Consider the following 72,089-nt stretch of genomic DNA (forward strand, 5'->3'; position numbering starts at 1 on the left):
GCTGCTGCAAGGGATTCCCTTAAAGGAATACAGGGGCTCACTATTGCTTTTTGTCCACTCTGTCAAGGCGCTTGAGCCATGCAAGAGCCTCTGGTTGCATTTGGGGAGGGCTGAGGACAGGTTTGTTGGGTTGAAATAAACGAGAGATGCCTCCCGGATGACACTTGCCACTCGTCTGTCGTTTATTTCAACCCAACACAGGTTCCCTGCTCCGTCGCTACCCCCAAGTGTATTCCCCTTTTCTGACTTTTGCAGGCATGCGGAATGTCAGTCTGTCCCCCACGGTGGGGGCAGATAGTCGCAACCAATGCCTACGCAACCACTCACATTTTTGTATTTTAATAAAGTTGTGGCCAAAATTATGCCAAAAACCTTAAACAAAAATTTCTGTGTGATGTGTGAGTTATTGCGGTGGCCCTGGGTACCTCGACATGCAACATTCCTCAACATGTAAAAGTAAAATATTATCAGAAATTTATAAACTGTAACAAAAACTAATCATTATAAAGCTCAAGGCCTCCAAGGCCAGCACTGGCCCCTCTGAGATCTGCACTCTAGGCAGCTGCCTAGTTAGCCTAATGACAGCACCTACCATTGTCTACAATAGGCCTTGGGGGATGTTCATGTACTGACTGCATTTTTGTGCATTTGCACAATCCCCAACAGGCCTATGTGCATATCTGGACTCTGTGTTATATGTCCTCCAGCCATTATGCATGATCTCCAATGGCCTTGGGGAATGTGCATATCTTGACTGCATTTTGTACATTCTTCAGCCAATACACACATTTTCTGGTCAGTGTCTGTACCCTCCATGAAGCATATCCTTGTTCTCTATCTCAATTTATAAGAAGAATTCTGTGTATACTGCCCTTAGCACCTTCAAGGAATGTCAGGGTAAAAACATGATCAAGAGATAATACGTCAAATTAGTCACTGGTAAAGTTGGACTGCTCTTCCTTTTCATCAACTCAATTGTCTTTACACTCCCATTCTCTCCCCCCACTAAAAAAAATCCAGCATCCTTTTCTAATACCTTAAAATTATGTTTTCATAATGTTGACTTGAGCTACTTTGTCACTGCATATGAAGATGTTTCACTATTACACAATCTCACCTTGTTTATGGTCTACTGGGTGGCTTGAGCGAAGTTTCTGCTTAATAGTTCTTCTTTGTCTTCATTAGTAGACAGTGGCAGCTGGTGCCCATTGCGACTGGTAGGGCAGTAGGTTGAGAGGCCAACAGTAGATGGAACCATCCTCCCTGTTGAGTTTTTCAGGGACTGAGAAAGAGGGAACTAACAGCCACTGCCACCTCTTGAGCTAGTTGTACATCACAAAGTATACAGGTAGGGTTTGGCTGAAAGCAGAGTGGGGTCGGTGGGGCAGTGCACCATCTGCCATAATGGACCAGCCTCCTTGGTTAGGAGATGGTGTTGTCCTAAGAGTGTGAACCTCATCACCCCCACTTTCCCCCCCCAAAAACAGAAGTGGAGAAAGCACATGAATGGAAAAGGCTTAAATGAAACTTGCAGGATGGCTCATTCCCTACTGCAGAAGTAAAAAAAAAAAAAAAAAAAAGCGGCAGATGGCTAAGTGCTAACAGCACAGGAAGACATCAAGAACCACAGGATAAGAATATTTCAGAAAGCTATAAGGGGGATCAAGGGACATTATAGACAGTACCAAGTGTGAGGCAATCATCTGCACAACCATAAAATAACCTTCACCTTTTTTTCCCTGGCAGAGTCTGAAACTGCAGTAAACAAGCTCACAACAGGGAGGGCACACATGGCGCGGCGTTACAGATGAACTCATAAAAGAGGCTGGCAACTGTGCACTTACTGTCCTTCATAAAAACCTGTCAACAGGCAAATGGGGAGCAAGGGACTGGCCAGAGGAGCAGGGCAAATCAATCTGCATCACGCCACCGAAGGCAGAGCAGGAAGGAAACGAGAAGAGCAGAAAAATGAAAGGCTGCCCACCGCTGGGTTATATTAAACGTTCACATGGAGCATAGCGCGGTGATGTTTTGGGGAGACTGCTGAAGTCAGAAGACAACAGCAGGGGTGGGCGGGTTTAATAAAAACTGATATCGTTCCAGCCTAATTCAATCAGTGCGGGCGTAGAATTTCAAGCAGGGTTTACTGTTCTGTGACACATTAGACATCTTGGTGGGACACACTGGGGGTGCCATTTTAGGGGTGAAGCTTATTTTTTGCAGATGTCTTCACTGAGGGGTCTTAAAAATATAATTTTGGGTGTCAGGGACTCAAATCTGCTATTATTTTTGTGATTGGAGAACATTTAGCTTGGTAAGTCTACGTCTGATGAAGAACCAAAGGATTTTAATTCTACCTTCTGAAAATGTCAGATAATCCTAAATAATGATGATGATGATGATGATAAATATTAATATATGACTGCAAGTACTTGACAATCATTTTTAATTAATTCTACGCAATTTCACACACATTTTGCACACTCACCAAGCAAAACCAAATTATATTCAGTTAACCAAACTACCTTTTCAATTTCCCAGTGATGTTACAACTTTTTAGCACCCCTCATATTTGGAATTTGAAAACTGAAAAATTCAACACGTCTATTTTTTTTGGGTTTTCTAGGCTTCTTCATTCTCCATGTGTGCTATGTGGAGCGGTTGCATCGGGTCCTGGGGGTGAAGGCACTTTGGTCCCCCCCCCAAGTTTTCAAAGAGGGGGATCAGCACCCTCAATAACCAGCGGCGACTTCACAATGTCACATGGCGTTGTGAGTGGGATGTCTTGGCTGCAACTCTGATCCCACGTATCTGAGATTAAGCCCCATTGAATTAAATAGGACTCACTTCTGAGTAGATGGGGTTAGGATTGCAATGTGAGTCTCACTGGAAGCAATGGCAGAGGACTTAGTTCTAAGTTCTGGTAACTCAGTGCTGTCAATTTCAGTCAGTTTCAGTTGTGACTAACATCTGCTGGATGGTATCTCTCAAGTGGATGACATCCACAGGTCTTTAAATGACTAGGAGCCCTGGCACATCCTTCACTATGACGCCCTGTTGAAAGAGACTGAACCAACATTGTGAGCCGTCTCCTAAGATATATACTGCCATTGGCACCTGTTTAAATTGCCAAGGAAAAAGTTACGTTTTTTACTGTAAGGCAAGTGTCAGTAAAATAGCCCCTCAGGGACCTGGTGGGAATGAAGCATACTTTTCAGAAAATGAAAGATTTCCATCCTTGCACATTGGGAGGAGATGAAGAACAAGGTTCAAATTGAGCTTTCTGCATCAGCCGCTTGAAACTCGAAGCTTGCCAAGATTATCACTTTGTCAAAACGGAAGAGGCTACAGCACTTCCCCATAAGACAAGTAGGATGTTACGCTGTACAAGGTGGGAAGCAAATAAAAGAATGAGATTCATCTTCGATTTTGAAAAAGGACAGAGAGAAAAATTAATTTGACTCAATGAACAAGAACGCTCACAAAACTAGCCACCCTAGAGGAGAAAACAATAATCAATGATAATCCATCAGATCCCTATTACCCCAGCTTTATTTCTTTAACCCTCCTATTTATTAAATTATTCCTTTCCCAGCTGAGAAATGAAGAATGACTCCTTCCACATATTTTCACCTGTTAGGAGAGGAAGAGGGAGCAAGTGTCAGAATGGAGGACTGGGACTCATTAGTAGCAGAGGCGATGGGTTATACAAACTTTGGTAATCTTTGGTAGTACAGTCATACCTCATGTTATGTTTGCTTCAGGTTGAGCGTTTTCAGGTTGCATCCCGCGGCAACCAGGAAGTACCGGAATGGGTTACTTCCGGGTTTCGCCGCTCGTGAATGCGCAGACGTGCAAAATGACGTCACACGCATGCGCAGAAGCAGCGAATCGCGACCAGCGTGTGCGCAGACATGGGTTGCATTCTTTTCAGGTTGCAAACGGGCCTCCGGAACAGATCCTGTTCACAACCAGAGGTACCACTGTATGTCACCCTAAGTCAAAATTTGGTGCCTTCAAAGGAAGAAAATTTGGTACCTTCAAGGGAAAGGAGATTGTTAGCTGCTTTGAGACTCCTTAGGGTAGTGATAAAGTGGGATATCAAATCCAAACTCCTCCTCCTCCTCTTCTTCCACAATGCCCCACTGTGCTATACCATTTCCCAGGCCATTGTCACGTCTCCTCGGCTGCTGCAGAGGCTCATGGGTTCCCGCCAGGCCAGCTCATTCAAACTGGCCAATCTGTGGTGGCCTAGGAGGCATGGCTTGGGGAGCGGACCTGAGGGCAGCAGGCTTCACTCAGGTCCACTGTCCATCTATTTATTCTGGCCATCACTGCACTCAGCAGCCCTGCACTGTCACACTATGACAGTTCAAACTGGCCCGGTAGCAAGAATTCGGCCATCTAAACACTCAGAATAGCTACGTTTGTGTTCCCCTCATGAATCTGCAAAAATTGGTGATGATTTTATGTCCGTAAGCATGATTATCTTGAAGACAATACCTCCTTGCATATCTATCTATACAGAATCTGATGCACATTCTTTCTGGAGGGAATAGCCATCATGGCAGCTGGCTAATGTGTTTCACAGTCGCCTGCCATTCAGTAAGTAAGCGAGGTTATCAAGTACTCATTTGCTTTCCTTTGACTGTGAGGAACCCCTGGGCTTCCACAAATGTAAATTTAATTTACTTCTGACATGCCATTAAAAACAAGGAAGAAATGAAAGAATATGTGAAATGAGCTTCAGACTTTGCAAATATCCCTTTTTATTAGTTAATTTTCACAGGGGATTACTATACAGATTTTTTTTTTTTAAGGCACTTGTTTCCTTACCATTGGCACGTTTCCTTTGCAGTGAGAGAAATGTGGGGTGTTTCAAGAGGTGAACGTCTACATTTATCACTCTGGTTTCCCAATTTGTCCTCTGAGGGCGAATGCTGTAAGTGTGAGGCCTGTAAGGTTTACCTTTTGTCCTTGCTGAGAGTGAAACAAATTACTAAATTACTCTTCAGGTTTCCCCTGCTTTGTTAGGTCTCCTGTGTAACATGAATGGCTATGTCACAGGATAGATAAAAGGAAATACTTCTTCAGGCACTGTATGGTTAAACTATGGAAGGAAGGAATCAGTGATAGTTACCAACAGGGATGGCTTTCAAAGCGGATTTTTCAAAGTGGATTAGACAAAATCATGGAGCAGAAGGCCACCAACGGCTACTATTTATTGGCTTCGTCCAGCAGTCTTGCCTTATGTTCTTATTACCGGTATCAGCACTACAAAATTATAGTTGTCCTGATCCACATAGGTGTCAGGCGGTTGAGAAACCAAGCCCCACAACAGGTTGCGAGGAATGGACAAGACAAGGAAAAGTCCTTATCATCTGCTTTTCTTAAATATTCACAGAGAGAGGCTTTGGAATGCAGGCTCTCTGAATAATCATAATAAATAACAAGATGAAAGATGAAAAAATATTTTAAATAATTCCAGTGGGACCTTTAAGCTTCAAATTAGCTTCATTATGTATAATGGGACATGAATCCAATATCTCTATTCAGACCAGGTCTCTCCATAGTTTTTAGTTTGGTATTTATTAAAACTAAAATTCTTAAAACTAAAAAGTATGGAGAGACCTGGTCTGAATAGAGATATTGGATTCATGTCCCATTATACATACTAAAGCTAATTTTGGTCATCTATCCCTTTAAAAATCCCTTGTCCTTCCCTGTGGAACCAACTGCCATAACAGTCATCAACAGTTATAAGGTTGAAGCGACCTCTGCTTCAGAGTATCTGACAAAGTGTGTATTACACACGAAAGCTCATACCTTGAAAGCTTATATTTAGCTGATCTTAAAGGTGCCACTGGAATTATTTAAAAAGATTTTTTCATCTTTCAACTTGTTATTTATTACGACTGTGACAGATCAACACGGCTAGCCACCTGAATCTCTAAATAATGACATTGTCCCGAGGAAATCTCCAACCCCCTTTCTCCCACCTCCTAATTCGTCAACAGCACCACTTCCTTTACAGTTCCTGCTTAGCGCCATCTGTTTCCAAGCTCTTTGCTCTCCAACTTTTAAGGCTCGCCGGGTTCTGGGAGATGGTGGGTCTGGAATGCTTTCCTGCTCCGGCTCTGCCTCCTCGCCCATTATTTCACAACTTTCCCCCTCATCTGCCTCTGAGCTGTGACCTCCCTTAAACCCCTGCTGTAAATCTATACTGTCTTCCTCTTCCTCCCCCCTGGAAGGGTCAGGATGGGGAGGCGGTCTCCACCATTCCTCCTCTGCCCAGTCCCTGACAATAGGGCAGGTGTAGGGAATATTTCTGCCTTCAGACATTGCTCAACTACAACTCCCATCATTCCTGGACATTTTATGTAGGTACAGCCACACGGAGTTTGTGTAGATGTATATGGGTGGGTGGGTGGGGAGAGCATGTATCATTTTTCTACCAGCTCTTTTACAAAAACCACATCACAAGCTTGTTATAAACCAACTAGCCATTAGATCTATCAGTTGCTTGTTACAAACTGATTATCTCTATTCTATTCAGCTACATTTTCTCCTAGGCTGCCATAGAACATTTTCAGTGAGAAAAATGTGCTTGTCGTTTTTGCTGGCTGTTAACTGGCTTTTGAATGAAACCATGGCTTCTCTTTCCGGGTGCACGAGATCCCAGCCAACCAGGGATCACAGAGTTTGATGATGACACTGTGCTATGTAGCCAATCAGAGTCAACCATCTGACAATATTGCAAAGCCAGTTTATAAGATAATGCTCCCTGCCCTCACTCTAAATGGGCAAGTATATTTGATCAATTTTGCAGTCTTCCCTACTCCCCAAAAAGAATGGAAGTGGGGTGCTTCTTCTGTGAAAGCTTTCACAAAAAGTGTCTCTCAATGTTAAACCATAACTTTTTTCCCAGCTTGTGTTTACATTTCATTATTTTACTTTGCTTATAGGTTAGTCTCTTCACCTTCCTGCTAATGATTTGATAGATTAGTTTTCCCCCTGGTGATTATTATTTAATCCTTTCATTCACATTAAGCGTTCAGTAAGGAAGATTGTTGTTCTTTTTTCAGGGCAGGGAGTGGAAGTTATCCGTAAGAGACAATTTCTGTGGCAAAACAGGTGGGAGTTGTTTACCTTTTCCTTTTTCTCCAGATCAGGCTGTAACATCCTGGAGACAAATAATCACTTTGCTTACAGAATAAACTTGCATAATTTCAACCAGCTATAAAAACACTCAGGAATCTATTTTGTACTTGTGACTTGACTGAGTCTTTATGAATCACCTTGCCTTCATTTAGATGCTTGTTAGTTTCTTTGCAGAGCTCAACTCATGTAGCTTCATTATAAAACGTAGAATAGCAAATGACTCCCTAAGCAATTTCCTTCAGAATGGATAGGTCTGATCTTCTTGCAGTCCATGGGACTCTCAAGAGTCTCCTCCAGCACCATAATTCAAAAGCATCAATTCTTTGGCGATCAGCCTTCTTTATGGTCCAGCTCTCACTTCCATACATCACTACTGGGAAAACCATAGCTTTAACTATATGGACCTTTGTTGGCAAGGTGATGTCTCTGCTTTGATATGTGCATGCAACCCTAACTGTTGGTTAGGGAGATTCAAGCCCAGCTTCTACTCCTCCTATAGTCCCCTGCTATGAAGCTAGAAAGTAAAGGCCCTCCCCTCTCCCCACTTCTCCCCCCCCCAACCTTACAATGCCTATGACAGCGGTGTCTCAGACCGAATGTAACCGACTCTATGAATTGAAAACAGAGACGTCTTTGTTATCCATGCACATCTTTCGATATAACCAATTTGTTCATTAAAAAGGTTAAGCCCTCAGAATCCAGCTACAGTCTTACCTTGGTTCTTGAATGCCTTGGTACTCGCACGTTTTGGCTCCCGAACACTGCTAACCCAGAAGTAATTGTTCCAGTTTGGGAATGTTTTTTGGAAGCTGAACATCCAACACGGCTTCCGCTTGAGTGCTGGAAGCTCCTGCAGCCCATAGGAAGTTGAGTCTCGGTTTGTGAATGGTTTCGGGAGTTGAATGGACTCCCAGAATGGATTACATTCAAGAACCAAGGTACCACTGTACTTTCTTCCCTCGGGGTAAGGCTGAAGGGTACCTAACAGTTTTCCTTTCTGAGCTTCTCTTGTGTGACTTTTTCCACATTGGTCTTCCTAATGTGTTGTCTCTCTCTCGCTGCTCCTCTTCTTTCTCTCACTTGCTTCAAGGAGACGCAGCCACTGTAGTGTTCTGAGCCTATTCTCCATTCCCTGTGGGGCCTGCTGCCCAACCTTTTATGCTGGAGCCATGAGTATAGGCCCATCCACCTAGACTAGCCATGGCACCCTCTTTTTGGCATGCTCACCTCTGCATCCGAGCCATCAGTGAGGCAGTGCAGCAACCATGTGTAACTGTCATGTTTTCATTTCTGTGTGAATTAAACCATTATACTTAACAGGGAACCTCAGAGCTCTCTGACTGTTTACACACTGTGGGGAGGGAGTTCATGAGCCCTTTGACTATGACGTAGCTTCTGGGAGAGTGAACTAACATACCCTCCAACATTTCTTCGATGAAAATAGGGATATCCCATTCCATAACAATAATTTTACTATTTATACCGCACAGGTCTTATTGGGTTGCCCCAGGACTCTGGGCAGCTTCCAACATATAAAAAAGCATAATAAAACATTAAACATTTTTTTTTAAAAGCCACTTTCCTATATCAGATTGCCTTCAATTGGCTCAGGGGTTGGATAACTCCATGCCCTCCAACACTTCTCCAAGGAAAATAGGGACATTCTAAGGAAAACTGCCTGTTGTCATTGTCCATGGAGTTTTCTTGGCAGGGATACTGGAGTGGCTTGCCAGTTCCTGCTCCAGGTGGATCATGTTTGGTCAAAACTCTCCACTATGACCTGTCCATCTTGGGTGGCCCTGCACGGCATAGCTCATAGCTTCTCTGAGTTATTCAAGCCCCTTCGCCACCGCAAGGCAGTGATCCATGAAGGGGAAGAACTGCCGAATAATTGATGCTTTTGAATTATGGTACTGGAGGAAACTCTTGAGAGTCCCATGGACTGCAAGAAAATCAAATCTATCCATTCTTAAGGAAATCAGCCCTGAGTGCTCACTGGAAGGTCAGAACCTGAAGCTGAGGCTCCAATACTTTGGCCACCTCATGAGAAGAGAAGACTCCCTGGGAAAGACCCTGATGTTGGGAAAGATGGAGGGCATAAGGAGAAGGGAACGACAGAGGACGAGATGGTTGGACAGTGTTCTCGAAGCTACCAGCATGAGTTTGACCAAACTGCAGGAGGCGGTGGAAGACAGGAGGGCCTGGCGTGCTCTGGTCCATGGGGTCACGAAGAGTCGGATAGGACTAAACGACTAAACAACAACAACAACAACAAGGAAAAGTGGGACATTCCACGATCAAATCAGAAACCATGATGGCTTCTCTAAATCAGGGACATCCCTGGAAAATAGGGACACTTGGAGGGTCTGCTATCTTGCCCTCTGCTTCTCCTGTGTCATGAGAGAGATCTTGCAGAACCTATATGTAAAAGCAGTAATCGGGTGGGATGATCCAAAAGTAGAGTGCTTTTCACAAATACATTTTCTGTTTTCCTTTTCCCTTCCTCCTCGTTGATTTATTCATTTCCTTCTAAACAACCATCTCAAGGTGATCTACACTGAAGATACATAAAAACATTCAACTTCTAATATGAAAGTACTTGAAAAAAACATGGAAGTTTTTAGGTGTACAATTAAGGCAGTGCGAACCTTCGGTGCAGTATATTTTATGATTTAACTTATTCACTAATTAGGAGCAATCTTCTGATCTTCAGGCACCATGCAGATAAAAAGCAGGCGTCACACAGCTTGCAACTATTTGTACGGAATTGTGAGGTTCCCTCCCTGCTTTTTTCCTTTAGTTTTATCAAGGCTGCATTTTCAAAGGATTCTGATGGGAACGTTAGATGAAGCAAAAAGAAAGAAAGCCCCCCCCCCCCATATCTGAAAGTCTGTTTAACTATGCATAAATTCAAGGGGGAGAAAAATAACACACAGTTTTTCCAGTCTAATAATTTAGATTCAACTAAAAGTTCCATGAAATGTTGCACAATTGTTTCTGTTCTCCGTCATTCTTTTATTCCATCTCTCTCTCTCTCTCTCTCTCTCTCTCTCTCTCTCTCTCTCTCTCTCTCACACACACACACACATATAGCTGAATTGATTTGAGTAATGATTTGCAATGAAAATGCAACTAGCTTTCATGAGGTTTCCCAACCCATTAGCTGGAACTGGGGTCACTCCATACCAATGAAGAAGTCTCTTGTAGATTTCTTCTGAAAGAAGGAAGCAATTGCTGCTGACCATGTGGCCTGTTTTGGCTATTAGATTGGAGGGAGCTTGCCTATACAGTCATACGTTGGATCCAGAACCCCCTGGAACTCGGATGTTTTGGCTCCTGAACGCGACAAACCCGGAAGTGATTGTTCCAGTTTGCGAACATTCTTTTGGAACCCGAACGTCCGACGGGGCTTCCGTGGCTTCTGATTGGCTGCAGGAGCTTCCTGCAGCCAATCAGAAGCTGTGGTTTGGTTTTTGAACGTTTTGGAAGTCGAACAGACTTCCAGAACAGATTCCGTTTGACTTCCAAGGTATGACTGTAATAGCTTGCCCTCTGCCCCCGGAGTTTTCCTTCCTTTGTTATATTTTACTAGCTATGACTTTTGAGCAATTCCTTTCTCAATCTTACAGCCCCCTGTAAGCTCAGTCCACCCACTTTTAAAGTTTCAGTTGCCTGCTTGAATGAGTCTGGCAGCAAGTGGTAGTTTCATCCTATGGATGCTTCCCCAGAATACCACCCAACATTTCTCCGATGGAAATAGGGACATCCTATTCCATTATTATTATTATTACTACTACTACTATTATTATTATTGCCCTACCCATTGGACTGGGTTGCCCCAGCCACTCTGGGTGGCTTCCAATATATATAAAAACATAATAAAACATTAAACATTTTTTATTTTTAAAAAAACCTTCGGATGACTTCTATAGTTTGTGTAGTTACTTATCTCCTTGGCTCTGGGGTCACATAACGCCATACCCTCCAACATATCTCTGGTGAAAATAGGGATGTCCTAAGGGAAAGCAGGACATTGTGGGATCAAATCAGAAACTGGGATGGTTTCTGTAAATCCGGGACTGTCCCTGGAAAATAGGGACACTTGGAGGGTCTGAGTTAAGCTCCCCTGTACATTCAGAAGCACACAGTCCCAGGCCAGCAGGCAAGTATACATACATAGAGATTATCCCCTTTTTCTAAAGGGGAGCAAGATATTTTTGTCTCCTGATTCTCCCACCTCAGTAAAACAACCACACCTGGCCATCACGAAGCTAAATGCTCATTGCGAATAACTGTCAGATTATGCATCTGTGTCAAATGGTTTAAAGAACCCTGCCTGGCTTGATACAAGTTTCCCGATCGCTCTCTTGTGGGTGATTACTTTGATTAAACACCTTTCCCTTCATTTTTATTGCTTTTTAATGTTGATTTTGCAAAACATTTTTTAATTATACAGAGGGCGAACTTTTCCTTGGGTACCCAAAACTCGGGTGGAAACATCTGCAGAGGTGGATAATATGGCATGAACTCTCGTGTGATCTCCCTGGCTGGCTATTTCCTTCCATAGTTAGGGGACTGTAAACACCTATCTTTTGATATTAAATCCTTATTTGCACTTAACAATTCTCTGAACCTTTCTCTTGCCATGCAGCCACATTAAAAGAACAACACCAAAAAAGCTTCAGGATTAAGGCATTTGGGGGAGAGATAAGCCTATGATTCACTTTAGTTGGAGTGTGCCCAAAAATGCCACCATTTTTTACATGATATGCAAACATAAAGTCAATGGGCATGATTCTAGGCTGCAATTGCATAAAAGGTAAAGGGACCCCCTGACCATTAGGTCCAGTTGTGACTGACTCTGGGGTTGTGGCGCTCATCTCGCTTTATTGGCCGAGGGAGCCAGCGTACAGCTTCCAGGTCATGTGGCCAGCATGACTCAGCCGCTTCTGGCGCAACCAGAGCAGCGCACGGAAACGCTGTTTACCTTTCCGCCGGAGCGGTACCTATTTATCTACTTGCACTTTGACATGCTTTCGAACTGCTAGGTTGGCCGGAGCTGGGACCGAGCAACGGGAGCTCACCCTGTCATGGGGATTCGAACCGCCGACCTTCTGATTGGCAAGCCCTACACTCTGTGGTTTAACCCACTTTTTCCAGGATCACTGCTTTGGTGTCCTCCAAAAAAAACTCTTTGCCTTTCAAAGTCATTGGGCTTTAAAGAGACATTCTCTTCTACTTCCTTAAAAAAAAGAAAAAGAAACTAATTATCTCCCTTCTCCAGAGTACCTGTTTCCACACACCCCTTCAAATATAGCCCTCCCCTTCCTTTCAGTGATTGCACTGCACTCATTTCCACCGACTGTTCAAGGAGCTTTCGTAAATGAGGTTAATAACCTCCTTGCCCCTCATGTGATTTTTGAGACTTGGGAATCTTAATTTTTCTTTAAATGCAGCATGTAATGTGCTGGGAAAGTGTTTCAAATTCAAATGACAATCTCCCTATAAACGTTCACATATATCCTCAGGGGTGCTATTTCATTATTTCATATTTAGGGAAGGCCAAGGCTATTCTGGTAAATGGACAAAATACACAATAAATGCCTATTATTGGCTACATTTAAGGGATGAGCAGTGTAATGCTGCGTGCGTCTACTCAGAAGTAAGACCCATTGACTGACTCCCAGGTAGGTGTGAATAGGATTGTTGCCCTCTAAACCCCATTGGCTTATTTTAATATTCTTTTAATATTAATAATATTAATATTATAATATTCTGTAGACTAGTTTGTTTCTTATTGTATTTTATCTCAATGAATTTCAATAAAAATTATAAAAACCCCATTCACTTCAATGACACTCACTTTTCAATAGACATGCATTTAATAATAATAATAATAATAATAATAATTTATTTATACCCCACCCATCTGGCAGGGTTTCCCAAGCCACTCTGGGCGGCTCGCAACAGAATATTAAAAATACGACAAAAAATTGAACATTAAAAACTTCCCTAAACAGGGCTGCCTTCAGATGTCTTCTAAAATTCAGATAGTTGTTAATTTCCTTGACATCTGATGGGAGGGCGTTCCACAGGGTGGGCGCCACTACCAAGAAGGCCCTTTGCCTGGTTCCCTGTAACCTCACTTCTCGCTGCAAAGGAACTGCCAGAAGGCCCTTGGAGCCTTCAGTGTCTGGGCTGAACGATGGGGGTGAATACGCTCCTTCAGGTATAAATTGTGAGATAAACAGCGAAGAAGCAGATTCTCAATGAATTACTGAAATACACAAATGCCAGAGGGGTGTGTGGACCCATTACCTTCTCTGCTACTCCCTTTACATACTGTTTTAGAAGATTTTGAAAGGGATGGGAGTTAGCGGGTGTGGCTTGTGGATTTGTGCACCAGAATCAGGGATAAACATTCTTATTTCATAATAAGCAGTCAAGGCTATGCCAAACCTATTGGAAGGTTATCCCACAGAAGGCAGCGATAGCTTCTATAGGACACCTAGAAACAAAATACAGTTGTACCTCGGTTCTCGAACACCTTGGTACTTGTACATTTTGATTCCCCAACACTGAAAACCCAGAAGTAAGTGTTCCGGTTTTCAAAAGTTCTTTGGAAGCCGAACGCCCAACGCGGCTTCCGCGAGTGCAGGAAGCTCCTGCAGCCAATCAGAAGCCACACCTTGGTTTCTGAACGGTTCCAGGAGTTGAACGGACTCCTGGAACAGATTACGGTCGACAACCAAGATACAGTCATGCCTCGGGTTAAAGACGCTTCAGGTTAAATCTTTTCAGGTTGCGTCCTGCGGCAACCCGGAAGTACTGGACAGGGTTACTTCCGGGTTTTGCCGCTCGCGCATGCACAGGCTCTCAAAATGACATCACGTGCATGCGCAGAAGCGGCAAATCATGACCCGCACACCTGCAGATGCACAGACGTGGGTTGCGTTCTGCTCATGTTGTGAACGGGGCTCCGGAACAGATCCCGTTCGCAACCAGAGGTACCACTGTTTGACCCAAAGAATTCAAAATATCACCAAAACAATTCCTTTTGAAGTCTAGGGGGTAGGTGAATCATTGATATAAATATAAGAGTCTAGATTGCGGGGTGTCAGGGAACTGCCATCGGCTCAGGGGTGAGAGGGGGAAAGCCGGATGGATTACAGAGCGCCCCCAAAGATTGTGGGAAGCAGCCCCTCCTCAGCGGAGAAGAGTAACCACGCCTCCAGCAGAGAGGAGCTGCAGGGCTCGGGGGAGGCGAGGCAGTGCCAGGACACCTTAGAGAGGGGAGGAGAGTGGTCCTCCGTTACCCATGCCCTCCCTGCGCAGTAGGCTTCCGCTCCGAGAGGGGAGGTGCAGACTGGGCATCAAGAAACTACTCTGCTGGGGAAGGTTTAAGGACTGCCCACTCTCAGATTCTGCCAGTGAATGAGCGAGCCACGGAATAGTGGTGCTCTGCATGGTGAAGGTTTCTTTGGCACCAATAACAAGGCTTTACAGCTGACCAGGAAGGGGAATGCAATGGATGGCTGCTGTTATGTCCCACTGCGACATTAGAAATTATTACAAGATTCGGAAGGGTGATGGTGATTTGTATACTGAAACAGAACATCCATTTCCCACTCTGCTGCTCCCTTGCTCCCTCCTGGGTCCTTCGAGATCCCCATAAGCATACTGATCTGCCAGTCAGCCCCAGGGTAACTTTTAGTCAGTGCCTAGCTCTACATCACTTCATGGTTCTGGTCCAGAAATGTTGCCATTTTTCATCTTTATGTTCATCTTTATTTTTCATCTGACACTTGGAGCCTTTTTCTAAAATGCAGTTGCCTTCGACCATTAGACTGTAGCCTGGATAATAGAACAACTTGAAAGTTAATCGCAGTCCTGCTGTAGCATTGCTTAGGAGTCCTGAATAACCTTGATCCTGTCTTGAATTCTTCATGGGAGAAGGGAAGTGAAGAGAGTTTGGAAAATGTCAGAGTATTCTCAACACATTTCACCAAGGTGGCCTTCAGGAGCATCTTAATTCTACGTTTTCTACCCATGATATGTGGCAGTATAGGAAGGAGCTTCTGCAAGTGTCTCCACCCCCATCGTTCTGCCTGGACACTGAGGTCCAGCTCCGAGGGCCTTCTGGTGGTTCCCTCCCTGTGAGAAGTGAGATTACAGGGAACCAGGCAGAGGGCCTTCTTGGTGGTGGCACCCACTCTGTAGAATGTCAAGGAAATAAACAACTATCTGACTTTTAGAAGGCATCTGAAGGCAGCCCTGTTTAGAGAAGTTTTTAATGTATGATGTTTTATTCTCTTTTTAATCTGTTGGGAGCCGCCCAGAGTGGCTGGGGAAACCCAGCTGGATGGGCAGGGTATAAATTATAAATTATTATTATAATATTATTATTATTACTAGGAAGTGCTCGTTCCACTGTCAACAGGCAGGACAGCCACACTTGCCCCAGTGCAGCAGCAGCGGGGAAAAGAAAGAAAAGAAATACTTTAGTCTGTTTTCTCCATACTCAAGGTTATACCCTAAAACAATACATTTCATACCAGGCTTTGAGTTCTGGCCAAATTCACTACACTTCCAGTCTGATATTAAATTCAAGCAAACGTCATGATCCTCTTAAAAGTGTGAAGGAGGAATTTCTGCTTCCATCATCCATAAGATACACACAGTGGGAGACTGAAAGGATTCCCTCGGCACTTCATAAAGGAACTCAACATGAATATGGAAGGAAGCCAGGTTTTTGAAACCCCTGCTTTATTCTTAATCCTTTAAAAAGCTTTATAGTATTTTTTTTATTATAATAACAACCGAAAACTATACTGAATAATAACTTAATTATCACCTAGTTTTATGTTTGCAATGTGACTAAATGTCTAAAGACTACCATGCTGTTCCCCGAATTGTTCAGGGCCCTGTTGTTTTGTTAATATTTATGTAACACCCTTTAAAAAGTGAGGCCTTTAATTCTGGCAAGTGGTGAATACAGGATATAAAATTTATCCCCTCAAGGTGTCAACCAGTCTACTTTATTAGCTTCTTTTTTAAAAAAAATTGTTGACTTAAAAATTGGAATGGAGGGGGGGAAATGCTATTAGAAGGAATCAAATTTATGAATCCAATTTATTCAGATGTGCGACACGGAAAAGCATATAAATGACATTTATTGCTTAGGTAATTACTCATTTTTATTGAATGGCAGCATAATTACTTGAACAAAGTCGTATGTTCAGTAATGTATGCACCAAATGTTACAGCTGCCCTTGGCTACAGTAACTTTACTCCCCCCGCCCTTTCACGGATTTCTGCATAGTATACTCAGCCCTCGTTAAAGGATTCTCTGTTAAAACCAATTGTAATGGCAGTTAGACTTCAACGGCTGTTCTTTGAACAACTTCATGCTCCACGACACCCAACCACAATTATTTCCAACCAGCGTTGTATTCAATTTCATTAGCCTGGTTAGGAAGGGCAACATTCAGCTAAGGGATCCGCTGGCTGAGAAACAAAATTCTAATTATGTTGAAAAGCACATCTCGTCTTGTTTAGTTTTCCACAAAAGAATAGTATACCATTAAAAAAAAAAAGAAGATCCAAAAGAATTCAGATATCTATGCTGATATTTTTTTTAAAAAAGGCACTTTTTAATTGGAATGGGAATATTTTGGCCACCTAACAAGGCCAGTTTCTGAATCAGTCTTCTTAAACCAGGATATCCCTGTCTGGGAATTCAAGTTTACAGTTTGGGCTTGTGTTGAAGGGTTTTTTCCCTAAAGCAGAGGCTCTGGCTTAATTTAGGGTTGTCATATGTCTGAAATTTTCTGGACATAGCCGGTATTCAGCCCCCTTAAGCAGCATGCAGGCAGAAATTGCTGAAATATCCAGGAAAATCCAGATGCATGGCAGCCCATGTTGGTAGTGTAGATTTTGGCGATTTCCATTAAAAATAACTTTAAAACTCGTTTTTTGGCTGAGATTTCGCAAAGAAAACTCAGCAACCTTTTTGTCTGGATTATCACTTTTGGAAACATGGCAAACCTAGCTTAATTTGAACTAGCAGAGGCTTTAGTTTGTGTAGGATAGAAATCTTGACCTTTGGAAACGTGGGTGGTATGCATCTAAGTTTCAAACATACTAGACCCATTTGGGTCCATTCTTTGTAAAACTTAGTTGAATGTCACCGGTTTTTCAGAGTGAGAATGTAAGGAGGGTTTTTTTTCTTCCCGTTCTGGCCTGCATTTGTCACACGCAGCTCTTTTTCTGTCCCTCTGCAGTTCGTCTCTTGCCAATAACTGCATTATTCATCTCCTTGTCCACTGTGGTGAAATGATATAGCCATTGCATTATTTCACCTCATTCTTAATTGGGTGGGAGATGGGCTGCAATCAATTATATTGCAAGGCTAAGGGAGCTGGGCATGTTTAGCCTGGAGAAGAGGAGGTTAAGGGGTGATATGATAGCCATGTTCAAATATATAAAAGGATGTCACATAGAGGAGGGAGAAAGGTTGTTTTCTGCTGCTCCAGAGAAGCGGACACGGAGCAATGGATCCAATCTACAAGAAAGAAGATTCCACCTAAACATTAGGAAGAACTTCCTGACAGTAAGAGCTGTTCGACAGTGGAATTTGCTACCAAGGAGTGTGGTGGAGTCTCCGTCTTTGGAGGTCTTTAAGCAGAGGCTTGACAACCATATGTCAGGAGTGCTCTGATGGTGTTTCCTGCTTGGCAGGGGGTTGGACTCGATGGCCCTTGTGGTCTCTTCCAACTCTATGATTCTATGATTCTATATATCACTTGCCTACCAAAGGCAACAACAACATATACTGATCATATTCGCTGAATTGATTTCCATTCCGGACATAGGGTGAATATGTGAACATTGGCAACGTTCACTCCATAGTTCATTTTCAAAGAGGCGCAGGTCAATTCTGTGTCCAGGGCAGCTGTCTACCAGCTCCATCTGGTACACAGGCTGAGACCCTACCTGCCTGTATACTGTCTTGCGAGAGTGGTGAGTGTTCTAGTTATCTCCCATTTCAACTACCGCAATGCACTCTATGTGGGGCTACCTTTGAAGATGACCCAGAAACTACAACTAATCCAGAATGCAGCAGCAAGACTAGTGACTGGGAGCGGCTGCTGAGACCATATAACACCAGTCTTGAAATACCTACATTGGTTCCCAGTATGTTTCCGAGCACAGTTCAAAGTGCTGGTGCTGACCTTTAAGACCCTAAACAGCCTCAGTCCAGTATACCTAAAAGAGCGTTTCCACCCCCATCGTGCCGCCTGGACACTGAGGTCTAGCGTTGAGGGCCTTCTGGCGGTTCCCTCACTGAAAGAAGCAAAGTTACAGGGAACCAGGCAGAGGGCCTTCTCAGTAGTTGCACCCGCCCTGTGGAACGCCCTCCCACCAGATGTCAAAGTAATAAACAACTATCTGACGTTTAGAAGACATCAGAAGGCAGCCCTGTTTAGGGAAGTTTTTAATGACTGATGTTTTAATGTATTTTTAATATTTTGTTGGAAGCCGCCCAGAGTGGCTGGGAAAACTCAGCCAGATAGGCAGGGTATAAATAATATAGTAGTAGTAGTAGTAGTAGTAGTACTAATTCCCTCATTCAAACATTAAAAGTTGGGCAGGAGAAGCTCACCAGATTGATATAAGAATTAGAGACCCATTGATATAAGAATTAGAGACCCATCGTGGACGCTCCCTTTGCCTCCCTTGGAAGGAATGGAGAGTGTGTGTTGAGGCGGCAGTAAAGATTACAGTCAAGAAGAGAGAGGAAGGATTAAAGGGAGAGGACCTGAAAGAACTTAAAGACTCCTCCTTTGCCGCCCTCTCCTGTTTCTCTCCCGCCCTCCCTTTTTCTTTTTGAGAGGACCTCCTCGGTGGTTGGATTCGGGCCACAGGGATTAAGAGTAGAGGCTGCGTGGCTTTGGAGTTAGCCTGACGCAGTTTAGAAAGGATTGTATATACCTCCACGATTTGGATTCTGACTGTAGTATGTAATATGTAGTATGCAAAAAAGAAACTTTTAATTGGACCAAATTGGACAATACGTTATTAAAGCCTGATTACGGGCAGTTAACTTTCTTTGTTCCTGGGACTTAAGATTGGCGGAGGCACTTGGCTCAGCGAGAGTGAAGTGAGAGAGAAAACTAAGATATTGGGTGAAAACCAAGATATTTGGTGGTGTTTTTTCCCCGTCCTCCCCCGCTGGTACTTTTTTCTGGATTTACCACAGAATTATCGCTTTGGGGTGCTCGGGGGTCACGCTTTGAGACGACGCCTGGACACCGTCACGAAAGGACCAGTTAAACCTGTTTGGAACCCCGCCCTGTCTCTGTTTATAACTGTTTATAACTGTTAGTGGTAGGGGGTTTAAAAGGGGAAGGAAATCTGTGGTGAAGGGATTTTGGAGGGGAAGAGACCTGAATATGACGGGAAAGGATGGAAAGGATTGGAAGAAAGGGGGCGGGACCCCAGGGGAAAGGAAGCTGTCCCGTCAGGAAGAAATTAAAGATCTAGACAACTTATGGGCCAAAATAAAGGAGGAATTTAAACTAAATGTACTATATATGGAAAACAAACTAGGGGAGGTGCAGGAGAGGATTGATAGAAAAATAGAAGGAGCAGTGGGAGAACTCTCAATTAAAATTCAAGACCTCTCTGTTAAGTCCAAGCTGATTGAAGATTCCAATAAAAGGATGCAGAAAGAGATGAGGGAACAAAAGAAAGAGACAATGAAGGTAAAAGAAGAGTTAAGGGAGCTAAGCAACTCACAAGAAAGGATTTGGGATAACCTAGCCATGGGAGAAATGAGGCAAAAACAGCTTCATTTGAAATTTAGGGGAGTACCAGAGGAAAGAAACGAGGACATAAGAGGGAAAATGATTAAAGAACTCTCCAATTGGCTAGGTTTAAGTGAGGAAGAGATGGCCTTGACAATAGAAAATGTTTTTAGAATGACAAGGCCTAAACATTTAAAAATTAACAAATTCTTGGGGGATTGTTTGGTAATCTTTAACTCTCTGGAAATGAAAAACTTAATTTTAAAAAAGAGTTACCATAACAGATTAAGAATTGATGGAAGACCTATTATCATATACAAAGAAATACCAGTCAGGTTACTACGTAAGAGAGAGGGATATAAACAAGTGGTAGCCGTTCTGAAGAGAAATGAGATACAATTTAGATGGGAGTTCCCTGAGGGGATTGCCTTCTTTTATAAAGATAAAAAATTTAGATTGATGGACATACAGGAGGTGGAGAAATTTCTAAGAAGATATGAAAAAGATCTGGGTAAGGCAGAGAATAGGCATGGGACCAGAGAGGAGGAGGCGGAGGGGGGGACAGGGGGAGGACAGGTAGGGGTGGGGGGGAAGGAGGAGAGGGTAGTGGAAACAGATGAGGAAGATGATGAGGCCGTAGTGGGAGCTGAGACGGCTGAGGAGGGGGAGCCTTCAGGAAACAAAGGCGGTAGATTATAGCTTGGAATTCCAGGCAGAGGCATAGCAACTGAAAAAGGGAAACAATAACACACGCATTAAAATTTTTAACTTGGAATGTGAATGGGTTGAACGAAAAGGTGAAAAGGAATAAAATCGAGAAAGTTTTGAAAAATAAGAACTATGACGTAATCTGCTTTCAGGAAACTCACATTGCTAAGAAACACAAACATATTTTGGTGAATAAAAAATTGGGAGTAGAGTTTATTAACTCCGAGGTAAATAAAAAAAAGGGAGTTGTGATATATGTTAAAGAGAAGTGGGAGCCCATACAGATCTGTAAAGACGAGGAAGGAAGAATCCTAGGGGTTCAATTAAATTTCCGGGGGGAAAAAATTAATGTGGTGTCCGTTTATGCCCCGAACACTAGCAGAGCAGAATTTTTTGAGAAACTTGAACATATTTTATTAGAATTAGATGCGCAGAAATTAATCTTGCTCGGGGATATGAATGGAGTCCCAGTACCGGATTTGGATAGGAGTGAAAAGAAAGGGAAATCAAATAGGGGAAAGCTGCCGAAGTCCTTTAATGATATGGAGGAAAATCTAGATTTAATTGACATTTGGAGGCATAAAAACCCCACTATTAAGCAATTCACTCATTACTCTGAACCCCACCAGAGCTGGGGAAGAATTGACCAGATCTGGTTGACAAGAGCTCTCTCGATGAGAGTAAAGAGATGTGAAATCCAACCTAGGACACTTTCTGATCACTGTGCTTTAGTTATGGAAATAAAAAATGAAGTAAAGGGACAGTATAGGTGGAGGATGAAAGAGAGTTTACTCGAAAATGACGAGGTGAAAGAAAAAGTAAAAAACACTTTGAAGGAATATTTGGAGCTAAATTTGAATAAGGAGGTCACCATTGATATTGTTTGGGACGCCAGTAAAGCGGTCTTAAGGGGATTTTTAATACAGCAAAACAACTATAGGAGGAAATTAAGGGAACAAAGAAAAGAGGAGATCCTCAATAAATTGAGAACCTGTGAGAGAAAATTGATTACAAACCCGAAAGATGAGGAGACTATCCGAGCCTCCAAAGTGCTGCAGTCTCAATATTCAGCGATATTAAATCAAGACATAGAATGGACAATTAAATTCATGAAGCAGAGGTATTTTGAATCTGCGAATAAAATGGGGAAGCTACTCGCGTGGCAGCTTAGAAAAAGAAAGAAGCAAAATGTGATAAATAAAATAATAATGGAGGATAATATTATAGAAGATCCAGATGAAATAGGAAAAAAGTTCACTCAATTTTTTGAAAAGCTGTATAAAAAAGGGGAGGAAGACAGCGTAGAAATTAAAAATTACTTGGATCAAGGTGGAAGGAAATATATAACAGAAGAGGACAGTGCATTTTTGAACAAGGAGGTAACAATAAATGAGGTGAAGGAGGCTATTAGTAAGATGAAGAATGGAAAGGCCCCTGGGCCGGATGGTCTGTCCTCAAAATATTACAAAACGCTAGGGGAATACTTAGCGCCGGTGCTTAGAGATGTCATAAATAACATTTTCCAGGGAGGGAAGATTCCCGGATCCTGGAAAGAGGCATATATAACCTTGATTCCAAAATCAGAAACTGAAAAAACAGATATAAAAAACTATAGGCCAATTTCATTACTCAATAGTGATTATAAGATCTTTGCGGACATTATGGCCAGCAGACTTAAAAAGCTTTTAATGAAATATATACATAAAGACCAAGCTGGATTCCTGCCTAATAGACACCAGAAAGACAATGTTCGTCATATACTAAACATTATTGAGTATCTGGATATGAGAATTGACATTCCAGCCGCATTAATCTTCATAGACGCTGAAAAAGCCTTTGATAACGTTTCCTGGGACTTTTTAACACAATGTATGGTTAAGGCCGGCATAGAAGGCTCATTTATGAAAGGTATTAAGGCTATATATTCTGAACAACAGGCCAGGCTGATCATAAATAATAACTTGACCAAACCCTTTAAGATCATGAAAGGTACAAGGCAGGGCTGCCCATTGTCTCCCTTGCTCTTCATAGTTGTATTAGAGGTGATTGCAAATAGAATAAGAGAGACAGCAAACGTGAAGGGAATAAGAATTGGGAAGAAAGAATTTAAGATAAAGGCGTATGCCGATGACCTGGTCCTGTCCCTGGAGAACCCAGTGGACAGTGCAGGAAAGGCGATAGAATTATTGGAGGAATTTGGCAGACTGTCCGGATTCAGATTAAATAGGAAGAAAACAAAGATCTTAGTAAAGAATATGGATGATCAGGATAAAAACCAGTTGGAAAAAAACATCGGGATTAAAATCGTGAATAAAGTAAAATATCTGGGAATTTGGCTGTCACCGAAAAATATAAATTTGGTTGAAGATAATTATAATAAGGTTTGGCATGAAATTAAAAAAGACTTGGATACCTGGCATAGGCTGCAACTCTCTTGGACAGGAAGGATGGCAGCAATTAAGATGTGCATCCTCCCGAGATTACTGTTCCTGTTCCAAAATATCCCGATAATAAAAGGCACCTCCTGCTTTGGGAGCTGGCAAAAAACCCTGTCCAAGTTTATTTGGCAGGGGAAGAGAGCCAGAATAAAACTTAAATATTTAACAGATGCAAGAGAAAGGGGTGGCTTTGCAGTCCCAAATATAAGGCTCTACTACGAGGCAGCTTGTATATGCTGGATAAAGGAGTGGGCTACCCTCAGGAATACAGACCTATTAGATCTGGAAGGTTTCGATATTAGGTTTGGGTGGCACGCCTACCTATGGCAGGAGAAAAGTGGGGTCCATAGAGGTTTTACCAACCACATAGTTAGAGGCTCACTATTGGAAGTGTGGAATAGGTATAAAAAAGTGTTGGAAAAAGGTATCCCGTGGTGGCTCTCCCCACTTGACATTATTAAAATAAAAAAAATAAATATGTCAGGTGAAAGATGGACGTATGAGGATCTCTTAGTAAAGACAGAAGAAGGGTGGAAGATGAAGTCGTACGAAGAGCTGAAAGGAAAGATAAAAGAATGGTTACATTTTCATCAGATTAATGCACTGTGGGGTGAGCATAAGAAACTGGGGGTGAATGAAAAAAAATCGAGATTCCAGTTGGAAATTTTAGAGAGTAATGACAAACTCCTATCCAAAACATACAAACAACTATTAGAATGGGATACCAAAGAGGATTTGGTGAAGGGAGCTATGATAAAATGGGACAGAGACCTCGGATATAATATCGATTATAATAAATGGCAGACACTCTGGAGGAAAGGTATGAAATTTACAGCGTGTGCAGCTCTTTGTGAAAATCTAGAGAAAATGATGTACCGCTGGTATTTGACCCCAGCAAAGTTAGGAAAAATGTATAAATCTGTAGACAATACCTGCTGGAGATGTAAAGATAAGGTTGGGACCTTTTTCCATACCTGGTGGACCTGTGATGTAGTGAAGGAATTCTGGAATCGGATTTATGAGGAACTGAAGAAAATTTTGAAGTATAATTTTCCCAAAGCCCCTGAGTTGTTTCTTTTAGGGATGATTAGTGAGGAAATTAAGAAATCAGACCAATCCTTTGTTCAATATGCTATGGCCGCGGCAAGGATCCTAATAGCGCAAAAATGGAAATCTCCTGATGTACCTACGATTGATGAGTGGCAATTGAAGTTGTACCAATATATTGATTTAGCTAGATTAACACAAAAAATAAGGCAAAACCATACCGTTAAACTAAAAGATGATTGGATCAAATTTCTAAATTATTTTGAGACAAATATAGGAATTAATAACTTATCAGTAGACGATAAGTAAAGCTTTCGATGTATTAAGTCAATGACAGTTTTCACTGCGGAAGTGATGTAAGGATAGGTACTCCAAGACCGAGATGAATGGAAGTTAACTACTTGGTAGTTCTTTTTTCTTTTTTTCTTTTTTTCTTTTTTTTTTGGTCTTTTTCGGGGTTTTTTTTTTTTTGTGATGTTTGTATACATATATGTATATATTTGTACTGGTATTTTAGAATGTAATTTGTATCTGCTCTGAATAAAGGATTTAAAAAATTTTTAAAAAAAAAAAAAAAAAAAAAAGAATTAGAGACCCAGGGTGTAGATTTTATTTTATTTTAAAAACTTTTCCAATATTACTTTCATTTAACCTTTGGCTTTAATGCATTCGTGAATAATTCCTGCATGCCTGCATTTTGTGACTCCCTTCCATGCTGCATTCCACCTCTCCTATCTGATCCTGAATGTGGTATAAATGGCAGGATGCTTTCCTATGTCTGTTGTGAGTTAGCACCGGCATCTCCTTGAAAGCTTCCATGGAGCAGATAGCAGCTGGAATGTAAACAATCCCAAAGGCCTGGTTGCTAGGGCGACGGTGACAGAAGCGTGATATTTGGGATCAAATGGCCTGGGCACATTTGGGACACTCCAAGGTGATTCTGGGAATGAAGATACCAATATGGAGCCATGCATATTTTACTGCTTATAACCTGTAACCTATCCTGATGTATGTCAAAGGATGTTTATGTTTTAAGAATCTTTAGATGTTTTATGACTCTTTCTGTGCGTTGCCTATCAAACCCTTGCTTTTCCTTGTGGCAGACCTTCTTAACTGGCTAGGACGACCACATTAAGTCAAGCTCTGCCCTTTTGCAATAGCTATAATAAGTGCTGGCTCCCACCTGGACACTGGACTTGAATTAGTTTCCTTGGTCCCATGGTTTATTTGAAAGGTGGTCCCTTACCTGGGTAAGGAACAAGGTGGTGTAGAAGTGAATTCTTGCCACACCCCTACACTAGGTTTGTTCCTGTAGCTTACAAGGGTGGGCAGGGGGCACAGGCAGAGTAGCAGTGAGGTTCTTCTTATGGTTTTCCCACAGGCAACCAGTTGACTACTGTGAAAACAGGGTGCTGGACTAGATGGGTGATTGCCTATCTAACTTGAACATCCTTATGTTCTTAGGTTAGTACTGTTCACTGTCAGGAATCGGTCTTCTCCACACCTTTCCTCTGCTGATGAGTTTGTTTTGCCTTTTTTTCACTCGATAACACGCACCTGACCATAACACGCATATAGTTTTTAGAGGAGGAAAACAAGGGGGGAAAATCTGAATGAAACAGTGGATGTATCATTTTTGTGCTTCATGCTGTGGCCACAGACATGTGATTTGACGGTGAGTTTGGGGTAGCCCAATGCGAAAATCCTGAGAATCCATGTGGATCTGTGCTTTGTAACCATGTTTTTGTACCATTGCAGCCCCAGGCAACAGTGGGTGCGTGATTTTTTGGGTGCAGGCTGTAGCCATGGACATGGAATGTGATCTGATGGTGAATTTGGGGTGACCCAATGCAAAGATCCTGAGGATCCATGTGGATCCATGCTTTGTAACCACATTTTAAGTGGGGAGGGAAGGAAAAACATAGAAGGGACAAGGAGCACGAGAGGGGTGTGTGGAGAAGCAGCTGGCTAAGAATGCAGGAGAGGGGTTTAACGGGAGGGAGGAAAGGAAGGCAAAAGTCCCACCCATCCACCCAAGCCAGCCCTCTCTCTCTCTCCCTCTTCTCTCTCTCCCTCTCACCCCCACCTGCATGTTTTCCGGCTGCCTGGAATGCTTCCCTGGACGCAGCAGCAGCAGCACCGGAGCACGGAGAGGAATTAGAAGGAAGGACGCGATCCTTTCCTTTCCCCTCTGTAGCCAGGAGGGGAGGGGAGAGGATTTCCCTGTTCTTTGTTCCGTTTGAGCAAACAGCAACCGAAACAGAACAGGGTGGGCAGTAAGACCCTGGGGCAGAATGCAGGAAAGCAGCAGCTTCCTCTTTTCAGGCGTCCCTCCTCCCGTGACGGTGCGATATGATTTTTGCCCCTGCACTCGAGACAGTCGGCTCCAGGGACCACACATTCACTCAATAACACGCACAGACATTTCCCCTTACTTTTTAGGAGAAAAAATCTGCGTGCTATAGAGGGGGAAATACAGTATGTATGTATGTATGTATGTATGTATGTATGTATGTATGTATAATGGACCTTGAATGGACTTTAGATCCTGATTCATGGCATCTTCTCATTTCTCCAAATACTATGTGTTCTAACTCGCTGGAAAAGGAAGTCAAAGGATCAATCTATTTGGGTTTTTTTTTCCATGACCATGAATGGTTTAGATTCCTAATGAAGACACTAGATCACGGGGACTTTTGAACTTTCAGTAATTCATTTAAACTTCTTGTGTCACTCATTTATGGAGCTGCCTTTATTTGTTGCTCATTATCTATATTGCTGCAGAAAAGCGGGCTTTCAAATTGAGAATAGGTCAAGAGAGAGCATGCAAAATGGCTTCTGACCAAAAACTGGCTCTTTTTTCTGTCCAGTCCCTAAGATGCTTTGAACTTCATGCTAATAGCAACATTTATTCCCAGGGAGTTCAATCATTCTTGTTGGCTTTGAGAAAGGATGAGGAAGAAATTTGGAATATGTGTGCTGTACTGCTGCAGACCCTATGGAATTGGTCAATTGACACACAACATGTTAAGTTTTCTCCACTGACAATTTTTGCAAATTTTCTTACAAAATTGATCCATGTAAAGCATATTGAAAGGGAGGAGAGGCACTAAGGGAAAGGCCACACAAATCAAAGAAGAATCGACATAGGTACATTTTCTAAAGGAGATATGCAAAATGGCACAATTCATTGTTGGGTATGACAGAGGTGGGTGCATGATGCTGTAGCATTTGCAATGGTGCATTATCACCATTACAGGAAGCCAAAATATCCGTCTAGCTCAGAATTGTCTACTCAGATTGACAGCATGTCAGGCCATGCTGAGGAGGACTGCACGGATGAGGAATGGTGGGAGACTCCCCCCCCCCCCCGCTCCTGATCAGGATCCTGAATCTTCCCAGGAGCAGGAGGACAGTATAGATTTGGAACAGTGGTTTGCAGAGGGACATAGTTCAGAAGGCAGAAGCTGGGAAGTACTGGGTGGTGAACAGCTAAGAGAAGACTGGGAGATAGAGAGTTAAGCGACTCCGGTGACTCGGGGGGGGGGGTTAAACTTTCATTGGGAGCACCTTTACTCCAAGAATGGACTCTTTGTTCTATTGCTGTGATCATTAAAATCTCTTTAAATGGTAAGGGAATATTTTTGCTTTGTTCTGCTTATCCACGGCCGAAGGGAGGGAGGAAGCCGCTCCTCTGAAGCCTAACACAGCAGCTCTTTCCAGGGTTTCAGCCATAGGTCTTTCATACAACCTGCTCCTGCAGAGGTTGAAACTGGGACCTTCTGTACATAAGGTGTGTTGATCTACCACTAAAATGTGTTATATTAAAATGTCTTGCAAAAAAACCCCAAACATGTCTATTAGGAGAAATATATGCTGAAGTGCTGACTGCTTTCTGTGAATGTTTCTTTTGTGGTGGTCTTGCTCCTTCTTTTGCTCCAGCTATGAAGAAACCATCTGATCATAGATGCGAAGAATTGTGGGTTGGAAGAAACACCAAAGGTCACCTGGCCTTTAAAAAATCTGTGAGAGATGGCCATCCAATCTCTGTTTCAAAATCTCCAATGAAAGAGTCCACTAGTTTCTGAATTAGTCCATTCCACTATCAAATATCTCCTGACACCTGATGTTTAGTCAGAATCTCATTTCTTGTAATTTTAATCCACTGGTTCAGACCTTACCCTCTGGAGCTGCAGAAAACAAGCTTCCTCTGTCTTCCATGTGACAGTCCTTCAAACATTTGAGGATGACTACCATGTTACTAGATACAGGTAGGTAGCCATGTTGGTCTGCCATAGTCGAAACAAAATTAAACAAAATCCTTCCAGTAGCACCTTAGAGACCAACTAAGTTTGTTATTGGAATGAGCTTTCGTGTGCATGCACACTTCTTCAGATACACTGAAACAGAAGTCACCAGACCCTTATATATAGTGAGAGAGTGGGGAGGGGTATTACTCAGAAGGGTGGTGGGAATGGGTGATTGGCTGATAGGTGTGGTAAACCAGTTGACGGCTGTTAACGACTGTAATTGGTCTTGCAGGAAAAAGCAATGTCTCTATTCAGACCAGGTCTCTCCATGGTTTTAAGTTTGGTAATAAGTTGTAATTCAGCAACTTCTCTTTCCAGTCTATTTCTGAAATTCTTTTGTAATATTACAGCTACTTTGAGATCTTGTATAGAATGTCCTGGGAGACTGAAGTGTTCTCCTACTGGTTTCTCTGTCTTGCGATTCCTGATGTCAGATTTATGTCCATTTATCCTTTGACGTAGGGTTTGGCCTGTTTGTCCAATATAGAGAGCTGAAGGACACTGTTGGCATTTGATAGCATATATAATGTTGGAAGATGAGCAATTAGATAGTCCTGAGGTCGTATGTTTGATGTTTTGGGGGGGCCAGTAATAGTGTTGTCCAGGTGTATGTGGCAGCAAAGTTGGCATCTGGGTTTATTACAGGCTCTGGTGTCCATGTTAAGTCTTGTTGCTGTATTATTGTGGGTGAGGAGTTGTTTAAGATTGGGTAGCTGTCTGTAAGCAATGAAAGGTCTTCCTCCCAGAGCTTGAGAAAGAGAACTGTCATTATCTAGGAGAGGTTGTAGATCTCTGAGGATGTGTCGAACTGTTTTAACTTGGGAGCTGTATGTGAATACTAGTGGTGTTCTGTTATTTTCTCTTTTGGGTCTGTCTTGCAGCAAGTTATCTCTGGGTATCAGTCTGGCTCTGTTGATCTGTTGTTTAACATCATCAGGAGGATATTTTAGTTCTAAAAAGGTTTGCTGTAGATCTCTTAGGTGAGAATCTCTGTCTGTAGAGTTGGAACAGATGTGGCTGTAACGTGGGGCCTGCTACCTCACAGTCTTCTCTAGGCTAAAACATATCCAACTGCTTCAAGCATTCCTCATAAGGCTTGGTTTCCAGACCCTTTATCATCTTGGTCACCCTCCTCTACAATATTATTTCAATATTATTCTTAAATTGTGGTGCCCAGAACAGAGTACAGTACTCCAGTTGGGTCTGATCAAAGCAGGATAGATTGGTAATATTACTACTCTTGACTGGGACACTATTTTTCTGTTGATGCAGCCTAGAATTGCTTTAGCCACATTTGCAGCTGTTGACTCCTTCTTCTTTGCCAAACCTTTATTAGGTATTACCACTGTTGACTTGTGTTCTACTAAGACCCCTAGATCCCTTTCACATGTATTTCTGTCAAGTCAGGTCTCCCCCATTTTATATTTGTTCATCTGGTTATTCCTTCCTAAATGTAGAACCTTACATATCGCAGTAGCAGTCTCTACTGACAAGCACTCAAGTCACAATGGCATTACCAAGCAATTGCGTCTCACATTCCAGATACAGGCACCTGCACACTGGTGGCTACACCTCACCAAAAGATAACATAACAAAACAAATAAAGAAAAGAATCCCTAGTGATGCTTACAATTAAATAATGGATGCTCAATTGCCTCACATTTGCAGAAAGCATTATCACATTTCTGGGTGGGAGGGGATAAGTCATCACTGGAGATGCAAATTTGCATTTTCTCCTGTGGATTGTTTTATTTAAATTGGTGCCACAAGGGGGAAATGTTATTGCAAGCCCTCCATTGTGATCCACCTATAACATTATTCCTGAGTGATTCATGCAGCATCGATGCTTCCAGCCAGATTTAAATTACGTGAACTAAACGAGGAAAAGACCTCCTCTGTGTAAATTATCAGAAATTGTGATCTATCGAGAGTAAAATGCTTTGTACACAACTGGGCAATTGACAGCAATTCAGGGAAATGCAGGCTGTAAAGAGAACATATGCATGTTTGCGTGTATAATGAGGTAAAAGGGGAAGGAGGGAGGATTTTTTTCTCTATAAATTTAAATTGCAGAAATATTTTGAAGAGCCCAGTCGCATTAGGAAGGTGTGAACAACAACTGAGCAGCCAGCTGCATTCACAAACACTGTAACAAATTGATAGTTTATTTGCATAAGTTAGATTTGAGTTATAGCGAAATCTACAGCCTCAGTGATGCCCCATCTTAAAACTTGGATGAGGCTTTTCCTTGCTGCCTTACATTTGCACACTGTTCAAAACTAGGATTTCTTCTGAAACTTCCAAGGGAAGTTTGTAGACAGATTTATTGAAATTGTATATGAAACGGTGATTTTTTTCGTGATGCGCTGACTGTGTCCACAAATGAACAACTTATCAGTTTATATGGAATGTACTTTTTTAAAAAAAATAAATGAATGAATTTAGATCTCTAGCTAAATACAAGTGTGTGTAAAATTTTGATACAAATTCTCTTTGAGCCCATGGCATACACCCACCGTTAACAGTCATGGCTTCCTCCAAGGAATCCTGAGAACCGTAAAACGTTAAGGGTTCTGGGAAGGGTCGCTCAAACAATTTGCGGCACCCCTAACAAATTATACCTCCCAGGATCCTTTGGGGGGAGCTATGACTGTTAAAGTGGTATCTTTTAAATGTATGCTGTGGTGTGACCTTAGATTCAAAATGGTCAAAGGCCTGGAAACGATGCCTTATGAGGAACGGCTAAGGGAGCTGGGCATGTTTAGCCTGGAGAAGAGGAGGTTAAGGGGTGATATGATAGCCATGTTCAAATATATAAAAGGATGTCATATAGAGGAGGGAGAAAGGTTGTTTTCTGCTGCTCCAGAGAGGCGGACACGGAGCAATGGATCCAAACTACAAGAAAGAAGATTCCACCTAAACATTAGGAAGAACTTCCTGACAGTAAGAGCTGTTCGACAGTGGAATTTGCTGCCAAGGAGTGTTGTGGGGTCTCCTTCTTTGGAGGTCTTTAAGCAGAGGCTTGACAACCATATGTCAGGAGTGCTCTGATGGTGTTTCCTGCTTGGCAGGGGGTTGAACTCGATGGCCCTTGTGGTCTATTCCAACTCTATGATTCTATGATTCCACCCTGCTTAAACTTACAACTTCCGTTCATAGACTTAAACTGAAGGTCATTTCTTCTGAAATTCTAATGCTGATGTTGTAAATAAAAATTGCCCTTTTCCCTTATGGGGCATCCAAGAGCCCATATAGAGTCCTTACATAGGTTCCCTGTTGGTCGGAGAGAATAACAGAGCCAACCAGAGAATATTGAGAAGCAAAGCAGCTAGTAAGCTTGATCTTTATTGATCTGTTGCAACAGGGTGCTCCCCTCACCCGCAGGAGAGAGGAGGGACCCAGAAAAATGGTGTGCAAGGCCTTATAAAGACTTTTGAAATTGCCACCCTGTAGATCAAGACCACCCCCAGAAACATCATACATACATCACAGAAGGGGTGTAACCTAAGACCACCCCTCAGATACATCATACCTACATCACAGAAAAGGCAGTCTAAACAGAAATTTAAATGTTGTTTTTCTCTTGTCCTTGTTTATCTCCTGTCTGGCAGGTTACTTGATTGGATTGCCTGGGGATCCTGGCCATTCTTTTGTAGTGATAAATACTTAGTTCCTAGGCCATGTCACAGGCTCACACCCTATTCAAACACAGACATACCCTTAAGACAGGATTTGTGAAGGAAAAGACAATGGGGAGGCTTTTCCACTTTGACCTTGCAGAGAAAACATTTGCTCAATTTAGGGATCAAAATGGTTCCAGGTTGGCCTTCCTGTGCTGATCTATGTATGTGCTTCGTTGGTACACTTATGAACATTACTATATATCTAAGAAAATAAAATTCCTATCACACTGATATATTTAATGTTGATATTGTTAGGATTCTTGCTCCAAGCTTGCAGTCATGGGATTGTTTTCTATCACATGACGGTGTATGTTTTCATTCCGCAGTGTGGGAAGTGACGGAGACAGGATGTTTTGTGTTACTGTGTTTCCGTGATGTGGGACTATTGTCCTTTGTTCTTTCTCTTTGCTGTCTGATGAGAAAGAGGAAGGAACTAAGTCAGAATGCTCTGAGTGTATTATATGTAAATAAAGTAATTTAGCCAAAATGCTGTGCTACTGAGTTTGTTACATGGACTACTAATACTATGCAGGCTCCATAAATGTGCTTGGTATCAGTCACTGTGATGTTCGGACTGGAGAAAGCTTTTGAAGCTCCTGAATGACCGACCAGGATGGAGAAAACATGCCAGTTGGGCATGTGTCTCTGCCAGGGTCCTACATGTGAGTAGGACAATCCTGACAGATATATCATGTCTACATTATTTAAATGCACATAAACACACTGAGGTTATACCAGTGCTTTTTTCTGAGGGGGATGCAGAGGTACGCATACCCCTAAACATTTTGTGAATCTTTGCACCTTTGTCCATTTACTGTATTTATTTCCCCCGATTTGAACTATGAAATGGTGATTTCCTTGAGTCAAAATGAGAGTACCCCTAAACATTTTTTTTTTTAGGGAAAAAAAAAGCACTGGGTTACACTGTAAACCAAATGTGAATTTGAAGGAATATTGGTGGTGGGGCAGGAAAGAGGTGCAATAGCCAGAGAAAGCTTTGGAAAGTGGTTTCTGGAGGGAGAAATGAAATTGATTCCCGCCTCTCTGTTTCGGAAGATAACTCTGTAGGCTAAGCATTCAGCTTCAGAGGACTGAGCTTCGGCTGGCTCAATGCTATCAGCTTCCTTCATCATATGAAATATTTTGGTTGCTTGGCTTTTTCTGCTACGTGGAAAAGATACCCTACAGAAAGTGATCATTTTTGACAAAAAGGCATTTATGACAAAAGCTCTGCTCCTACCTGCTGTGAAAGTGTGTAGATAAATCATCAGTGCGCCTTTTCTTCTGTTGTTGACAGCACACTGAATTAAAAAAGTGTATCTGCAGAACTATTTTTATGCTGCGGACCCGCATATCAAACACCTGACAGATTTCACTTGGGTGACTACCAACCTAAGTTACAAAAACAAAAAAAAAACCCCACATTTTATTGGACCCGTGTCACCAGGCTGTCAACTCGGCTCACAGATTCTGAGTGAAACAAAGGTGCTGGATGTTAGGGAAGGGAGAGAAATAGTAGTAGTAGTAGTAGTAGTAATAATAATAATAATAATAATAATAATAATAATAATAATAATAATAATTTATTTATATCCCGCCCATCTGGCTGGGTTACCCCAGCCACTCTGGGAGGATTCCCGCAAAATATTAAAATACAACAGTCTGTTAAACATTAAAAGCTTCCCTTAACAGGGAATTCCGTTCTCATTTTCCTAATTTGCAAAATAATACAGAAACTGAAAGTCAGCCATTTTTCAAAATTGGCACTTTGATGAATTTTGCAATGCAGTTCTCTAGCCAAGTAATATGTACAAAATTGTATATATGTACAATAGGCTAGAGGATACACACAGGCCCCCTTCACTGAAAATCAGGAAAAAAAGAATTTAAAATGATGATGATGATGAACCGTATATGTACATTCAGGTGTGAATTTGTGTGCAAACGCATCTCTTCTGTAGGATTATTTCTCTTGTTTGGTTTGAGTGCGAGAATTTATAGTTTGAATTCCTTTCGAAGAAAGTGTTTTGACTAACGCTGGTTATCTGCAGAAAGGGAAAGCAATCCTCCATCATTCTGGGAATTACAAATGCCTCATATGTGCTTCTGAGCCACACTATTGCCATTCTATCTTTAAGAAGACTTTAATTACCACTTGCTATGACATAATCTCACAGTTAAGCTGCTTGTGGCAAATAGTATTGGAAACTGCACATGTTTTCTGTGTGTGTGTCAAATAGATGCGGGAGTATTTGTGACATCTTGACAAAACTATTTACTTGTCACTTCAAGGCTAAAAAGGGAACGCTATTAAAAAATGCTCTGTGGCCAAGATGGATTTTTATTTAAACAGCTGTAGAGCTCCTAGAAAATAAGTGGATTCCCCCTGCCCTTTGAAGCAGATCTCACTAATATTTGCAAGGACTGAGTTGAATCTTAAGAGGTGAGGCCCAAAATCACCTCCAACAACCTGTGCATGCAGGTGTCAGGTGAGATACCTGGGAGGCATATAAACCTGGGGGGGGGGGACTGATGGATGAGAACCCACTTTCCCCTCCACAAGTTGGGTATGAACAGCCTTATAAAGCAAGCCAGATGTGTAAAGGGACCCCTGACCATTAGGTCCAGTCATGGCCGACTCTGGGGTTGCGGCGCTCATCTCGCTTTACTGGCCGAGGGGGCCGGCGTACAGCTTCTGGGTCATGTGGTCAGCATGACTAAGCCACTTCTGGCGAACCAGAGCAGTGCATGGAAATGTCGTTTACCTTCCTGCCTGAGCGGTACCTATTTATCTACTTGCTCTTTGACATGCTTTCGAACTGCTAAGTTGGCAGGAGCAGGGACCGAGCAACGGGAGCTCACCCCGTCACGGGGATTCAAACCGCCGACCTTCTGAACAGCAAGTCCTAGGCTCTGTGGTTTAACCCACAGCGCCACCCGCGTCCCAAGCCAGATGTGTGTTAGAGACTAAATCAAGGTTTCCCAAACTTGGGTCTCCAGCTGATCTTGGACTGCAACTAGCTAGCAGGACCAGTGGTCAAAGACAATGGGAATTGTAGTCCCAAAACAGCTGGAGACCCCAGTTTGGGGAACACTGGGCTAAATGAAGGGGATGCAGAAACACAGGTTACATGGGGAAAAACACTTAGGGAAACAAATACTTAAAGAATTTGATCTATGTGAATTCTGATCTGAGATGCATCTCCTGAACTAACATGCAGATTAGAACTTAGTGTTCCAGCATAATTCACATTCCTCAAACATTATGATGATGCAGTTTGGGGTTCAAAAAAGTTGGAAGGCCACATTTTACCTTTGGGAGAAACTACATTTAGAAATGTTCTAAGACTAAACCTGCATAAATATGAAGTACAGATTTTTTAGATTTTTTATAATTTTCATTTATATACATTACAACAATTATTTAACCATAGTTTTAACATTTTCAGTTTCCACCCCTTTCCCCTCTTTCTGCAGTTCCTTACATTTATTTCTGTCCTTTCCTGCATACTACAAATTGCTGTAACTTATTCAAATATATTTTGAAAACTGCAGGTTTTCACAATAATCCTACCAACTTCTTGATCTGTTTACAGTTTGTTTGTAAATACTCGACAAACCACTTTCATTCCTTTCTAAAAAGTTTGTTGTCTTTTTTTCTTATTCTTCCGGTAAGATTCTCCATTTCTGCATACTCCATTAGTTTCTGTATCCAATTTTCTTTTAACCTCTTCATCTTTCCACTTTTGGGCAAATAACATTCTTGCAGCTGTAATTGCACACTATACAGTTCGGGTAGTTGTAATCCTATAAGTCCCAAGAGAAAAGCTTCTGTGTGTGTTTTTTACAAATGTTATCTTAAAAATCTTTTTCAATTCATTATATATCATTTCCCAGTAAGCTTTAACCTTATTACAAAACCACCACATGTGAAAAAGTGCCTTCTTTCTCCTTACATTTCCAACACTTATTTTACTTTGATTTACACATTTTTTCCCAATCTACTAGGTGTTAGGTACCATCTATCTAGCATTTTCATATAATTTTCTCTTAAACCATAGCATTGGCTCAATATTCTTGAGCTGTTGTTGTTGTTGTTGTTGTTGTTGTTGTTGTTGTTGTTGTTGTTGTTGTTAATTCAGGTGAACGTGGAAATGGAACAGAGCAGACTTATGGCGGACATGTGCAAATGATACACAGGCTGTAAACAGGCCAATTCATTTAACTCAACCTGAGAACAAAGGGATGTTGGAATTGGCAGCCTTTTACCCCACCCAGCTATAATCCATCTTGACATTATGGGCATGAAAACTATTGAGCCATGGGCATGAAAACATGAACCATCTCACTCATCTATTTTATTTTTATAGGCCACGGGGAATTTCTAAATCTAGGTTTGGTTGGCTAATTATTTCACACCAGGCATTCAAGCCATCCACTCTGGTTACTTCAAATTCACTCCATTGTCCTCTTGCTTCTTTGAATGGACTAGCCGTCAACATTTTTCATCCATGGCAATATATCACTGGAATGCAACAATGGGTGACATAAAGCCGTTTGATCACTCAACAGGCACTGCAAGCCTTTTCCTTTCCAGAACAAGTTTTTTTAAAATGATATTTTTTTATTTTTGAAAAAGAGCATTAGTCTCTATAAATAAATTAAAAGTTTCTAATACATTTTCATTGCTCACAGCACTTAATATTTAAATGTTTTGGCTTAACTCACAGTGCACGAGGAGCACTTTAGATTGTCAAACAGACCTCTTGCAAGCTGTTAAAACTGTATTTACATTTCAGATCCTCGCAAATTTCTGTGCTGCCTGGGGGCTTATTTGGCTGAAATGTTCTTTCGCAAGTTGAATTAATATGGCCAATTCAGAAGAAGCTGGGGACCGTGTCCTGTAGCTGCTTGAACAGCAGGGTTACAGTGACCTCCATTCTTTCTGACCCAGAAAAGTGGCCATGCCAGAGATGAAGACCAATCAGAGAAGTGAACAGTTCAATGAGGATATGTGGGTGATGATTAGAGAGGAAGGAGGGATGAAAGATCTTGAGAGCTATAGATGAACTGAAGATGGAACGCTGATACGTTGATGAACTAATACCAGTGCACTGGAAGAAGCAAAGATCACCAGTGTTGAAGCAATGGTTTTTCAACATCAACTTCATTGGGCTGGTCATGTTGTGTGGATGCCAGATTATTGTCTTCCAAAGCAACTAATCTATTCCGAACTTAAAAATGGAAAGCATAATGCTGGTGCTCAACAAAAGAGGTTTAAAGACTGTCTCAAGGCAAATCTAAAAAAAAAAAAGGTAGTATAAACACCAACAACTGGGAAACGCTGGGCTGCGAGCGCTCCAGTTGGAGAACAGCCTTTACCAAAGGTGTCATGGGCTTTGAAGACACTCAAACTCAGGACACAAGGGAGAAATGTGCTAAGAGGAAGGCACACTTGGCAAATCCACACCGAGGTCAACTCCTGCCCGGAAACCTATGTCCCCACTTTTGGAAGGACGTGTGGATCCAGAATTGGCCTCCACAGTCACTTACGGACACACAGCCAGTGTGGTGTAGTGGTTAAGAGCGGTAGTCTCGTAATCTGGGTAACCGGGTTCGCGTCTCCGCTCCTCCACATGCAGCTGCTGGGTGACCTTGGGCCAGTCACACTTCTTTGAAGTCTCTCAGCCCCACTCACCTCACAGAGTGTTTGTTGTGGGGGAGGAAGGGAAAGGAGATTGTTAGCCACTTTGAGACTCCTGAAGGGGAGTGAAAGGCGGGATATCAAATCCAAACTCTTCTTCTTCTTCTTCTTCATTGTTAAAACCGTGTTTATGGAACACAATCTTACTCGGCTACAAGTGATCGCCAAAGAAGAAGAAAAAGAAGAGAGCTGCAACAATGACGACATCAACAATGGGCTGGTAGTGTTTGGAGAGCCCTTTTACATTACAACCCACTATTCTTTCAAGGAACTCAAGGCTCGTGGAATTGCTTCATTTTGTCTGAGCAAAGATATATGCCTGGGTTTCCCTGGCCCTTATCCAATACTCTAACTACCATGACATTATATAAACTGGTCCCACCAGTGCACACACCATATAAATATGGTTATGTCTCTAGATTTACACAGGCTCCCTCAGAATCAACTGCAAAGTAAGTGTAATTTCTATGTGTGCTGAGTGTGGGGTGCTGGTGTGGGGGTAAGTACTGTTGATTCTAAATTTTGTACTGAGAGAGCAGAAGCAGTGAAGCTCTTTGAAATAATAGGGAATTCAATATTGCAGTTGTGTTTGGTCCAACGAAATAAGCCAAGCGGCGCATTCTTCTGCACTCTCGCATACTATTATGACACAGGGGCTGTAGCAATCAGACCAAGAGCTATTGGGGGGGGGGAGATCCCCATCCCTGTATCCCCATGGGGGCTTCTCAGTTCTGAACCCTTTATGTGGTAAAGTACGCTATAGCTGAAGCAAGTGAAGTGCTTCAGACCACAGAGAATAATGTGTTTATTTTAGTCTCTCAAAAGGTCAGTAAAGCCGAACAGCAGTAAATTACACTGCTAAAAATGCATTGTCTGTCAACACAACACACTTTCACAGCTGGTTTCCTCACTGTTTGTTAGGTTTGTATTTATTCAATCAATGGATTGTGCTGACTGCCGGGCAGGCTGGCTTTCGTTATTGTGAGAGAGCACCCAGGAAGAAAGGGCAGCAGAAGAAGGCTCCAGTGATTTTTTTTTTGCCCCATCTTTTCAAAATGCACCTCAAATGATGCAGAAATATTTTAAAACTGTGTTAATGTTCCACATCATTCACTCTCGCAAACCCTGCCTTTCATTGTGACTTGAGAAAACCTAGGCTGCTGCATCTACCAAGGTGTTGTGCTTGAAGACTGTGATCACTCTCCACAGAGTTGGAATTCTGCTACCAGGGTGATCAGGAACAGAATAGGAATTGGCGGTGGTGGTGGGGTGTTCTTTGAAAAACTCTACTCCAGATGTGACACGGAATTAGAGCTTGGGCATAAATGGTGACCTGAAATGGAAACATCCAGCCTTTTCTGCCGCATTTGCCAGAGTGAAACTTCCTGCCTCACACAGACTTCTCTACTTTGCACCTGCAAACCTTTCCATAGGTTTTTCAAACTTCAACGCACACAAACATTACATTTTCTGCATATTAAACTCAATATCTTCAACACAACTCCAATGAATTGCTTTTGATTTCACGTATTTTTGCTTCACCATTTCTTAATAATTTAATTGATTTCATTATAAATTATATGCCAAGTGTTAATGTGAAATATATAGTGGACTTCAATTCTCCTAATATTAAGATGGCATTGATTATTGTACGGATACATTTATTGATTAAAAGGAAGTGGGAGAAAATATGTGTGGTACTTTGACTTATCCTCACTCTCATATTAAAAAAGTAAAACCCAACCGCAACTTTTGTAAGTCCTTAAAAAAAGTGATTCCCTAGGTGGCAAGCACACTGTTAGTTCTTATGCCAGGAGCTCAGTAAGAGACGTTATCACTTGAAAACATTTTGAAGGGGCAAAAATAGTATGTTCCCAAGAGATGGCAGCCTACCCCATTTATGCCAAAAAGATTAAGGCTGGTGTTCTTGTGATGACTAAGTATAGATTTTGGACATTTTCCAGTGGGAACAGGCCTGATGAAATGCTCACTCAAGAGCACTGACAAGGCATGGTGAAAGTGTGTATACAGACAGGTGAAAATTGAGTTCTGCATCATGGAAGTGTATTGAATACCCATAATTGTATGATTAAGGCAATTTGCACATTGTACCTGTGTTGTGTTTCCTTATCTGATTGGAATAGCAGGAGCATATGACATCTTATTTATGATGTGGAAGAAATGAAGATACAAATAAACAGGGCCTCTATCTATCACTGCAGATTTCTCTTAAAGTAATTGCTCTTGTTTATGAAACAAATCATATTGGCGGTGAAGGGAAAAAATAGATGCTGCTTAATTCAGGAACACATTTTTAAAAATGGGCAGAGAGCATGTACATAATGTTTGTACACGTAAATGTTTGGCAGTCTCCCGAAACTCCTTTTCAGAATCATTTAACGCAACTAAAGTGTCAATTCTGTGCTCCCTGTGAGGGTGTCATTGGGGCTATAGCATACCACTAATGCATTTATATTGCTATATAATGCTACGTTTCATATCACTAATGCATTTATATTCTTATATTCAGAGTTATTAGCAGTAGCAATGATAAACCATTGCAGATTTTAAAATAAGCTTTGGTGAAGTTTGTGTAAAATCTAGGACCTATTTGTACATCCTATGTTTTAGATGTATATCTAGGATGCAAATATCTAAACATGCAAAGTGACATCAGGCGCAGGGCTGCTGGTTGTGGCTTCACCAAAATGGCCTGCTGGGCTGATTAGGGAAACCTAGTTGACAACCTAATTAGGACCTAATTAGAGCCACCAGTCCTCCCCATTTGGCCCACCATGCCATTTTGGCCAAGCCATGCCCAGAAGTGATGTCAGCTTCCCATGTTTAGATAATTACATCCATGGGCGAGAGGTTAACATGCCAAAAAACCCAGAAACCAGGACAGCTTTGGTAAATCTGGGAATGCCTCTGGACAATAGGGACACTTGGAGGGTCTGTTGTGTGTGGACTAGATCTGAAAATAACAGGATTTTGTCTCATTACGTTTGCTCTAGGATTTCTGCAGATCACAGAGGTGAAAGAATTTCACTGGACTACAGTGACAGACTGGGATTGGTGTAAAACAATGGGACCTCTTGATTTCCTGCTGCCTTTTTTATGAATGTGAAGGGGAAGTTTGAAGGCTCAGAAAACCCACATAGTAATTTGCTTTAATCCATGGTTGGTCATGGATTGAAAGGACACGGGTGGCGCTGTGGGTTAAACCACAGAGCCTAGGACTTGCCAATCAGAAGGTTGGTGGTTCGAATCCCCACAACGGGGTGAGCTCCCGTTGCTTGGTCCCTGCTCCTGCCAACCTAGCAGTTCAAAAGCACGTCAAAGTGCAAGTAGATAAATAGGTACCACTCCGGCGGGAAGGTAAACGGCGTTTCCGTGCGCTGCTCTGGTTCACCAGAAGCGGCTTAGTCATGCTGGCCACATGACCCAGAAGCTGTACGCCGGCTCCCTCTGCCAATAAAGCAGGATGAGTGCCGCAACCCCAGAGTCGGTCACGACTGGACCTAATGGTCAGGGGTCCCTTTACCCATGGTTGGTAATAATTTGAAAGTGCCTTAGAAATCAGAGGTATTGTATGCTATGAGATTGCCTTTCTAAACAATGACGAGTATTTCATTCTAAAGCATATGCTATCTGGGGAATCAAATGTAAGGATGCAGCTCTGGGCTTGGACTTGAAATACCTTAGGGTGTCCATTTATCTGACTTTGCTCCAAAAAAAAATGGGATGCTGATTTATGCTTTTGTGCCCTGATCTTTTGAAAGCCTGAGCCTTAAACACTCATGTTAGACTAAAGAATATCTTAATAATGAAACCAGCCGGCAGCAAGACGTCTGCATTCTCTCTGATAAATGGGTAATAAAAATTCATTAAAACGTGGAGAATACTGTTGAGAATTTTCTTAGCTGGTGTGTAAATTATCATTTAGACCAGGGGAATCTTTCTTGGCCTGAGGGCTGCCTTCCATTCTGGGCAGTGTTCCATTGGCCACACGGCAGTGGTGGGAAGGACTAGATGCAAAAGTGGCAGAAGCAATGAGGGCACATTTTAAGAGTGCCCAGCATTGTGGTTTGCGGGTGCATGCCACCACCCGTGCGTGATGTCACTTATATGTGGCACTGGCACTATGTGTCAGGAGTGCGTGCAGGAGCCAGGCTCTGTGGCCAGTAGGGCTTCACAGGACTAGGGCCTTCCTAAGTTTGTTCTGGAGAGGCAAGACGCGGCCGCACAGGTGAGGCCGCTTGGTAACTCACTGCACCTGGTGGCAAGAGCCGGGAAGGGATATAAGGTCAGCATTTCCCTTTGGCTCTTTGCCACAGCAACACGTTTCCTGCCTTGCCGCATTTGGCTTTTTGCTTACTGATCCTTGGATCTTGGCTTCGTGACTCCTTGCTTCTCGACCCTTGGTCCTTTGACTTCGTGACTCCTTGCTTCTCGACCCTCGGACCCTTGACTTCATGACTCTTTGCTTCTCAACCCTCAGACCCATGACTTCGTGACTCCTTGCTTCTCGACCCTCGGACCCTTGACTTCATGACTCCTTGCTTCTCAACCCTCGGACCCATGACTTCGTGACTCCTTGCTTCTCAACCCTCGGACCCTTGACTTTGTGACTCCCTGCTTCCTGATCCTCAGACCCCTGGCTTCTGGACTCTCGTTCCTGCTCCCACCTCACCATCTTGCCCCCGGTCCCGACATCCTCAGCCGGGACATCGATCGCCCGTAGACCGGAAAGTGACATGCTGGTCTCGTCAGATAGATATGCTAGAGTCTTCTTTTTGACAACCACTCGTAGCTGAGTAACATTGTCTTCCATGAACACAATCTTAGCAGTGAGTCTGTAAGTGGCTGTGGAGGCACCATTTCTATCTCTTTGCCAGATCTGAAAGGCCTTCCTTTTCTTGTCAATAATGCGTTCAGTCTCACTGTCATTCTCATCAAACCAGTCCCGGTTTTTCTTATTTTGGTCAGAGCACACCTGGAATACTGTGTCCAATTCTGGCCACCACAATTTAAGGACATTGACGAGTTGGAATGTGTGTAGAGGAGGCTGACCAAGATGATCAAGGGTCTGGAAACCAAACCATATGAGGAATGGTTGAGGGCATTGGGTATATTTGGCCTAGTAAAGAGGAGACAGAGAGGAGAGATGATAACATTTCCTAACATCTAAAGGGCTGTCACACGGAGGATGAGGCAAGCTTCTTTTTTTCCTGCTCTGGAGGCTGGGACCCAAACCAATAGCTTCAAGTTACAAGGAAGGAGATTCCGACTAAACATCAGGGAAGACCTTTCTGATGGTAAAAGCATTTTGACAGTGGAACAGACTCCCACAAGAAGTGGTGGACTCTCCTTCCTAGGAGGTTTTTAAGCATAGGCTGGCCATCTGTCACGTATGATCTAGTGGAGATTTCTGCATTGCATGGGGTTGGACTAGATGACCCTTGGCAGCCCCTTCCAACTCTACCATTCTATGATTGTACACATCTAAGCCACACGGCCTATGATGCATTTTGAACAGTTGCCATTCAGGCTCCTGCAAAATGTGTCTTTAAAATGTAAGCCCCATCTCGGCTTTTAACCATAGTGTTTTAGGTAATACAGAATTCATTGCAGCTCTTATCTATATGTGCCTATTGAAAAGATGATGGGGATTTTGCACACATGAAGACACAGTGCTCTGTCTTTAACTGTTTAAATAAGTAGGCTCTCTGCTTCTATGCAGGTGAGAACTGGTAATACAGGTACTGGAAAAGTATTCTGTAATGCACTGATTATCAGCTGTCAGGCCACCACCATCACAGCCATTTAAATTTGGTTCAGACTATTCCTCCAGGTGAAGGGACGCGGGTGGGTCTGTGGGTTAAACCACAGAGCCTAGGACTTGCCAATCAGAAGGTCGGCGGTTCGAATCCCCATGACGGGGTGAGCTCCCGTTGCTCGGTCCCTGCTCCTGCCAACCTAGCAGTTCGAAAGCACGTCAAAGTGCAAGTAGATAAAGAGGTGCTGCTCCAGCGGGAAGGTAAACGACGTTTCCGTGTGCTGCTCTGGCTCACCAGAAGCGGCTTAGTCATGCTGGCCGCATGACCCAGTAGCTATACACCAGCTCCCTTGGCCAATAAAGCGAGATGAGCACCGCAACCCCAGAGTCGGCCATGAGTGGACCTAATGGTCAGGGGTCCCTTTACCTTTTATTCCTCCAGGTCTTTATTCCTCAAGAAAAGAGATAAACTAGGCAGAAAAGGAGAATAGGGTCACTTTATCTTGAATAGTTGTGGAGGAAAATGGACATGTTGTCAGCTTGCTATCACAAAATAAGGAATCACTACACACATACACCACACCACACCAACCTAACCTGATTCAATCCGAAATCAGGCTTGGCAAACAAAACTATTTCCCAGTAAGTCAGAAAAAGTGTATGATTTATTCAGGCTTGTAATAAAGAGCAAAATGTTAGATGTGCCTTTTGCGGCCGGGTTTGGAATATTGGCATGCTTTATGAGAATACCAAATCTGAATTGCAAGCCAGGTCATTACAAAGTCCAGCAATACCGCTACTTGTGACATTAAAAAACAAGCTGCATATTGCAAAAGCTCCCTCTTTGACAGAGTTATTAAATATATTAGAGTCATGTTCTCTATGGGTGGTGGTAGGTTTTTTTTTAAAAAAAATGGAAGGCATAATCCTTTTGTACACAGATAATTTCCCCCTATGTGTAGGGTTGCACTGTAAGTGAGACACATTTCAAGTTTGGCATTAAAAGTGGGCCTTGGGTAAGCTTGGGGGAAATTCATTTCGGTCCCATTTGCACTGCCCAAAACCATATGAGAACTGAAATACATCCATTCTTTGCAATTTGCAATTCTCTGAATTGTGCGATGCAGTTCTCCAGTCAATGTGTACAAAAATGCATATACTGAGGTAAAATGTGCACATAAATCTATTTCCAAATAGAATGCAGAAAAACACATTATATTCGGGAAAACTCCTCTTCAGAAATGTGTGTATTCGACAAATTTGCGTGCAAACGTTTGTACATTAGGATAACTTTCCACTTAAATGCTGGTGAATTTTCATCAAGACATTTTTAAACAAATAAATAAATCACCAACTGATGTGGATATCTGGAGAATTGAATTTAAAGGTGTAATTCAGCATAGTACTGTATTAAAGGTAAAAAGGTAAAGGACCCCTAGACGGTTAAGTCCAATCAAAGGTGACTATGGGGTGCAGAGCTCATCTCATTTCAGGCCAAGGGATTCACAGACAGCTTTCTGAGTCATGTGGCCAGCATGACTAAACCACTACTGGTGCATGGAGGACTGTTATGGGTGCCAGAGTGCATGGAAACACTTTTTACCTTCCTGCCACAGCAGTATCTATTTATCTACTTGCACCAGTCTGCTTTCAAACTGTTAAGTTGGCAGGAGCTGGGGCAGAGCAACAGCAGCTCACCCCGTCGCGGGAATTCAAACCGCTGACCTTCTGATTGGCAAGCCCAAGGGGCTCAGGGGTTTAGACCACAGCGCCACTCGCCTCTTGGAGTACACACAAGGGGCACAAAGTCTGCTTGTGGAATGAGAATTTATTACCCTCCCCTCTTCTAAACCTCTTCTGGGTTTCCCCCTAACCTTCCAGAGTAAATTTTAGAGGATGTAGGGGGTGCACATGGGGAGGAGAACAGGAAAAGTCCAGTTGCACAAATAGACCTCATTCTGCACATGCAACAACTTAGTTGAATTCTGCCCTAAGATTGGAAAAATGAGGAAATGGAGAACCCGAAAATTCACCCATCTCTAGTTTTGGGTCTAGAAAGCTTAAATACAATGGTGTGGTGCAGTTAAAAGACAAAACTCTGTGTGTGTGTGTGTGTGTGTGTGTGTGTGTGTCTTCCAGCAGGTGCGCGCGCGCGCGCGCACACACACACACACACTAAATCGATGTAAGGAGTGAGAAATCTGCCCAGCCTCCTGGGCAATAATGAAGACAGGTGAATTACAGACAGCAGTCACACATAGCCCATGATGAAAATAGGAATGGATTATTGCTATGGATCCTTCTTCTTTATTTTCCTCTTCAGCAAATCCCCTTGTAATTGATGAAGGAGATAATGAAACACATTCTAAAACAATGGCTCACCGCGATAACAAGAAAACCCTCAAGCTCCATTTAACACATAACTTTATTGGCCCTGCTCCCTCATACCATTTACCATTTACTGTGATAATCTGGGAATATAGCCCCAAAAGGGAAGTTGCTGTCACTTTCGTAGAGCAACAGAAACAAGAGCTGAACGGTTGGAGAGCTCACCAGCCGGTGAAATGAGACTGAAGGAAATTGAATGTTAAAGGCCAAACGCTGGGTGTGCGCACGCTTGAAGCCTTCCATTGAATGTAGCAGGAGATTAAAGGGGAGGGGGAAATGAACAAATAAACTATATGAGAGAGAAGAGAGGAGGGAAGAGACTGTAACGAATTCTGAAGACGGTGTTGGCGCAGACTCAGAAGAAAGCTTTCTCACATGAGGTCAAGCGCCGAGGGCCTTCTGGTGGTTCCCTCACTGCAAGAAGTGAGGTTACAGGGCACCAGGCAGAGGGCCTTCTCAGTAGTGGCACCCGCCCTGTGGAATGCCCTCCCATCAAGTATCAAGGAAATAAACAACCATCTGACTTTTAGAAGACATCTGAAGGCAGCCCTGTTTAGGGAAGTTTTTAATGTTTGGTGTTTTCTTGTATTTTTAATATCCTGTTGGAAGGCACCCAGAGTGGCTGGGGAGGCCCAGCCAGATGGGTGGGGTATAAGTAATAAATTATTATTATTATTATTATTATTATTATTATTATTATTATTATTATTATTACCAGGTGAGGGGGCTCAAGGAATGGCTCAGGTCTAGTTCTTTTGCTGCAGTGGTCCTTGGGGAATGGGAGAGCAGAGGGAGGCAGACATCCCCTCTACTATACCCAATGAAGACTATGTGTTGTTTCCAGAGCTTCCATGTGGGTGCCTGATTGTCAGGGAGAAGTTGGACCTGCCATGAGGTCAGGCATCCATGGAAAAACAAGGAATACATGCAGCATAGGGAGCTGTCTTATATACTGAGTCAGACCAGGGTGTCCCCCCCCCCCCCCAGTTCTGTCACCTCTCAATTATGTTAAGGCTTGGAGTACTTGGAGCTCGCAAAGCTGACAGATGCAATAAGAGACAAACCTAAAAAATTGGTGAAAGAAGAATGGGAATGTTTAAATAATTATTTAGGGGACAAGGGCTCAAGAAGAAAGATCTGGCTATGTTTAGAATTATACCACATAGAGAAATGTTCCCTGATACCAAGATGAGGGGTTCCTTTGGAATGCAGATAGAGATAATTGATAAGAATAATGATCTGTTGTGAGCTTGACGGAAGTGTACAATAGATGAGCTTTCCTGCTTTTGGCTCATCTTCCTTTTTCTTTTTCTTTTTTTCTATTTTTCTTTTTCTTTTCTTTTATCTTTCCCATAGTTGCTTATGTTCTTTGTCATGTACTTCAATATTTTTTGTAGGGTTTTTTCAGTTTCCCCCCCATTACTATTAGGGAATTTTCCTTTGTAATTTTGGTTGCCCATATTTATATGTACCTGTTTAAAGCAAAATAAAAGTAAAACAAAAACAAAGTATGTTAAGGCACCTCTCAGGTGAGTTCCGGCACCTCTCAGGTGGGCACCATTGCCATTCTAAGAGAATGAGGGAGATGCTCGTGGTGAGTTCTGGCACCTCTTTTTCTAGAAAAATAGCACTGAGCCAGACCATTAGTCCATGTGGCTCAGGATTGTCTACACAGGGTTTCCCAAACAGCTGTTTTTGGACCTCAACTCCCATCATCCCTAGCTAGCAGAAACAGTGGTTTCCACACTGTACATTTTGAAAGCAGGTTGTGACTCAGCGAGAAATCTCACAAAACAGAAAACCAATACTAAAAGCAGAAGAGGAGGTGTTACAAATTTGTGACATACCAGTAGCACTGAGGTTAAGAGGCTTGGCTAATTGAGAAAGAAAGCCAATTACTTTGGTGATGGGGTGCCACCACCAAGAAGGTCCTCTCCCCCTTCCCTGCCAGTTGCACCCCAGGGGTTAGTCTAAAGGTAGCCAAAGTGGTGCCCTCAGTTTGTTGTTGGCCATAAACCCTGAACTTCCACTGGCCATGAAGTCCGAACTGATGGGTAATGGAGTCCAACCATTTCTGTAGAACACCATCTTCTGGATTTTGCTGAAAGGGTTGAATGCTGGAACTTCTGCACCACTCTGATTCTCCTGAATATTGATCATCTATTTATTTATTACAGTTCTATGTCATCCTTCCTCCCAAAGAAGTCGAGACGTGCAAGCTTAAGAAAGTTAAAACAATGCACTTCATATTAGATTGTTGCCTTGTGAGATGATGGAGAAGTGCACCTTTGGGGTTGAAATCAAACCACTAGAGAGTTATGGTGCCTTCTGAGGCTGTGAAGACTGATAGGGTAGAGACATGTTTTACTGCAGCAGTGGCAGATAAAGACATCCAGTTGTGCTTTACAGTGGTACCTCGGGTTAAGAATTTAATTCGTTCTGGAGGTCTGTTCTTAACCTGAAACTGTTCTTAACCTGAGGTACCACTTTAGCTAATGGGGCCTCCTGCTGCTGTCATGCCGCTGGAACACAATTTCTATTCTCATCCTGAAGCAAAGTTCTTAATCTGAGGTACTATTTCTGGGTTAGCGGAGTCTGTAACCTGAAGCATCTGTAACCCGAGGTACCACTGTATTTAAGAGCATTAAAAAAATAATAATAATCTAAATGTAATCACATATCCTCCCAGTTATTAATTTCAAGGTTGCCATGGTCCGCGCCTTCCATCTTGCCTGGGTGCAGGGGTGACAACTTGAATAAAATATTGGGGGGCCAGGTAAGCCCTGCCCCCCAAGATGTTGTGCACACACACCATTTGAATGGCATTGCACATTAACTTGGGGGAGGGGGCCCTGGCTCCCTCAAACATTTTATTTGGGGGACCGAAAGAACCTCGGCCCCTAGGAGTTGGCTCCTATGCCTGGGTGAGATTTCTCCTGGAAGCCATTTCACTGGTCTGAAACAAAACCTCAAAGCAGTTTTTCAAAAGGATCATAGAACTATAGAATCATGGTTGGAATGGACCTTGTGGACCATCTAAATAGAACAATAAAAATAAAATAAACAACAAAACAAAACAAATATCAATGAAGGGGGCAGGTGGAATAACTGGGTGTTATTCCACCAAAAGGTGAAAAGTAAAATAACATATGGATGTTTTGCTAAAAAAACACACACCTCCCTATTTGAACTAAAGCTTTGAGGAAGAACTTTTTGAGGTTGCAGCTTCCGCAATTGCCTCTCAGGAAGACAGACTGTGGAAAGAGATTGGGCAGTATTTTTATAAATATACCCTCCTTCAGGCATCAGTTTGCTTCCCTTTCTTTTCCCAGGATTATTATACCATTATATGTTTATTTCAAAGTATGAAGGTATGAAAAGATCATGCCAGCTCTTCAAAGGGCTGAGGGGGTGACAAGAAAATGTTCCTCAGCACTGAACTCCTCCACTGACACAGAGTGTGAAACATAGTTTTGTTTCCTGTGGTTATAGCTTGTTTGTTTCACCAGGAACATCTGTTACATGGAAATAAAACAGGATCCAGTGCTGCTCTGGATTTTAGGAACAATCTCATTAAATCTATTTTTAAAAGTGTGACGATTTGTACCTGTCTGCTCTTCGTATCCCAAAGGTACCACTAAACATTATTGTGGAGAGCAGTTGTCTCACAAGAAACCATTAGAAGCTGCATATTTATGGCTTCTTGGGGTACACCTCGCACAGAACAAGTTTCCGAAGCGCTACTTTTGTGCAGTTTTAAATGGAGAAATGGTAGGCCCTGCCCTGTGAGAGAATGAGGAAGAAGAAAGCAAAGGGAGGAACCTGAAAAGAAGACTGTACTAATCACTCCACTTTATCTGGGGCATCCGTAGAGACCAAGACATGCTCAGGAAACGTTGGTGATGCTAATCAATAAAAACTAGGTCAGGAATTTATTTATTTAAATTAAAAAAGCTTCAACAACACTTGAAAACAACACTTTTCATTTTTTTTAAAAAAAACAGAGCTGTTTAGAACAGTCAGTGCCAACCCAACCATTATGTAGTTGAGGCAGCTGCCTCAGATGGCAAAAGCTCCCAGGCGGCATGCCTAGACGTGCCCCACCTGCCCTGCTGCCTTCACCAGTGATAGAGAAGTGCCACCACAATTGGCATCTATTTTGGGGTGAGATCTGGCAACAGTTATAAAGGGGAACCGCCGCTTACGTGGGGAGTTCCATTCTCTGCCACCACATGTGTCAACGGGACATGCGCAAGTCCGCCTCACGCCTGCCATACCCCGGTCCACCCTGCGCCCACCTCCCTTCCGGCGCCAAAAACAGTGTGCATTTCTGCGACTGCACATGTGTTGATCAGTGGGGAGTGGGGAGAGGCATGTACATAAAACCATAAAATAAAAAGCATATTAAAAAAATGACAACCAGAAATCAGCTCACTATTTTGGACCTATGAAAAAACTCTGATGTTGGGTAAGATTGAGGGCACAAGGAGAAGGGGACGACAGAGGACGAGATGGTTGGACAGTGTTCTCGAAGCTACGAACATGAGTTTGACCCAACTGCGGGAGGCAGTGGAAGACAGGAGTGCTTGGAGTGCTGTGGTCCATGGGGCCACGAAGAGTCAGACACGACTAATCAACTAAACAACAAATTCTTAATTACCTAGATTAGACATCACCCCAGAATTGGCCCTACTAAACGTCTTCCAAGACAACAATGCCCATTTACACCACAAAGAACTCATAAACCATCTACTTTCAGCAGCCAGAAACACCATAACCAGACACTGGAGAGACCTGTCAGGAGTAAGCATGGGCCAATGGTACCAAATAGTATGGGAAACAGCCCTACTAGAAAAATTAACCAATATACTGAAACTGACACGGGGACAAACAGAAGAAGATGCCTTTACCCCGGTATGGCTCCCCTTTATCACATACACAGCCCAACAAGGCAATGACAATAATCCACCAACAGCATACAAATCAATATGGCTAACCTGATCCAAAACACCCACCCGCCCCACTCACACACGAAAACAAAGATCACCACAGCCAATCACAAACAAACAACCACACCCTAGGCCAACCCCAACCTCTCTCACCACCAAAGAAACACAAATGAACAGCACAAGCAACACTGACACCAAACCCTACATACATTAAGCATAATAGAAACATTGCCACCCGACCCCACCCCCACCCATCTTCCCCCCTCCCCCCTTTTTTCCCCTCCTTCTAATGTCTCAACAAATGAAATGGATTTGTAAAAATGTTACATGGAAAAAATACGAGAGATATTACACATACTTCTGTAAAACAAGAAAATCTTTAATAAAAGAAAAAAAGAAAAAAATAGGAAAAAAATTACCTAGATAAGCCTGATGGAATATAGAAGCTTTTAGCAGGCATTTTAGGATTGTACGCCTGACAGCGGGGTATAACCACTTGGGGGCCTTTTTCAGCCAAAGAGTGTGATAAATACATTTTTTAATAAAAATAACAATCAATAAATAAAGAAGGCCACCTCCTTCGCAAGTGAATACGTTAGAACACCACCTGCAAACCTTGCCTAGCAGTATGCCCCGTTGATATCAGTGAAAATGAACTCTGAATATGCATGCTTGGGAGAATGAAAGCGAAAGAGAGTGAGCAGCTGACTGTGGCAATGTAGCGTTACCTAGATGACTTCTAACAGAAGAACTTCCATTCACCTGGATTTTTATTTTAATAAACACCTAGGGGCATACTTATCTAGCCAAGCTCCTGATCCTTCAAAATTAAATTACCTCCCCTGATGAACCACATCAAAAAGGACACAGTAAAGTGGAATAAGTTCAACTTGTTCGGCTTTTCCTGATGAGGCATGATTAAGATAAATATCCACCACCACCTTTTCCATGTGAATTGCCACTCTGAGATCCTCCCTGTCCTGCCGCCCTTGAGTCATCTATAAAAATGTGCAGAGAGATTTATTAATGAAATGTGGATGGGGATGGGGAAAGCTCTACCTTCAAAACTCCCCACTTCTCTATACTTTAGGTACTCCATCTGCACCGCAAGATGGTAAGTATTGACGGAACAGTTTTGCGATTGCAAGTGTTAATGCCTTAAAGTGGGACTACTTAAGGTTTTCAATTATGCCCTTCATTGAACATTACCAGAGTGATCAATGAAGTGCACATATAGAACACTATGTTAAGACAAAAGCAGCCTCCAAACCCAGAGATGTCATGATTGTTTGTTGGGGTTTATTATTATGATTATCATCCAACACTCCTGTGTTATCCACTGAGGTGGCAGAATATTAAGAGGGTCCTAAAAGCCCTTGATAGTTGCTCTGCACCCTGTTTCTCGGTTGTATGATCCAAGTCCAACATGTGCATGTCAGGAGGTCCTACACATGAGCAGGAGTCCGGCAGAGACACATGCCCGACTGGCATGTTCTCTCCGTCCTGGTCGTTCGTTCAGGACAGGGGTCTGCAACCTTTAAGACAAAAAGAGCGACTTGGACCCATTTCCGAAGGAGAAAAAAAACTGGGAGCCGCAAAACCTGTCATTATAAAAATAACCTTTTTGTCACTTTCTTTGTTAGACCCCTCAGAATTACTCCTCCTCATAGAAATAAACGTTAAATTAACAAGTTACCTTTTGTGTGTGTGTGTGTTCTTCACTCCCCTTCAAAACAGTGACCAGCGTACATGCCCCCTTTCAATGCAGTGACCAGCGTACATGCCCCTTACAATGTAGCGGGCGGGCGGGAAGGTGATGTCGGGATGGTGCGTGACTAACGCACGCACCGCCCCCATGCGACGTCACAGCCAGTACAGCGCCCGCCACAGTGGGGAGTGTCGGGGCGCACAATGCGCCTCCTCCCCTCGCTAGTATCCGCCCCGGAGCCGCGGCAAAGGTGTAAAAGAGCCACATGCGGCTCCAGAGCCGCGGGTTGCAGACCCCTGGTTCAGGAGATTCAAAATATTTCTCCAGCCTGAACATCACAGTGACTGATACTAAGAGGCATCAGCACACTCCAGGATCGGCAGAGTATAGGCAGTCACCGTTCAGACTCAGTAGCACAGCTTGTTTTGCTATACTACTTTTATTTACATATATACACTTGGAGCATCGTAACTCAGCTCCTTCCTATTCAGCATCAGACAGCAAAGAGAAAGAGCAAAGGACAAAAATCCTACATCACGGAAACACAGTAATAAAAACATCCTGTCTCCGCCACTTCCCACAATGTGGAATGAAAACATACACTGTCACGTGATAAAAACAATCCCATGACTGCAACACGGGGGAATGAATCCTAACAGTGCAGTGCCGGATTTACATATAAACTAAACAAGCTATAGCTTAGGGCCCCACTCTCTTGGGGGGGGGGCAAAAAATTAAAGGAAAAAAACTGGATATACATTTCCAAAATATAAGATAAAAAAACAAATAAAATAAAACCTACAACAGCAACAGTGTTTTGTGTTGCGTAGGCTCCTATGATGTAAGTATTGGACCCCGCCTGCTAGCCTACTCCCTAAAATATCAGTGGTTTGCTCATTTCTATATATAGGGTGCCTACATTCTGCATGTGCAAATGGCTTTAGATACCTATTAGGTCCATAAATTACCATATAGCATATATTCAACACAAAAAACAGTGACAATTTGTTGTTGACAAAGGACAGCTAGACATATAAAGGGCCCCATTACCGTCAGTAGCTTAGGGCCTCATCAAACCCTGTTGTTCATGCATCAAACCGGCCCTGGTTTGATGCATGAACAACAACTGGGAAAGTTTATACAGGAGGCAGGAAAAGCAGGTTAGGTAAAAGTTGCTTCCTAGGGTACCACCTGCCAGTTGGTGTGCTAATGAGTGACTATTTGCTATAAGCAACAAGGTCTCAGGAGTTAATTTTCAGACCAGACAACACAAAGAAGATTTCAGGGAAGTTAGCATCTCTTTTAAAACAGTTGGCATGGACACTTCAACCTTGGCAGAACATGCAGAACCAAGAGCTACGACCAACAATAAAAAAAAGACTTTATAATGCTTCTAGAAGCTGTTTGGGCAAGTCTCCAGGAGATGAGGATCCCACAGCGGCCTATTTGCTTGCCCTTGCGAGATGGAAATCCCACAACCGCATATTTGCTTGTCCTTGTGGTTTTGCCTCAGTGCATGTTTATTAAAGAGGATACCCTTGGATAACGGTGGACATTCTGATTAATATATAGGAGGCAGTCTTCTTTGTATCTAAAAGCTATGGGCATCATGATCTTTTATGTGCTCAGCTATGAGCTGGACAACATGCCAAGGTATATCAAAATGGCAGCGACTATGTAGCAGCTGAGAATGAGATACACTAAAATAGTTTACCACAACTTCATTTGCTCCATGTGTTGCTGGTCTACAGCTCCCATCACCACCAACTATTAACTGGTCTTGCTGGGGTTGTTGGGAGCTGGAGTTCAATAATATCTGATGGGCATATGAAGTCCTTCTATATGGTCCCAAAGCGAGAATCGGGTGAGTCAGGTCTCTTCCTGCTTTCTTTCCCATTTCCAGATACATTTGTTTTTGGATAGTAATGTGTGTGTTCAGTTCAACTTGTTTGCATATTAGATAATAAATAACTCCTAGATACATGTAGCGAGATATAGACTTGTAGTTAAAAAGGTAAAGGTACCCCTGCCCGTACGGGCCAGTCTCGACAGACTCTGGGGTTGCGCGCCCATCTCACTTAAGAGGCCGGGGGCCAGCGCTGTCCGAAGACACTTCCGGGTCACGTGGCCAGCGTGACAAGCTGCATCTGGCGAGCCAGAGCCGCACACGGAACGCCGTTTACCTTCCTGCTGGTAAGCGGTCCCTATTTATCTACTTGCACCCGAAGGTGCTTTCGAACTGCTAGGTTGGCAGGCGCTGGGACCGAATGACGGGAGCGCCACCCCGCCGCGGGGATTCTAACTTGTAGTTAGAATTACGTATATCCAAACAATAATCAAATGCTTAAGTTTTGTTATTTCCTCATTCCTTTTCACTTTCTTCTTAGAGAACCAATAATTTCACTGATAAAGCATTTAGCTCCCAAGGCCTTGTGACCGGCAGTTCCCTACTGGATAAACACACGGACAAGGGGATTTTGGTTTATGGGTTTGAATAGGCCACAATAGGTTACACATGTGAGTGGTTTGGCTTAGGCATTGAGCCTATATCTCAACTCCCGCCCATCTGCTGAGAGTCCAACTAAGGGTAAACCACCAATAAGGGGAGCCCTACAGGGGCACTCTGAGGGGTCTCTGTTGGAGTAGTGGCATGGCCCTAGCGAGCGGTGCTTGAGGATGGTCTTCAGCAGTGTGACGGTTTAAATTTCCCTCAGTCATGGCCCCCACTAGTGCTGATTGGAGAGTAAGGGCTGCCCCTGGGCAGGGTCTCATCACCCGGTGTCATAGCCAAACAGTGACAAGGAGGGCATCAAACTCCACTCCCGACCAGACCACTCTGGGGGCTGTTGCCTGGTCACAACACCACCTACTAAATATGGTAAGCAGACTTCTAGGTAAAATACTCACATTTCTTCTTCTTAAGTCAGTCCTCCAGCTGCAGCTACCATGGCCTCCAGACGAAGAGAACAACCTGCTTCTTTTTGAGGCAGTACAATTGTCAAGCCAAGAAAAATGAGAATTGTAGTTTGACAATATTCGAAGATCACCATGTTGACTATCCCTGAGTTAAGGCAAGAACTTTAGTCTTGCTGACGTTTGGGGGATGAACTTAAGCATGCACTGAGCACCCTCGCTGTGGCCCATGAGTTTGTTGGGTGCTGCCTCTTTTATTTATTTCATGTGTTCATATAAAGGTAAAGGACCCCTGACAGTTAAGTTCAGTCACGAACGACTCTGGGGTTGCAGCACTCATCTCACTTTACTGGCCAAGGGAGCCGGCATTTGTCTGCAGACAGTTTTTCCGGGTCATGTGGCCAGCATGACTAAGCCGCTTCTGGTAAAACCACAGCAGCGCATGGAAATGCCATTTACCTTCCCGCCAGAGTGGGATCTATTTATCTACTTGCACTCTGACGTGCTTTCAAACTGCTAGGTTGGCAGGAGCTGGGACTGAGCAACGGGAGCTCACCCCGTCGCCGGGATTTCAACCACTGACCTTCTGATCAGCAAGCCCTAGGCTCAGTGGTTTAGACCACAGCACCACCTGTGTCCCCATATGTGTCCACATATATCACCTTTTTACCAAGATACCAGAGGCGGCTTACTATTTTAAAATATGAAGTGTTCCCCTGAAACAGGGACTGGTTTTTTTTCAGGAAAGCCTTGGCTTGGGCTTCTTTGAGCAGTTCTATTTTTCTAGAAAAAGAGGTTTTCATCATGAATGCCTTGCTTGTTCTCTTTTAATGGCAATGGAGAGATGCTAGAACTGAGTTGCTTTTCTTCTTCCCTACACCATGAGAAGGGGGGAAGATGGGACCTTTGCCAGTGTACATAAGAGGAAACTTTTGCCATCCCCTAAGTTTCAGAACACACACACACACAAAATTGTGAGTTGCAAAACAGTTTGCCCAAAGCCCACTGATTCTTATCTTGAATTAATTTTATTCTTTAGACCTTCTTCACCTGCCAATACTATGCTATTCAGTGCTTGGGCTGCTTGTCTGTGAAGCATAAAATGCAGAATGCCTTTTAATAACACCCTAGATATAAAGCTAGCTGGTGAGGATTAAATGGAAAGTAGATTGTTATCTGATGTAATGTTGGGGGGAAAGCTGCATACTAAGGGGGGGAAATGGTCTGGTCTTTTTCTCTGATTGGCAGTTCTTTTGTGCTACAATATTGTTATGGATGGCAAGAAGACAAAATGAAGGCAGCTTTTTATACCCCTAAGTAACTTTAAATAACAGACAAAGTTATTCCAAGTTCATCAAGGAACATTGCGATTTGCAGATCCATCAAACTGGGCTTTTCATCCGTTTGACTACAATGCCTCCTGTCTCACATCTGAAGAATGACTCATATGGAGTGGCATATATTACTATAGGGAAAGAAGTAATTCTCAAAGTTCTAATAGGTCCAACAGTTGTGGTACTCACTCACTCTTTCTTTCTTTCTTTCTTTCTTTCTTTCTTTCTTTCTTTCTTTCTTTCTTTCTTGAATTCAGCAAAAACGTAATACATCAGTCAACATGGAGAAAGGTTTGCTCTAGGGCCAAAATGACATATTATGTTAAATGCATTGTTTGGCTTTGCGTCTCTCACCCCCTTTAAATAAGAGCCCTGGAAGGGTGAGTAATCTACATCAGGACCAAGATGGGAGTAGAGCTGTAATCCTTTCATCACCACTTGCCACAGTTCCAAGGAAACCCTCTCTCTCCAAAGTGTAGTGCTCAAATGAATCTCTTGGTCAGCCATTTTAATGGTGGGTTTTGTTTTCTCTTGCTTGTTCTCTGCCATGAAACGGTTCTGGGCAAATCTAGTGAAATAATGTCCCATATGCATTATACATTTAAAGCAATATCATTCCACCTTATGCAGTAACTGCTATCCTCCAAATAATCCTGGAGGTTGTGGCAGACCCTCCATCATCATCATCATCATCATCACCATCATCATCACTTTTAATTTGTATAACATCCTTCTTTTTTACAATACTCAAGGCGGTTTACAAGCTGAAGAAACAAAGAATGTAAACCTTATAACAGTCTAGTGCAATACAAAAATGCAATAATAAAACATAGCTTTAAAATAAGCAACCTACATCAAATAAAGTAACATTCAACAATCATTAAAGGTAAAGGAAAAGGTACCCCTGCCCATACGGGCCAGTCTTGACAGACTCTAGGGTTGTGCGCCCATCTCACTCTATAGGCCGGGAGCCAGCACTGTCCGCAGACACTTCCGGGTCACGTGGCCAGTGTGACAAGCTGCATCTGGCGAGCCAGCGCAGCACACGGAACGCTGTTTACCTTCCCGCTGGTAAGCGGTCCCTATTTATCTACTTGCACCCGGGGGTGCTTTCGAACTGCTAGGTTGTCAGGCGCTGGGACCGAGCGACGGGAGCGCACCCCGCCGTGGGGATTCGAACCGCCGACCTTTCGATCGGCAAGTCCTAGTCGCTGAGGCTTTAACCCACAGCGCCACCCGCATCCCCCCAACAATCATTAGAATAGTATATAATAATGATAAAGGTAAAGGTACCCCTGCCCGTACGGGCCAGTCGTGTCCGACTCTAGGGTTGTGCGCCCATCTCACTTAAGAGTCCGGGGGCCAGCGCTGTCCGGAGACACTTCCGGGTCACGTGGCCAGCGTGACAAGCTGCATCTGGCGAGCCAGCGCAGCACACGGAAACGCCGTTTACCTTCCCACTGGTAAGCGGTCCCTATTTATCTACTTGCACCCGAGAGTGCTTTCGAACTGCTAGGTTGGCAGGCGCTGGGACCGAGCAACGGGAGCGCACCCCGCCGCGGGGATTCGAACCGCCGACCTTTCGATCGGCAAGTCCTAGGCACTGAGGCTTTTACCCACAGCGCCACCCGCGTCCCTATAGAATAATGATATCAGCATATAAAAATTAAACAGAAATCTACTCTTAACAATTCCAATAAATAATTCCTAAACTACAATCAATAAAACAATGACAAGCCACAGTGCATAAAATAATACAATACAAATTGAGAAGCAGAGACTGGAGGGTGGGGCAAGGGAGGTGGAAGAAGGCCTTGCCTGATGAAATATTTCCCCTCACCTCCATGTGTCCCTATTTTTCAGGGACAGTCCTGGATTTACAGAAGCCACCATGGTTTCTGATTTGATCCTGCAACGTCCTGCTTTTCCTTAGGACGTCCCTATTTTCATCAGAGAAATGTTAGAGGGTTATGCGACCCCAGAGCCAAGGAGAATTAACTACACAAACTATAGAATTCATCTGAAGGCAGCCCTGCATAGGGAAGTGTTTAATGTTTAATGTTTTATTGTGTTTTTATATATGTTGGAAGCTGCCCAGAGTGGCTGCAGCAACCCAGTCAGATTGGTGAGGTATAAATAATAAAATTACTAGTATTGTTATGGAATAGGACATCCTTATTTTCATTGGAGAAATGTTGGAGGTTATGATGTTGTCTCTTTAGGGGGCTAAGAGCTATTAGGAGACCTCTATTCCCCTCAGAGTGTGACGCAGGTGGCGCTGTGGGTTAAACCACAGAGCCTAGGGCTTGCCGATCAGAAGGTCGGCAGTTCGAATTCCCGCGATGGGGTGAGCTCCCGTTGCTCAGTCCCAGCTCCTGCCAACCTAGCAGTTCAAAAGCACATCAAAGTACAAGTAGATAAATAGGTATCACTCCGGTGGGAATGTAAATGGCATTTCCGTGCACTGCTCTGGTTTCACCAGAAGCGGCTTTGTCATGCTGGCAACATGACCCAGAAGCTGTACGCCGGCTCCCTCGGCCAGTAAAGCGAGGTGAGCGCCGCAACCCCAGAGTTGTCCACGACTGGACCTAATGGTCAGGGATCGCTTTACCTTTACCTTACCCTTCTCTGTGAGAGAAATTGGAGTTTCCTAACAACTCTCAGCAAGTTTACGGAACTACCATTCCCAGGATTCATTGGAGTAAGCCATGACAGTTAAAAATGTTACAATCATACTGCTTTAAACGTATATGCAGATGGGGCTTAAGACAGCAATATGAATAATTCACCACTATTCTTTCCAGAGGGCACTTCTGTCTCCCCCAGTGAATTATATGTTTTCACTCTGGAAGGCCAGCTGAAGTGTGATTTTATTACTCTCATTTATTACTATTATTTAAAATATTCACATACCGCCTCTCATTAAAATAATACTCAGGTGGTGTGCAATATGAGAATTCAATATACAACAGCAATTCAAAAAGAATTCCATATATAATTATTTTTTAAAAAAAAACACACCAATAAAATATAACAGTTATCATAACCAGGAAACATTCAGCTGGAAAAGCTTGAATAAATAGATAGGTCTCGTGAACCTATTTTACTCTTTATTTTACTAACAAGACCTTACCTTTGTTATTGGAGGATTCAGATGGGACTTTATCACCTCTTCAATGTGCAATAGATACAGATACAGATACAAAACAGATACAGATACAGGCAGCTTCAAGGCTTCTTGATATCATTATACTGTAAGACAATGAATGACATAACCATTAATCTGCATGGCTAAGGTGATGTAAAATCCATAGTTCTTTGGGGCCACGGCAGAGGAGGTATGCTCTGTGGAGACATTAGCTCTCTATGATTTGGGGCAAAAGCCACCCTCCAGCTAACATAGGTCAGGGGAAAACATGGCACAACTGCTCCTGCATTGAACCTTCAAGCACCTTCATCTTGAAACAGTTGGGTTTCTTCCACTCGTAGACAGAGAAGGATTGCCTCCCCGAGTCATTCATCTGCCTGCAGATCCAGCATTTCCATGTTTGTTTGGACCATATTGAATGATGGCCTTTATGTGATGCATAAGCCTGGACTTGTTTTGCATAACTACAAATGAGCAAATTAAAGCTGTAAACTTAAGCATTCTTACCAGAAAGGCAGATAATCCCATCCAAACACCATGAACTTTCTTCTGAGTAAACCTTCTTAGGATCAGGCTGCCTTGGTGGCCTGATTTCATATTCCACATCTCTCATTCTGTGGCACAAATATCATTATGATAGCCTGCATCACATTACTCTCATTAACCATAACTCCTAACGAGCTGATTCCACCATGGAATTCCCCATTCCTCAATAGCAGTGTCATTATGGAAATGATTTATGAGCCAAATTTCTGAAAGATCTCTGGGCTATTTTTTTGCATTCATATTTTACAGTATTTACAAAAAAAGGGGGGGGGGGAAATATATGGGGAGGAGATACTTTCACCAGGCAGTTAGACACCTCTTTCCCACTCACAGAGGCCATCAGAACCACCTACCCTTGTAGGATGGGAGGTTGAAGCTGATAGCAGAGTGGGTTTTTATCTTCACCATCCATCTCCAGAATAGACGGACCTGTCAATTGCTCACAGTTGGGGGGCAGACTTCAGTGGGCCTGCAAAGAACAGAGTGGAGTTGCATGCCAAGACCCCATGACCCCACAGTTCCCAGGGAGAAATTAACCAGAAAAGACACCGGTATCTGAATATTGTAGATATCAATAGATAAGCCACCATTCCTACAGTATCAAGCCTGAAGATATGATTAGTGGGTAGGATTCAACTAAGATTTAATCAGAGTGTACCCACTAAAATAAATGGACCTAAATTAGTACGAGTAAAACTTAGTTGAATACTATTTATTATTATGACTATTATTATTTAGCTTATTAGTCTTTCGTTACTAAGGTTTCCAAATGACTGAGATGGGTGCTGGTGCTGGTGAAAGCAGTATCTGCAAATCTCCTGAGCTTGGAGTTCTTGCAATTAGCTCTCAGTGCATACAAGTTACGCTGTCCTGTCACCGACTCTTGACAAATGGTGATGACTTGCAAGCCGGTATAAGTAGAGCTTGCCATAGATGTTTCAAACATATGTTTAATGCTTATCTTATCCTATGAGCATAATGGAAATCCATTTTTAATCTATACATAATGTATAGAAGCTACGCACAGACCCGTAGTGGATGTAAATATGCTCCTGGCGAAAGAGCACCATCAGTTATATCTCTTGAAGGCCTAGGAGTTTCCAGAAGCAATACGTAATTTGTTGTAAATGTTGGAGGGGAAAGCGAGAAGTAAGCATTATTGCAACTGTTCACTGATCACTTAAGACTGTGCTTGTTAATCAGTTGGTGTGTACACAAAAAGTTTGGGTCTCTTTTCTGTACAGGGGATGGGGGGGTATGGGCAAGAGCTGGGGCGGGTATTCTGTGTAGGCTTGCCATACATCAGGAAAATGATTTTGGGTGTAATTTGGGGGGGTAATTTTGCCAAAGCAAAAACCCAGATGTATGGCAACGCAATGGAAAAAGCAGTGGGCTTTTATATTATTTTGCATATCTCTTGTTGCATAGTGTGTACGTGTCTATCATTTCTGTTTCTAATAGCAATTTCCAATAAACCTATACTGTATGCAACGGTTATTGTTTCTTTTTAGTCATTTTGCAGAACAGCAAAATGATAATGTGGTTGGTATTATGGCTAAGACAGGGAGGGAAAAAAAACTCCTTAGCCTTTCAGTGCACCCATTACAGAAGATGCGATGCTCATTCTATTTTATTTTTTTTAAAAGATGCCTTCATACTCTGAGGGCACTCCAGAATCTGATTATAAGAGATAATGGATCATTATCGGGACAATATAAACAGCATTTGTATTGATTAAGCCATCTTGCAATTCTTTAAAAGAGCTAATCATTTTACTGCCAAATAAATAAGGGATTGCAGCTTCCAGTGAGGAAATGGGCCTAATTGCCATTTGGGTAGTGGATAAGGGATATTTATGAGACATCATCCATTACTCGCATCCAACAGTTTTTTGGCAATGGTGCTGATGACCACCCACAGCCCATTAATTTCCCACAGATGCTTGGGGAAACAAGAGAACAGACATTCTTCATTGGAGAAAGTAAGAAACTGCTGGTGTTTAAGCAGGGAAGCTCAGTGGCAAATTCCTTGCTTTGCATGTGAAAAATCCCAGATTCAAATCTCAGCATCTTCAGAAAGCCATTTCCAGTCAATGAAGAAAACGGATTGTAAGGCTGCTTCCTGAGTAGTAAATGCAAATAATAATAATAGTAGTAGTAGTAGTAGTAGTAGTAGTAGTAATTTTTATTTATACCCTGCCCTCCCCAGCCAAGGCCAGGCTCAGGGCGGGTAATAAGCAATAATAAAAACAAGTTGAATGAATACAACTTAAAAACAAGATTAAAATACAACATTAAAATATTGAAACATTAAAATATTAAAATGCAGAAAAGGAAAAAGGAAAAAGAAAGAGGGGGAGGGAATCAAATTGGCTCGAAGCCAAAGGCCAGGCGGAACAACTCTGTCTTACAGGCCCTGCGGAAAGAAATCAGATCCTGCAGGGCCCTGGTCTCGTGAGGCAGAGCGTTCCACCAGGCCAGAGCCAGTGCTGAAAAGGCCCTGGCTCTGGTTGAAGCTAATCTAACTTCCTTAGGGCCCAGGACCATTAGGGTGTTGCTATTTATGGACCTTGAGGCTCTCCATGGGGCATACTGGGAGAGTGTCCAGTAAAAATAGTGCAGTTTTGAGTTCTTGCAAACCCAAAAAAGCAACTACCCTACAAACTTTGGGGTGTGTGACTTCTTTTGCCACCAAGCCTTAAAAAGGTCTATGTTGATTTCCCCAAGGAAAGATGAGCCATACTCTGGGTCGAGAGGTCGCATAGCCCTGCCCTTTCCACCCGAGTGATTTCAATAGCTCTTGCTCAGGAATTGTGGGTTTATACTGCATTATTTCCTAACGGGATGCTGTTGAACTTGAACAGACCAGACACAAATCAACCCAGCCAGGAGCAGCCAACTGCCCATTCTAGTCATGATGGCTGTTCCCCAAGTATGCCTTGTGTTTGTTGGAGCTTAGCTGACTATGTTAAGTATAGCAATTTAATGCACTACAATTGTAAATGCTTGTATGCACTATGTGATTGGTTGGTAACTGAATCCTAGAGAGTTCTCTAGTAATTCTCATGTGATTGGCTTACAATGGTCACATGGGAGGTATCTAGTGAAGGTGAGACTTCATTTTATGTGTAGCAAGATAACTGTGCTTTAGAAGCCACTGTGAACACTGCTAAGTTGAATAGAGTGTTGGGGTGCGTCTTCTCTGCTTGAAAGAAAGAGAGCAAAGCCACAGGAGAAGGTGAAAGTGGAAATCTCTCATGGGAGCTGCAAGACGTGGCCTGAGATACAGCAGGCAGAGCTCTGGAAATAGAGGGAAATATGGTTGTTTGGAAGTTGGAAGAAGAGGCTGTAAGCCCATGCTTGGGAAAGCAAGTGACATTAAATATTATGTTTTAATTCATCTATAACTATAAGTTTCTGTGAGTAAAGTTTTTGAATGTTACAGTCTGGACATTGGTTTGATTTTCAAAGGAGGGTGCCAGTCATATACAGTCATATTTCCGGTTGAAGTAGCTTTGGGATAAGTATTTTCGGGTTGCACGCTCTGGCGACCCAGAAGTAATGGAGCGCATTACTTCCAGGTTTCACCACTCGCACATGCGCAGTCAAAATGACATCATGCGCATGCACAGAAGCGGCGAATCGTGACCTGCGTATGCGCAGACGCAGGTTGTGTTGCCTCCGGAACGGATCCCGTTCGTATCCACAGGTACCACTGTATATGATTTGAGCTTCTTAGCTGCTGTTTCGCTGCTCTTACTTCAGAATCACCACCCTTAACAAGCCACAGCTCCCAGAATCCTTTGGGGGTGGAGCTAGGACTGTTTAAAGTGGTATCATCGTGCTTTAAATGTGTGGTGTGAAAATGGCCTGAGTTAGATGGATCAATGATCTGCCTGATTACAACGCAGCTGTCTATGTTTGACACGTGAGTCACCTTTACAAGACTGGAGCATGTAAGCGTTCGATCGTCTTTCCTTCAAACAAAACTTTCTATGGAAGAACAGTTCTGGACTCGCTAAGTGCAAAACACTTCCTTTCTGATTTGGCTTCAGGTCAAATTGACTTCATCTGACTCCATGTCCTGCCAGCATTAGTAAATGGAAGGAACAATTTCCTTCACATCTTTTTGTTGTTGTTGAAAAACACTTTTTTATCATAATGTGTATTCAGCAAATATACTCACTGCAACACTGTTGTTGTTGTGGCTGTTGCTGTTGTTGTTACTGCTGCTACTACTGTGTTATATGTGTGTGTTTTATCACTGTTTGAGGAGGGAAAGTGCCACCTATAGGGAGAGAAAACAGATCCATTGAGGAAGACCAATGTTTGTCTTCTTCAAATATGCCTTTGACTTACTCAAGGGTGTGTGTGTGTGTGTGTGTGTGTGTGTGTGTGTGTGTGTGTGTGTACTCAGCTTTCTTTCCAACATTTCAGGCAGGTCCCGTCCCCCCCAATTCGTGTTTGATGGGGAAATAGTTTGAAAACAAACAGTATCCCAGGGATAGCCTGAAGGGGAAGGAGCTCAAGGCAAAGAAAGAAATCAACACAGCAAAATATTATGATTTCTGAATACTTAATGTTGACAGTCTTGTACTGTTTCGTTGCTTACCTAACAGTATTTCAGAAAAACACAGGGGAAAAGGACAACTTACCGCAGACGGTTGCCAACAGAGCAATCCGAACCAGGGATTCCACTTCATTGCTTTCCTGAGATTTGAGTGTCAAGTGGGTGTGCAGACAGGTCACCTGCCAACGGCAACCCACATGTTTGCTTTCCTAAGTTTCCAGATATTTTATCACTCCTTTCCCAACCTGGATGCCAGTGTGGTGTAGTGGTTAAGAGCGGTGGACTCATAATCTGGTGAACCGGGTTCGCGTCCCCGCTCCTCCACATGCAGCTGCTGGGTGACCTGGGGCTAGTCACACTTCTCTGAAGTCTCTCAGCCTCACTCACCTCACAGAGTGTTTGTTGTGGGGGAGGAAGGGAAAGGAGAATGTTAGCCGCTTTGAGACTCCTTAAGGGGAGTGAAAGGTGGGATATCAAGTCCAAACTCTTCTTCTTCCAGATGTTTTGAAATGTGATTCCCTTCAGTTCCCAGTTAGCATGGTCAATGGTCAAGCAGTGGCGTAGCATGAGGTGAAGGGCACAGGGTCAGTTGCCCCCAGTGCAAAATTGTTAGGGGTGCAAAATTTCAGCACCCACTGTTGATCCCACAAAGATCACTGGATGCTGGATCAAAGCCATGGGACATACTGTATGTAATTATTTGCAAATATTGTTCTCATGGTTTCAGTGTGGAATGATTGCTTCCATCCCAGTCTCAAAGATGATTTGGGAGTCTGGCTGGGCTGGGCTGGGGGGAATACATGTGTGTCCAAACCGACAACCAGGAAGAGGTGGGAGCCTGGATTTAGAAATCTACTCCTCCTCCAAGCTGTTCCTTCTTGCAATTTTCCTACACCCAACCCACCATATGTGGTGTGGACTTTGCCAAGTTGCCCGTTAGCATTGGGTAGGGTTTTATTTTGGTGGGTGTATCCTTGACTGCCTCTAAAGACCCTTCCTTTTTCCTGTCTTCTCCACACTGCTGGGAATAGTTCAACTGGCATTCTAGAGTGGATTAGTTGCATTGAATCTGGGCAAGTGAGGAAGTGAATGAGAAAAGTTTCAGGTATCCTGAACTATTGCTGGTTTCAAGTCCCTCCTTGGGGATGTTCCAGCTTTATTTCTGGTGAGCCTTGAGGGTGCCCTTGAGGCCTAGTGTACACATTCTGGGTATATGCTGGACAGCAGAGCCTGAGCGCATGTGTCAGGCATTTATTTCCCAGGCTCACCTCGCACAAAGAGAGTCATTTCCTCGCCATCTTTTGCCAGACAGCCACTGCCTGCTGTTATTCACAAGCCCAGTGGTCTGGAGGCATACTTCTCTACCAGAGCTAGATCACATTCGAGGTAGGTGTGGCGATCACACAGGGTCCCCAGAGGTTTCATCGTCTATTGATCCCTGTGCCACCACTTTATTTCTCGCTGCCACCACCCAGGCCCTACCTGGGACAATACTGAGTCCAGTCAGGGTTAAATTGAAACATAAACTTTTGTTTATTTACTGCAGTTTAACAAGCGTGTGGTTTCATAGACAGTATCAGTCAATTACATTCATGGGGTGCCTATCCAGACCTATAACTTTCGCTGCCTGCTCTCACTCACTAAACCACCTTTCCAATATTTACTTGTCTGCCTATCCCCTAACTGTTCCTGACTCAGCCTATTTTGTTACACTAACTCAACCTACCCACAACTCTAGCCCAATTCACTCCCACTCCAACCAACCACCCAACTCCCAACATACTCCTCAACAAACACCCCAACAAACTCCTCCACCAACTCCCCCCTTTGCCCCTCCCAGAGTTGGTTTTATAGTCCCACTGACTCCACCCCCCTGGGTCCTGACTGGGCAACCTGTTTAACTATTTCACCTCCAGCACTCTCTCATATATGATAACGTCACAGTAGGTTTAGACAAAATTCTCACTTTCTCATTGTTTCTGGATTCAGTTTGCTGTTCCTCCAGGCTTTGATATTAATAAATAAATATAACCATAATTCCAATGCCTTTGTCTCATAAGTCTTCATGGATGAAAGGACAAAGTATATAAGTGGGGCATCAAGTCTCAGAACCTTCAAATTCCAACCAGCTCTTTGCACAGCTCTAGAGTTCAACTTAATTTTGATAGCTGGTAGAAGGAAACTATGGTTTGAAGTTGGTGTTTTGAAAGTATTAAACAAAGTTTCCTAGTCTAGAAGACTTCCTGGTTTGTTTGTTTGCTGGCTTGCATGAAGGGAGGAGGAAAGCAACTGCCAGTGTGTCCGTAAGGTTTATTTGTATCTTGCTTATGTGCTCATTTGACTTTGCAAGCTAATGGCTATTATCTCAGCCCACCTCAGGATTGTACATGGATGTTACAGCTTCCTGCAGCAACGTGTGGGCTAAAATCAATGTAGGCAGGGTCACAGAGGGGTTAAGATGTGCGGCTGGCTAGCTGAATTATTGATTTGCTAAGAGAAATGCTAAAACTTCTGATCATTTGATTCAACAAAGCAAAATTCATAAAAAAATGTGGCATTTCTCCTATTCATATGAAAATCATTTTTATGGGAACAGTTTGTATATATATATATTTAAAAAACCACACCTTCCCTTTTATCCTTCTTTCTTGAAGGACAATCTGAATCGCCCACCACTTTAAATTCAATTATTTTCAAATGACTTTTGTATGTTGGTCTATGGATCCTCCTCCAATTTAGCACTAATGGGCACTCGAAGTAAAGAGCTGCCTATATGGAGTTTTCAACATGTCTACGGAGTATATTTCTTTTTAATTAAAAAAAAGTTGTGCCTTTAAGAACATTAGACTTCTCTGCTATTGAGTTTCCTCTGACATCAAGCACTATGTTTTCTATGTGGATTCAGAATTATAACATACACGTTTTAAAGAGATTATTGAGTAAGATATGGAGGCAATTATCTAGATGGTGTTGATCACGGCACCTATATAAAAAGCTGCATTGGCATGTTTGCGGATGGCAAAATGGCCCCACATTAAAGTGTCTAGAAATTGTTTCTTTTTCCTGCCTGTTACTCATATTGCCTTTCAAACCTTGCTTTCCAATGTTAAATGAAGCACTCTGATAAATCCACATTGTGCATAGTGTTAAAGTACTTTGAACAAATAAGAGAAATTCAGCAGCCACCGCTTCACTCTTCTTGACAAAAGCACAGTGACAATCGACCTTGACAGATTAGAGAACTGGGCCAAAGCAAACAAGATGAACTTTAACAGGGAGAAATGTAAAGTATTGCACTTGGGCAAAAAAAAAATGAGAGGCACAAATACAAGATGGGGGACACCTGGCTTGAGAGCAGTACATGTGAAAAGGATCTAGGAGTCTTGGTTGACCACAAACTTGACATGAGCCAACAGTGTGACGCGGCAGCTAAAAAAGCCAATGCAATTCTGGGCTGCATCAATAGGAGTATAGCATCTAGATCAAGGGAAGTAATAGTGCCACTGTATTCTGCTCTGGTCAGACCTCACCGGGAGTACTGTGTCCAGTTCTGGGCACCACAGTTCAAGAAGGACACTGACAAACTGGAACGTGTCCAGAGGAGGGCAACCAAAATGGTCAAAGGCCTGGAAACGATGCCTTATGAGGAACGGCTAAGGGAGCTGGGCATGTTTAGCCTGGAGAAGAGGAGGTTAAGGGTGATATGATAGCCATGTTCAAATATATAAAATGATGTCACATAGAGGAGGGAGAAAGGTTGTTTTCTGCTGCTCCAGAGAAGCGGACACGGAGCAATGGATCCAAACTACAAGAAAGAAGATTCCACCTAAACATTAGGAAGAACTTCCTGACAGTAAGAGCTGTTCGACAGTGGAATTTGCTGCCAAGGAGTGTGGTGGAGTCTCCTTCTTTGGAGGTCTTTAAGCAGAGGCTTGACAACCATATGTCAGGAGTGCTCTGATGGTGTTTCCTGCTTGGCAGGGGGTTGGACTCGATGGCCCTTGTGGTCTATTCCAACTCTATGATTCTATGAATCCACAACAGTAAGCAATGCTACTGTAGGTCTTCCAGACAAACACCCTTCATTTGTTTGGGGGGATGGAGTCATCCTCAGCGTCTATTCTTCCCTTCTGCATATATGTCAGGGGCTGCACTGAAGAGGAATGATGGGAACCGCCCCCCCTTCTCTGCACCTTCCCAGGAAGAGGAGGAAGTGTAGATTTAGAACAGTGGTTTGCCGAAGGGCATAGTTCAGAGGCTGACCAGGGGAAAAACTGGGATGCATTGGGGGAGCAGGAGGAAGGAGAAGCATTGGGGGAGAAGCAGTTAACAGACCCAGTGTCCCTTGAAAGCATTTCTGACTCCCCCTCCCAAAACCAAATGTGCTGTGTGAGTAGCAGAACAGAAATCTCAGAGGCAGAAAGCACTGACCAGCCTGCACAGGGGTGACGTATATTAGGAGGGACGTATATTAGGAGGGACTGAAGGGGTGTGACTTTACTTGGAGCGGCGCCATCATTATAGAAACAGCGCTCCTCTGTCACTCTCTGTGAATACTGAATAAATTACGTTTCGGTTATCTGCCTTTTGATTGCCTCCGGGGGAGGGATCGTAATTCCCTGAAGCCTTGCCAGAGCCTGGACACATATAGTGACCGTGGTGTATGCACATTGCCCTCCAATGTGGGATCCTCTACCAGTCGAGATTCCCCTTTTCTGTGTGTACATCAGTGTGCCCATAAGGTCCTTTCTCATGCTTGCTGAATGTGTGACCAGCAGGGGACATGTTCACCAGCAGGGTTAGGCCACCTGGCCATGTGACCCCACCCCCATGCGTTCTTTTAACATGTGAAGGGGTTCACCTGAATCCCCACTATCCTCTTCCTTCATTTTCAGTACACACAAAAAACCTGCAGTGTGAGAGAAACCCACTCTCCCCATAGGAACCGACCTGGACCCTACAATCATAATCTGAGGACCTTCTTCGCGCACCTCTTCTGCAAGAGGTCTGGAGGGCGGCAACACAAGAACGGGCCTTTCGTGTGTTGGCTCCCCACCTGTGGAATGCTCTCCTCAAGAAGGCTTGCCTGGCACCTTCATTCGGAGGAAGGGTGATATAGAAATTTAATTAACAATAATAAAACAACAACAACTACTACTACTACTACTACTACTACTACTACTACTACTACTACTACTCCTGGTCTCTACAGATCCCTAAGCAAATGCTGGTGTTCTCTCTTGAAGTTCTTCTGTTGAAGAATACCCATGTTTCCTCAACAAATAAGACCACAGGCAAATAAAACATGAAAGGTAGATGCCATAACACTCTAAGCAGCTGAAAAAGGGGCTCCCTGATGCAAATCCATACATGAATCCATAGATGATTCCCATAGGAAAGCATCTCAAAAGAAGTGCCTTACCTGGAGCCAGGCCTATGGGCCCTCCAGCACTACACTGTCATGAGTGACTGGCTGTGGCTTTTAGTTTCAGGCCAGTGGCTTGCCGGAGGTTACTGACATGGAGGAACATGGGCTCTTTCCCATACTAAGCTGGTATGTACCGAGTTGCATTGTGAGACGCTGGAGCAACACTGCAGTTCTCAGTTCTGGAATATAATGGCAGCACGTGTTGTTTGATTGCTAAACCAGATTGTTGGATTAGAACATGCCGGCACTGCTCTCTGTGGAATATCTACATTTGGAGCCAGCACTTAAAAAATGATGAAACTTCATAACAATCCCAATAAAAGGGCTATATAAATGATAATATTCTATGGCAGTGAAAGAATATGGTGTATAGATTAACAGCTCGTCGAACAAAAGAAATAAGGGCAGGAAATTACTGTTATCATACTAGGCACATCAACAGAGGACCATAACAACACACACACCATTCTTCTTATCATTCTTCTTGGTAGGCAAGACTTGCTGGCTACCGTGTGTTAAGACGCCCATTTTTACATTGCTGTATCCTGAAGGTTCTGGGCTAGTTGTATTACATAAAGTAAATGAAATCAGGCAGCAACACTAGGCTTAAAACATTGTCACCCAGGCATGGAACGAAAAGATGAGGCACGTACAGCATCAGTCAAATACATTTTGTTGCCTGAGGTGAAAAGCAAGGTCATGCACTCATGCCCATTCCACCAGTGGCGTAGCATGGGATGTCAGTGCCCGGGGAAAGGGCAAATATTCTTGGCACTGCCCACCAATAAGCTGGAATGAAGGGGCAATAAATCAGCGAACAACCTGAGTGGCAGCCGCAGTGCCCTGTGAGACTCGAGCACAGCAGAGAGCAGGGCAGGAGGATTGGTCAGGAATGGGTATCTTTCTAAAGTCTGAGCAGAAGGCATCCTGGCAACCAACCGTGACCCAAATCCACTCCTCAGTCCGCCCATGTGAACACTGGGAGATTTTCTGTGTGAGGGGGAGGGTGCGCTAATTTTTGTTATTACTACTTTCATTTTTTAAAAAAATGCACCCCTTAGAATTTGGCACCCAGGGCAACTGCCTCTGTTGCCCCACCCATGCTACACCACTGCATTCCACCAGTAGAGGTCAGGAGTGGGGGCTGTTGTCACCTGGCTTCCCAATGCCATGCATTGTGTTCGATTACTGAGAAGGAGCTTGGTGCAGTGTGAGCACAGAACCAAGCCATCGCTCCCACTGCGGTGCCTATACCATGCAGAGCTCCCTGTTGCCTCACTCTCTGGGTAACCAGAAGTGATGCTCAGCATTGGGAAGCCAGGTGAGCAATGCTACCCTGCTGACCTCTACTGCCTTCACAAGCAGGTGATCAGACGGGCAGCTTGGTCTCACTTCGGCACTGATGATGAAACAGAAACCTCCATCACTCCAGAAGCTCTCACAGGCAGGATGCACCTGGGTACCAGT

General features: G+C 43.1%; 1 long non-coding RNA gene and 1 pseudogene across 1 annotated transcript; one reads left to right on the forward strand and one right to left on the reverse strand.

Moving 5' to 3' along the window:
* Window positions 1–4,118: 4,118 nt before the first annotated feature.
* On the forward strand, window positions 4,119–16,137 carry LOC114607498 (uncharacterized). Its single transcript, XR_003709163.2, has 3 exons — window positions 4,119–4,605; window positions 7,086–7,134; window positions 15,720–16,137. It is a non-coding gene; the product is annotated as an uncharacterized LOC114607498 (long non-coding RNA).
* A 12,543-nt stretch (window positions 16,138–28,680) lies between these two features.
* On the reverse strand, window positions 28,681–42,619 carry LOC144326903 (uncharacterized; annotated as a pseudogene).
* Between the last annotated feature and the right edge of the window lie 29,470 nt (window positions 42,620–72,089).

This window comes from Podarcis muralis, chromosome 1 (genome assembly GCF_964188315.1).
Source record: "Podarcis muralis chromosome 1, rPodMur119.hap1.1, whole genome shotgun sequence".
Classification (NCBI taxonomy): Eukaryota; Metazoa; Chordata; class Lepidosauria; order Squamata; family Lacertidae; genus Podarcis; species Podarcis muralis.